This window comes from Hibiscus syriacus, unplaced genomic scaffold, assembly GCF_006381635.1.
Source record: "Hibiscus syriacus cultivar Baekdansim isolate YM2019G1 unplaced genomic scaffold, ASM638163v2 tig00110163_pilon, whole genome shotgun sequence".
Classification (NCBI taxonomy): domain Eukaryota; kingdom Viridiplantae; phylum Streptophyta; class Magnoliopsida; order Malvales; family Malvaceae; genus Hibiscus; species Hibiscus syriacus.
Window position 1 is genome coordinate 1,539,604 of NW_024062610.1, and position 72,089 is coordinate 1,611,692.

General features: G+C 35.0%; 4 protein-coding genes, 1 non-coding gene and 2 pseudogenes across 5 annotated transcripts; 2 read left to right on the forward strand and 5 right to left on the reverse strand.

Annotated features, from left to right (window-relative positions):
* Nucleotides 1-2,284: 2,284 nt before the first annotated feature.
* On the reverse strand, nt 2,285-2,922 carry LOC120216710 (plastocyanin B'/B''). The gene has a single exon (XM_039214060.1). It carries the CDS (start codon nt 2,879-2,881, stop codon nt 2,378-2,380), a length of 504 nt encoding a protein of 167 aa, XP_039069991.1. The 5' UTR covers nt 2,882-2,922; the 3' UTR covers nt 2,285-2,377.
* Nucleotides 2,923-4,668: 1,746 nt separating this feature from the next.
* On the reverse strand, nt 4,669-5,945 carry LOC120216711. The gene is made up of 4 exons (XM_039214061.1): nt 5,711-5,945; nt 5,530-5,612; nt 5,158-5,415; nt 4,669-5,033 (listed from the first exon to the last, which is right to left on the reverse strand). Exons 1-4 carry the CDS (start codon nt 5,826-5,828, stop codon nt 4,860-4,862), a joined length of 633 nt encoding a protein of 210 aa, XP_039069992.1. The 5' UTR covers nt 5,829-5,945; the 3' UTR covers nt 4,669-4,859.
* An 11,827-nt stretch (nt 5,946-17,772) lies between these two features.
* Nucleotides 17,773-26,443, forward strand: LOC120216714 (serine/threonine-protein kinase STY46-like). The gene is made up of 15 exons (XM_039214062.1): nt 17,773-18,239; nt 18,689-18,803; nt 19,003-19,100; nt 19,239-19,352; nt 21,859-21,913; nt 22,027-22,137; nt 22,433-22,483; nt 23,126-23,301; nt 23,374-23,481; nt 23,638-23,711; nt 23,820-23,995; nt 24,849-24,944; nt 25,743-25,823; nt 25,993-26,046; nt 26,293-26,443. Exons 1-15 carry the CDS (start codon nt 18,052-18,054, stop codon nt 26,428-26,430), a joined length of 1,635 nt encoding a protein of 544 aa, XP_039069993.1. The 5' UTR covers nt 17,773-18,051; the 3' UTR covers nt 26,431-26,443.
* Nucleotides 26,444-27,371: 928 nt separating this feature from the next.
* On the forward strand, nt 27,372-30,231 carry LOC120216712 (annotated as a pseudogene).
* Nucleotides 30,232-31,251: 1,020 nt separating this feature from the next.
* On the reverse strand, nt 31,252-31,402 carry LOC120216806. The gene has a single exon (XR_005525083.1). It is a non-coding gene; the product is annotated as a U4 spliceosomal RNA (small nuclear RNA).
* A 12,669-nt stretch (nt 31,403-44,071) lies between these two features.
* Nucleotides 44,072-46,787, reverse strand: LOC120216715 (rop guanine nucleotide exchange factor 1-like). The gene is made up of 5 exons (XM_039214063.1): nt 46,475-46,787; nt 45,972-46,088; nt 45,339-45,877; nt 44,778-45,131; nt 44,072-44,535 (listed from the first exon to the last, which is right to left on the reverse strand). Exons 1-5 carry the CDS (start codon nt 46,758-46,760, stop codon nt 44,191-44,193), a joined length of 1,641 nt encoding a protein of 546 aa, XP_039069994.1. The 5' UTR covers nt 46,761-46,787; the 3' UTR covers nt 44,072-44,190.
* A 1,025-nt stretch (nt 46,788-47,812) lies between these two features.
* On the reverse strand, nt 47,813-51,750 carry LOC120216784 (annotated as a pseudogene).
* Between the last annotated feature and the right edge of the window lie 20,339 nt (nt 51,751-72,089).

A 72,089-nucleotide genomic window follows, 5' to 3' on the forward strand; every position in this document is an offset into this window, starting at 1 on the left:
TACTGAGCTAGAGCCAGAAGCTCCTTTGAGTTGGTTGATCTATCTGTCACAACCGCGTTCAAAGCCTGCTGCTTGGCCGTCCGTGATTATTAGTTACAGCAAAGAAATCGGCATGCACTAATTGCCGCTTACGTTTACAAGAGTAATATCTCGTAATTCCGGTATACCCCTCTTTGCCTGCTTTAAGCTTTTGAGCCACTTTGTTTCACGTTCTTTCCCTATGCTATAGTTTCCCAACGGTTGAAGATGGTTTTAATCATGAGTGATATTAACCCTGTCTGCTCTACTTTTTTATCCTGGAAAACTTGAATGCTCATTAGCAAGTTGTCTCTAACGATTTAAACAAGCCTTACTCTTTCCTGACCCTGTCAATCACTAATTGCATTCATGTTTTATCGACCCCCCCCCCACGTACCTACCTTAGGCTATTTTTGTTTTGGGTTAACAAGAGCAGTAATATGGTCCATTAACATAAGGTTTATGCAGATCAATGGGCTTAGGTCCTTTGTGAAGAAGATGATACGTACCCTCGTTGGAAATCTCTCCGATAAGTATGAAGGAAAGCTTTCCTCACACTACCTATCACTCTCACCATAATTCCATTAGGTAATTCAAATGCCAACATAAATATGTGTGTACACTTGATGTTCCTTTATATGTTGCTGTTGCTCTATATAATCTCCACCCATCAATAATCTGTCTAGTCTTAAAGAATTATCAATCCCATAATTTCTTACTTTGGTGGTTATAAAGTTAAAAAGGCTTTGGGATGTAAAACCGTAAAAACGACTAATGTCGAAAGGATTTAGAAAGAAATATTAATTTTTAGAATGACCAAAAATATATACTCCTTATTCCATTCAATTATGGGGCTTAAAGGACTTAAATTAATGTATTAATCTCGAGAGGGAAAAAAATAGGGAACATATTAAGTTGAAATTCATCATTGAATAAAGGAATACAATAACTATCTGATCAAATTTATACTTAGTATATAAGATTTATTTGCCCTTTACAATCGGTAGAATACTAGAATGTCGGGATCTACAACATGGTTCATGATCTTTTTTAGTAGTCTCCAGCATTATACATTGTTAGATTCCCGATTGTAATGTATGTCCTCACTTCTGGGGAAAAGCAAAATTTGGGTAATTCATAAAAGTTGGATCTATGATGATGCAAAATTGCATAGCAGCAGCAGCATTTTACATGAGGTTTTTCCTCCCGGACTCCATCACAAATGATAATCTTTCTATTCCAATTATCTCAAAAGAAAATTTCAATGGCATTGTGAATCAGGATGAGCAGTCAAGCAAGAAAATGCAGGATGTTTTAAATCATGCCTTGCATAGAAGATATGCTTACTCTTGCCCGCACTAGCTCCTGCTCTCCGAGAAGAAAGATGGCCGTCAATACGGCTTTTTTCTAACTGTGCACAAGTAAGCTACATGTTTCATTGATATTTGACATATTTTTGTTGATCATATGGTTTTATTTCCCTGGTTTCGGTATCATGTGCGTCCGGTTTGCCTCGGTATGAACATGAGACATACATGTTCCCTCAATTTGAACTTATAAAATGCAGCCCTAAAGTGCGTTTAGTCTGCAACTACTTAGTAATGGTACAGTTACTAAGATGTTTTCTTTTTCTTAATCAGGTGATAGCGTTTGTCCAGAGTCTTAAGAGAATGGCCATTCCTTGGAAATGGCAACTAAAAAACAGCCTAGCAAGGATCAGTTAACAACCCAGAACCATTCCGCACTGGACTTAACATTGCATGTAGAAATCTTTCAACTGTACCGCATATATGTACTACTAACTACTAGAAATGTTGAAGTAGAACTAGTCAAGTTGAAATGGTCCCTTGTAGCTTTGTAAGCTATAAAAAGCTATTCGACTTGAGGTTTATATATTAAGATATAGAGCTTAGAGCGTGAACGATCGGGGGTGCTGCTGTAGAAGCCAGAAAAGGAGTCTTTTTTCAGTTGCCTCTGCAAGCGGCACACTGAACTAAATGATTAATGATGTTACCTTCTCCTATGAGTGCCTCGATTATGTTTTTTTAGATTGGCTTCTTACGGTTTATATCATTCGATTAGGGTATATGCCTTCAACCTTGTAGTATACTCGGTTTTAATTAATGGCTAGAGGAAGAGTTTCCAAAAGAAAACCAGAATTTAATCGCTTTAACGGTTGGACTTGGATGGTAAAGCAGAACAGAAATCCTATTACAAGCAAATATAAATACATATTTGAAGTAAAGGGGAGATATAAACATAGAAATTCAGGAAGATCCCATCCATCCCCAGCACTCTAAAGCTCAAAAAGTACAAGAGATGTGTGAGATGATACACGCACAAAGCACAAAGCTGTAACTTAGTTAACGGTCACTTTTCCAACCATACCAGCACCCTGGTGAGGAGAGCAGTAGAAACTGTAGCTTCCTTTCTCGGTCAAGGTAACAGCATAAGTCTCTCCAGGGCCATTGAGTAGGTCTTCCTCGGACATGGAGATTTTGGATGCATCGACCCCGCTTGGGATTTCGTCCTCGTCGAACACCACATTGTGTGGGAACCCAGCATTGTTCTTGAACACAATCTTCTCCCCAGCGCTCACGCTGATATTGCTGGGGACGAAAGCCAAAGACCCATCATCACCACCCAGCAAAACTTCAACGGCCAAAGCATTACTGGCAAGGATTGCGCTTGCAGCGGTTGCAGCCACAGCCAAACCCACGTCCTTAAGTGAGGCCTTGATGCCCACCCTTGGGACCGGAGAGGCTGAAACCTTGGCTGCAGAGCTTACTTTAGCAAAGGCTGAACCGGCCTTGAGGCCAGTGAAGGATGGGATGGTGAGAGCTGCAGAGGTGACGGCTGCCATTGGGATAAGGCTTGTTCAGTTGGTATGTGTTCTCAGTTCTGAATCGCAGCAGTGAAGTGAGAAAGAGGTTGGCTTTTAATAAGATGAGGTTTGATATGTGGTTCTAAATTGATGAGGAATTCATGATTATCAGGACGGCATCTACCGAGGATTGATATGATTGGCTGGCTCGGATGTTATCCCCTACGTGGCATTAGCCCTTAGATGTGAGGTGGAGAAGAGTTGGATTGGATAGAGGTTAATTACGCCCAATTTATAGAACGATGGAGTGTTGTCGCATACAAACATATTTTGTAACTCTCGCTCCTCATACTTCAAGTGTTTAACAACATTTTGTCATGAAAATTTTAACATATCTATTTTGAACGTGAAAATTAAGTTGATTTTAATTTTAGAATTGAAAATGAGCCTAATTGATCATAGTAAAAAGAGCATCATAAGAAGCAGTCGAGAGTCGAACAAAATCATCGGACCAGAACCATTGCCTTCAAAATTCACTAAAAATACATATGGAAAAAAATCATATCTTAATATTAATATCACTTGCGGTAAAAAGCTGCATTTTGAACATCAGAAGCAATTATAACCAGGAACTTAATCCTCAACGGCTGATACACGAGCGAGCCTTAATCCTTACCGGTTGAGAAACAAGCGGCAATGAGCCAAACCAAGGAGCTGATATTTTTGCCACTACCTATACCAAATGTGGTGCACATTGCACAACAACAAGATATTTCATTTGAAGCCACAGAAGGACCACTCTGACAATATTAAGCCACCGCAAAAATACACATACCATCCATTGAAAATCCAATGACTTCTATATCTTCGAATGTGTGTACAGCAGCGTTGAAATATCAATATTACAAGCTGAAACACTGAATTTCCTCCACCAATCCAAATTATCACCTTCTAACTCCATTTCTAAGGAACAGGATTCTTGACAACACCCTTCCGAATTCCATTTCTAGAGAGTTGGTTACATCTCCAGTCATACAAAGTCAAGATTTCATTGTCCCTTAAAACATTTCCAGTACTGTCTTCAAAATGTCCTCGATCTAACTTGACAACTTTGTAGACAAAATCTCTTTAGTGCAGCAGGTACAATGGACTTCATCATTCTACAAACATGAGTATGTTGGAGTAGATAATACTTTGCAAGAGATCCATGCAGCTAACTCTTAAGATGATGAGATTTCACAGGTGAGGAACGATTACAACTGGAAAGAGATGCCATTGCCACCCAGCTCAAATCCCAAATCTAATAGTCTTAAGCAGAGGTTAACGTAGTTGGCATTAACATATCACCATCGCTTTTGACAATGATGATAAAATACCTAAAGATTGCAGCATTCTTATAACCATCTGCAGAGTTCGTTATAATTTAGCTATAAAGAAGGCAACGCATATCAAAGGCCCTAGCTCCCCAACAAGATGATATATCTTCTACCTAACTCAACCATATGTCGATACTAGTCCCAGTAAGGGCATTATCACCTCATCATCATTACTACTTAGTCAACCCTGATTTTGAGGTGCAATAGTAATACCCTTAGAACATGCATAAAAATTCCAAGTGGCATTACTTTTGCCAAAACTAACAATAATATTTCTATAGATAAGTTGTGCCTAAAAAATTCAATGGGGTCATAACTATATCAGTACAGAGTCGAAAACACCACTTAACGAAGCAAATGTAAAATTGAAAATTATAACACAATCAAATAAAAAATTCAAGTTAAGGCTTAAAAAGTGCATGCAGCAATATCCCACCAACAAAACAATACTGAGCTGAACAACAAATGCCATTGCTATCATGCTAAGCATTGTTTTGATTTTTTTATTTATAAATACAATGTTTAGCTGACAAGAAGGCTATAAGTTATCAATTACACAAAGCTATTCACAAGCATGATTCAAATCAGTTTTCCAGAATGAGCAAATAAATGTACAGTTTATGTGCCATCAACCCACCACTTCATAAAGGAAACATATTGCCACTACCATCATCATCTTCCTCATTGAATAATTTGAATCCGACATCCCATTCCGGGTCTCCCTTATAGTTGAAACTGGGGTTGACATAGCATTTCATCTCATGAAACAAATTCAGATTATCGACCAGCTTGTGGAAAACATTGCATCCACAGCACTGCAATCCACCACCATCACAGAACCATTCCACAATCAAAATAAAAGCAAATTCCCGGAGAGAAAAAAAATCAAAATTCCATCTTCATATGCAAATCCAATATTATTAGTTTAGAAAAACTTGCCTGAACGAATACGGTGCCATCGGTGTAAGCGTGGGGATTGATGGCACGAGTGGTTCGTTGACCGCAAACATTGCAAGTGAAGGCCACCCGCATCCGTCTACGTGGCGACTTGGTGAAGAGAGACCATGGAAAGGTAGAGACTTTCTCCGTACTGGATTGGTCCTCGGCTCCGGCGGGTATAGACGGACCCTCCATACCCGATCCAGTAGTCCAACCTCTTACAGACGCGTTGCTCAGAACCAACCCCATGGCTGCATCCTAGATTTAATTCCCCAAATTACTCACACAACAAAACCCGGTTCACTTTATTTTTTTTGGGGGAAAAAAACAGTTAAAAGAAGAAGAAAAATATATCAACTTCATTTGTTTTACCTGGGACAGAGTTTGATTGCCAAGGAAAGGAACGATGCTTGTGTTGTTAGGATCAGATAGGAGATCGGAATCATTACTGTTATCTGATAAAAAAAACATAAAAAGAAGACAAAAATAGTGTTAATTATAGCCAACGAAAGGGGGAAACGGATTGAAATAAAAAGGTTAAAAAAAAGAATACTTTTGGAAGGGGCGGGAAAGCGTATGATTTTAGGCGGAGAAAGTTTTGGCTTAGGCGAGAAGATGGAGAAGGAAGAGGAGGATGAAGAGATGATAGTCATAAAGGTGAGTGTTTCCATGGGCGTCGCGTTATGTCTGCTCAGGCGTCGATGCCGATGGAGGAAGCTTCGAAGAAAAATGGCTTCTCAGCTTTCAGGTCTTCTTTGCAGGATCCGGACGTAAATTCAGGGCCTCTTAACCAGTTGCCTAGGACACGTGACGCCTTTAAACCCCATTCATTTGTTTTAGGGTGAAGTACACAGATTATCATTAAGCTACACTTAAATGATCGTTTTATCCACTGTAAATTATAAAATTATAAAATGATCATTAAATATTATCAAACTAGTACAAGATAATCATCAAAACTTATCAAAATATTATAAAATTATCAAAATTTATCACTATTTCATAACATTCTGTGATTTTTTATAATAATTTGATAAACTTAATAATTATTTTATAACTTTTTAAATTATAGTTTCCAAACATACAATGTTAACATATTCAGTGACCACTTAAGGTATTTTACCTTATATTTTAGACGTAATTGAAAAACATCTTTTTTTGCCTACTTTGAGCCCAATGCTCAAATTGACCTGATAAGGCATAAAATATTTTATTTTGGGAGCTACATCATTTGTTATTCTATTTTCAAATTTGTCATATGAGTATATCGAGTTTTAATAAAATATTTTTTGAAATTTATCATTTTAACGTGATAAATTTTAATTTGAAATTTATCATTTTAACGTGATAAATTTTAATATAATTATCTTTTTAAAATATATTATTTTAATGAAATGAGTTTGAATAAAAATTGTTATTTAAATAAATTTGTAATGTGAGTGTGACGAGTTTATTGTTATATTTGTCGTAAATTCATAATTAATTTTAGAGATTACTTAATTAACCAATTTTATTACTCAACTGGCCTATTAGGCCTATTTTGCCTACTTTCAGAGCTTGAGAATTCAAAGGAAAGACAGACACAACTAACAATACTTGGGTTTAGATTCAAACCCAGAATGGATAACATAGCTGTCTGGGCCTTTCTCAAAGCTTTTAGATTTATTTATTTGATACATAAATTAAATGCAAATGTTATTTAATATTGTAATATTATTATTTAATACTTTTTGAAAAAAACTATTATTATTTAATAAAAATAAAATATTAATAAATTTGTTTTAAAAAATGGTTTAATAATTATTATATTGACAAAAATGATATTAATTATTTTACATTCTTAAAAATAATATTTTATAATAAATAATATTATTTATTATATTTTATATAATATTATAGTTTTTTTCACTAAACTTTCCAAATATTTGAACCTATATCTATTTATTTATATTAATATATTTATTTTAATATTGAAATTTAGACAAATTTACGATACAATAAAAGGAATCTGCGCTTTGACATGAGAGGGAGTGTGTCAGGTCAATGTAGAGTAACTAGCGATAGCAACGGGTTGGGTTAGGGTTGTATTTGTAATTAATTCTATTCGATTCAAAAATATATATCATTCACTTGAATATGAATCGATTCGAAAATTTTATATCTTCCACCCAATTCAAAAAATATATATATTCACTTGATTTCAGCCCGACTTGATTTTTAGAGTATAAATCCGATACAACCCGACCTTACTCAATATAAAATAAAGATTTAATTAAAATAATAATATTTTTAAGGAAATTACATTATTATCACCTAGTTGGGTTGGGTCGGAATTTTTTCACTTCCACTCGAATCATACCCGACTTGATATCGTGTGATAAAAAAATTGACATGATCTGACCCGAATATAAATTTTAAAAAAAATTAACTCTATCAGACTGATCGGATTAAAACTCGTCGGTTTCGGGTTAGATAGTTATCCACGGAGTAACAAAGGGATAAATAAACAATTGGATCCCGTTATTTAATCCGGGGATATCTTGGACCAAGTGCCGGGGAAAGTATGCAACTATTGTCTATCGCATGAATTCAGAATTGATGAGAACAGTACCGTGGACCAAAATAGGAAGACCGTCGGCAGTAATGAATAGGGTTGTAAATGAGACGAGGTAGATCGTGAGTTACTCAAGATCGATTCGATCAAGTCTTGATAAATACTCGGATCAAATGGACTCGACTCGGACTCGAGCTCGAGCTCGAACTCGAGCTCTGCTCGAGTTCTTAACCATATATTAAAAATGTTATATTATAATTTTAGATTTTTTAAAATTACATTATTAAAAATATATTAAAATACATTATTGATAATTATAAAATTTTAAAAATATATTAAAAATTCTATAATACAACTAATTCATATTGTAATGCATTTAATATCAATATACTATATTGTACTTACCTCTTAAATCGATACCAAGTCGATTAATTAAAATATTTATAATGAATCCTAACGCCTAAATCCTAAACCTTGAATCTTAAACCCTAAATCATAAATCCTAAATTCTAAACCTTAAACCATGAATCCTAAACCCTAAATCCGATTATGTGATAGGGGTTAAGTTATGCACATGAATGTAACATACAAATTATACAAAATGATGTTATGTGTCTCCTAAATAAATCATTCGCATATTTATACATAAACATATCAACATACAAAATAAATATACACAACTTATTGATTGAGACATGATTTTATCATATCTTAATGATGACTATCAACACCGTCGTTGCTTTCAAGCACTGGCTCACCAACATAATATTTCAAGAACTAACTCGACGACATAATATAAACGGAGATTTTGATGTACAAATACAACTAAAACGATGGGATCATATTTTATCATACCATAGTCGATAAGTTAACATCAATATCATACAATCGCCAATTTTTTAATGAAAATTGACGAGTTTGAATCATATGAATAGTTAAGGTAAATACATGATAGGATTATGATATATATAATTATAAACAATTAAAGCGTTTTAGAATGAAAGTAGAATTTGGGATAGTTATAAAGTAATATATGTTTAATTTTTTTTAATCAATTAACAATGCTCACACATCCTACAGATACATTTATTTAAACTCAAAACCTTTATGGAGAAGAACATTTCCTTTTGTTAAAAAATTATTAATATTTTAAAAAATATACTTGAAATACATTTCATATAATATTTTATTTCTTAAAATTTGATCGACATTACGAGCTTGAATTAAAACCTAAACCCTAAACCCTAAACCCTAAACCCTATAAATTAAAGCCCAAACTCTTTAGTTTAACTTACGGAGCCGTGTGGTGATGAATCAAGCTTGAATCGAGCTCGAATTGAGTTCGAATCGAGTTCGAATCGAACTTGAATCGAGTTCGAATCGAGCTTGAATCGAGTTTGAATCTCGAGTTTTTGATTTTTTTTTTTTGAATTCGAGCCTTTTTGAGTTAAAGTTTTAATATTATTTTTCGAGTTCGAGTCGAGCTTGAAAATTTTAGGCTCGCGAGTTTTCGAGTCGAGTCGAGCTTATATTTAAAGTTTTCGAGTTCGAGTCGAGCTCGAAAATACTTAAATTCGACTCGGTTCGTTTACACCCTAGTAATGAATGAACGAGGGAATCTTTGTCTGACTACCAAACTAAAAGTAACGCCAGGGATATTAACTCTGTCCTGCTTTATTCTTAATTTATTTAAAAAAACTTTAATTTTTAATAATATTTTCTTGGAGTTGTAAAGGATGGAATGAAAATGTTATAAGGTTCAAGGGTTTAAAGTGTTCTCAGATTACTTACAAATTAATTAAGTTTTATTTTATTTTATTTTATTTAGATACATGAAATGATAAAACAAACTAAAGAGACTATTTGATCAACATTTTTTACTTTTTCCTTACTGATATAATAGTCAATTTTATTGATGTTGCATTTAATGTGAAAATATGATGTGATGTATGAATTTGAATTATTTTTAAAAGTCTGAAATTTTAATTAATTATTGTTTTAAAAAATAAAACTTTATTGATTTTGGATTTACTCAATTTATTTAATCAGTATAATTGATTTACTTTTAAAAATATTTGATGACCTCAAACCTAAATATAAAGCACCCATGAGAATGAAAGTGATGTTTGTATTTTAATATTTAAGGAAAAGTTATTTGGTTGGTTAAAATATTCGTGTTTATTTTTTTAGGTTAGATTTTTAACTCACTAGAATTTTTTTTATTTTTTTATTTTAAAATTCAGTTTTTCTCTTTCTTAAGATTAAATTTAGAATTTATAAAAAATATATTTAAGATAAAATATTTCAAAAAAAAGGGTAAGGTGGCTCAGAGATAAAAGGTTTACCTGAGTAATTTTCTTTTACTGCGGATGAAAATATTTGAAAGACGCAGCGAAACCAAACACGAGAAATAAAACTATATTATACCTTTATGTCCATAAAGGCTGTTTTGTAGCTGTAAATAAATGCCCACCTATATAATTTATTTTCTTATTAAAGATTTGCCAACGCTCCTGCTTCTCGCATTAACTATCCTCAACTCAGCTCACTCCGTTGACTCATTCAAACTCTGCACCTCTTTCCTCTCTATATATTTTCTTTATCCTTAAATTTCTAGGAAATTATATATTATATCTAAAAAACACAATTGTTGGACACTTTATTTTCAAATCTTAATTAGTCGATGAAATGTGCTAATTTATATTATTTATTGGCTGTAAATATTCGATGAAAATATTAAAAACTGTAGTAATGCTTTAGATGTTAATAAAATTTATACATGCATTGGACTATTGGGAGATACGAATCCGGTTGATCAAAAGAGAGTAAAATGTTGTTGCGGACACTTTGACCAAGATGAGTCCCCCAAAGTCTATTGGCGAAGAAAGGCTTTTGAGACGATGAAGGCCTCCAAGGAACGATGCGGTGAGGCTTAACACAGATGGGGCAATAAATCCGCGTACCATGGACGCTGCGTCACAGCGTCTGGTGGTGTCAGTAGAGATTACGCTGGTCAATGGATTGGCGGTTTCCACTGCCATATTGTTAGATGATCGGTTCTCCATGCTGAATTCTAGGCCCTTTTGAATGGACTCTCCATAGCTTGGGAGCGGAGAATAAGGGTGCTCAAAAGTGGAATCGACGGCAAAGAAGTCGTGGATGCTGTCAGTAAGAACCCACTGTTACACAAGGCCACTATCATCTGAAGAGTTCGCAGATTTCTCCAACTACACTGGAGTGTTAATATTCAGTACGTTGACCGCGAAGCTAATAAGCTCGCGGATGTTCTTGCTCATGCAGCGCGAAATGATAGGAAGGATCTGCAAGCAACTGCTGCCCCAACCTTCGGATGAGTGCAGGTGGCTGTTATTCTTAGATAAGTCGAACTAAACGATAGTCTTTACACTGCTCTTGCAGTGATTCCATTGTAACAAAAAAAAAAAAGGCTTTTGATACCCCACCAGACGTTGAAGCATTGGTTATTAAAGAGGAGAGCATTAGTGCTGAACTTGTATTTTTGTTCATTGTTAAACAAAACAAAAAGTTATACATGCACTAAATGTAAAAGAATCATGCCTATTAAAATATACAATCAGTGTAAACCCGGGAAACATTAATAACCAAGATAATAATCTAGTTGGACGTTATGTGGCATCAGTTACTTACTTGCATTTGGATACAGTGGTTTAATGACAGATGAACTCATCATTGAGTCTACCATGACCGCCGAGTCTTTCTTCAGTCGATCAAGGGACGATGATTTGGATACAGGGAAACCAGATTGGATCGTAATTCCATCACCTTCATAGTTTGCTGTATGCTAGCTCTGAAGGTACGTAATACGTATAACAAAACATATTTGACGTCCAATACATATAATTACTAATTAACTCGAGCTATATAAAAAGGTTATATTATAGAAAGTCCATCAATGGGCTCACTCTTTAGAAAAATGAAAAAGTTCATTAATTTATGCTTAAAAGGTTAGCTGAGCCTGTTCTTTGGTTTTATAGTACGAAAGAAGAATGTCGGAAAAAATGAAGATAAAAAGAAAGGGTAATGCAGAAGAAGATCGTAGGGGAGAATAGTGTACCTTACAATCGGTTGCTGGCCAAATGGATGTTGTAAATCAGAAGAAGAGATGAAAAAGCACTCGGATATTGGCACGGCTCAATCAAAGCACAACAAGCTACGTGAAATTACACGTAAAAACTCTTTTTGAAGCTGTTTTGTCTGAGTGAACCGAGCCAACATCGCAGTTACTATTTCAACCATATTGGAGAATAGCATGCAGTTCATTTAGGTTAAAACGAAACAGATGATGAATTTGTTTTATCTGAAAGAAGTAGCTAGCTAGCAGTGATTTCAAAGGAGAAGAAGAAGTAAGAGAAGTGTGAGAAGGAAGTGGAATTTGTTGGATCTAATTTAAGGACATAAAACAAGAGTGTTGCAGTGGGTGCATTAAAAACCCTGTACTACCAAAGCCACATCGAGGACCAGAGCATTTAATAACAACCCTTAACCCATCCCCCTAATATTCTCTTCCCTCTCTTTCAAAACACCAAACTCCATATAATGGAATTGGCCTTTAAATCCTTCATCTTTTTCTCATGTTTGCACTAACAAGCCAGAGTCTCAGAAGGCACAGACTGCAAACGCTGAAGCATAATTAATAAGGGGAATCGCTATGTTGAATCTCCAACTCTCCCAACTGCCTGCACCTTAATTACTATTTGTAGAATCTCATCATATTAACGATACAAACATTTTCCCTCGGTTTCCTACCATTTAGTTCACTGCCGTACAGTCGGTTAACTTCAGTGAGTGTACTGAGACTCTCCCTCCTTAGAATGTTATGTTCTCCGGGGAGCAGTGAGAGGGACATTGAAGTTTTGGTCTCGTTGGTTTCATGTTGTATAAACTAAAATCATGTTGGGTACTCCACTTCTATGACTTGATTCAAATTTAAGTATGTTGAACTGGGACAAGCCTAATAGGCCCGGGGAATTTTAAGGGACCAAGTGGACGTAAGATATTAGGCTAAATAGCAGCACAAATGCTCAGACAGAACAGAAGATGGGTTGGTATATGAGACTGTATGGGCCTGGACATTATGAAAATAGATTGCTCTCTCGTCGGAAAAAAAGGGAGTTTGCAATTTACTTTTCAATCCATAAAATACAGAAAAAGGCATTGCTTATAACCAGCCTGTGTTCTGTCATGTGCTATATGGTAACAACAGACAACATCGTATAAAGAGATACTCTTGTCAGTTGTCAGTGTAACTGACCTTAGGCGACATATGCATAGACCACTCAGCCAATGCCACGACGTTTTGTTGCAGCCTTGCCCATACACCCATATATAGCCCGTACCGCCCTACATAGATCAGTCATTAACAATGCTTGCTTTAGAACCTCGCTTTCGTAGCTCCTAGGGTAGTAGTAGATGGGATGATACAAATAGCGAGTTTTTGGAGATCGAATTCATCAAGGTTTTATAAGTATTCAGATTGAATGAATTCAACTCGAGTTCAAGCTCAACTCGAGTTCATAACGAGCAAAAACGAGTTACTTTTATATTTGATTCGAAAAGTTTGTTAACAATTCGAAAATATAATATATTAATATTTTTTTTAAAAATAAATTATTAATAATATTAATATTTATATATTGATTTTTTAAAAATACAGTAAGATTTTCATGTATTTAATATTCGTGTTCGAGTTTGAGTTTGAGTCTTCAATTGAGTTAAGTTTAATAATTTTTTTTTATTTCGATCCTTTTCGAGATGCTCACGATCTTCAGTTCAGGATTTCAAGTTCGAGTCGAGCTTAAAAATTTTAAGCTCGCGACTTTTCAGGTCTAGTCAAGCTTCATTTCAAAGTTTTCGAGTCGAGTCGACCTCAGCAATATTCGAGCTCGACTTGGCTCGTTTATACCCCTAGTAGCTCCGATAGCTCTCCTTTTCACCGGCAGTCGGCATTTATATGTTATATATATTCGTAAAATAGAAGCAAGTGTTTAAATTATATCTTAAGTTAATTTTGATGTCTTAATTGCTTTCAAAAATAGATATTTAATGTTTTTATTATACTTTTAGCTATATATATTTATAATTTGTATTTTTTAAATAAAATTAATTTGTTTTAAAAATCAAACCCGGTGTCGTCTTCTCTCCCTCTCATCCTCCCCTCCAACGATGAAAGATTACCACCAGTTGAGTTTTGTTCGGAGCAAGATGATGAACTCAATTGTAGCAATCGTGTGTAACGCACGGATAGTTGGAGCTGTCTGAATCACCAAAAAATAGTAAAGGAAACCTTAAAATTCTAACAACCCTTTGCGGTAATTTTTACGACGATCGACTTAGTTTCACAGTAGATGAGGGATTGAAGTTTGGTCGCGCTGATGAGACAATTCTTATAGTGTCAATGGTGACCGTCACGGACCAACGATGATTCATCGACGGTAGAGAAAATAAATTTTGAGGTTTTTCATAAAAAAGTATAATATTAATTTTTTAAATTTTGTAGAAAATTTTATATGCGTGACATGTATGAGACAACGAAAAAATTTAATGGCAGTCACAGTCTAGATACCTATAAATGTAATGTTAGAAACGTTATACACACCTATTTTAACGGAAAAAAAAAATTTAAGCTTCAAAAATCAATTTATGGTATAATCTAATCACTTATTTTTATATTAAGCCTTGTATGTATTATAGTACTTCTATTTTCATTAAACATGTGTGGTTTTTTATATCGATATTTAAAAAAATAATTATTAAAATATAATCACAATTTTAATTATTTATTATAATATATTATTGTGCAATCTAACATAAAATCATCTTTTAAGATAATTATTTATTTTTACATGTTTTAGTTGAATTTATCAATTTTATGGCGTTAGTACGAAAGTACTTATTATCTAAGAGATCAAAATAACCACAAATAGAGAAAATTTACCTTTTATATAATTATTTAAAATTATATTTTTATTTTAATCACTTAAAAAATTTAATTTGATCATTTAATTTTGATATTATTTCCTTTTTATTAACTTTTTATATTATTTTATTTTTTATAACTCAAACAATAAACTAAAAATAACAAACGACGTGACATACATTTTTGGTGATTTGGAAGTTATGTGATTCCCACTTAATTTTTTTTTCTATTTTTGTTTATTTCCAACAGAACTTAGCTTTTATAATTTCATCTCTATGACTATGTCATTGTCACGTTATATTTATTAATTTAACTAGTAGGAGGATCACATTCACACCATGGTAATAGAACAAGAATCAAACCTTACCGAGAAATATACATGTCCGTCCACTGATCATCGTTGGAATATCAATTTCATTTTCATGGAATAATAATCCTTTATCATTTATGCTATATTTATTTATTTTACTAGTAGATAATCCACGCATAAAGTGATAATACATTTTTAACAAAATGTCGAAATCATATCATTATACTCATGTGAAATCTTTATATCATGGATATTTAATTTCTAAAGTTTCTTTAATTATTCTCCTAACACTATCTTTGATAAAATATCAAATTACACGGCCGAAAAGATTGCTGGGCTGCACATTATCATCCTTCTCACGGAAGTTTTTATTCCACCCCTAAAGTAAAATATATTCTAAATACGTTCAATCATCTTATTGCACCTATTGATGTTTGAACCTGTGATCTCTAAAAACGAAAATGATTCTTTTAACCACTTAGATAAATCTCATTAAAGTTCCCATACTGCTACTATGCGTGCATACAAATTTTTTTCCAGAAAAAAGGCATACGAAACGTAATAGTAAGGTATTGAATGTCATTGTATTATTTATTTGGCATGATATTAGGAAAAAAAAGCCCCATTTGACTAAATAATTATTTTGGTCAATTTCAAAAGTAATAACCACTTTGGCTCCTATTATTTTTAAAGCATTTTAGTCCCTAATGTATCATTTTGGAACTAAAAAGTTCATCCATGAATGAAAAATGGTTAGTTTATAAATGATTAATGTTATAAAACAGGAGTTTTTATCCTAAAATAAAATGTTAGGAGCCAAAACGTTATAGAAAAAAAAGTTCAAAGTGAAAAATTAATTAAATGTTGGAAAAAATTTACTCTAAAATGAAATGTTAAGAGATAAAACTCACAAAAAAAAGGCTTAAAATGATATTTTTAATGAACATTGAGGGTTAAATTTAGCATTATACCTATTTATTTTCCATTTGCATGGCATGGTGCTTTAGAAAAGCCCAGGCCCAGGCACAGGGCCTTGATAAGTTGACATGAGATGAGATGTCATGTCACATCCTCTCCCCCTCTATCGTTCCAATAAATTGAAGTTGTGCGGATTCCATTTTTTTTTAGCGAATTGATAATTATTCCACATGCTTAATTAATTAAATATACAAAGGGTTGTTGTATCGTTCTTAATTCAGGTTTAAATATCCAAAGGGTTTTTAAATTTTAAAAATATACAGATTTAAATATTAACTCATTAACGAGTTTCAGTAATTAAAAAGATATTATATAATTATGTTAAATTATTAAAAATATTACCTTATAATCAAGTCAAATTATTAAAAAAATAAAAAATATAATTTTATATAGTTATGTATTATAAATAATTAAAACAATTTAATTATATGTATCATAGATAAATCAGTTCATATAATTTGACTAAAATAATTCATTCTTGATAGTTAATGGATAGTCTTTTATGATTTACTGGTGACATGATAATAAGTCAAATCCAAGGAGATTATTCATCATAGGCTCTTTAAAAATAGGAAAGAGATTAGAGAAAGATTCCATGGAGATGAAACTAAAAAACAAGTCGTAGTGGTTTTGGTCATGGTTTTCAGAATCGGATCGGTTAGTGAATCGGTCATGCTATCAGTTTATTAGTTTAACCGATTGAATCGTTCTGATCAGTCGGAAGAACCAGACGACGTCATAATTATTTAAAAAATTAAATTAAAATACCAAAAATATTTAATAAAAAAAAAATTTATATCACAAGTCATATTCAAAGCAAGTCATAACATATATAAGTTAAAAACCATAAATTCAAGTGAAACAAAATGATTCAAATTAACTACAACATAATATTTAAGGTAAAACATATTAAATAATAAATATAATTATATAACTATAATTAAAAAATAAATTTGGGGTTAAAAATCATAATAAAATGATATTGTTTGGTTTTATTTTTTTTTAAAACAATCTCACATGGCTAAGAAACATAGAAAAGCATCCCAAAAGTCTGAAGAGTAAAAATATAAAAACAAAACAATCTCACATTGCTAAGAAACATAACATAGAAGCGCATCACAACTAACTTCTATAAATAATAGAGGTAATTTGGCATTCAAAATCATGGAGCCTTTTAGTAAGCATTGAGTGAACTATTCTTTCACTTCAATCAAGCTCGAATTTTAGGCTTCAATCGAGCTTCTAATTTTTTTTTGAGTTCAAGCATTTTTGAGTTCAAGTTTCAATATTATATTTCGAGTTTGAGTTGAACTTGATAATTTTTAGCTTGTGAGTTTGAGTTGAGTTGAGCTTACTTTTAAAGTTTTCAAGTTCGAGTCGAGCTCAGCAATACTCGAGTTCGACTTGGCTCGTTTAACAAACGACGTTGTTTGGTTTATTTAAAAAACAAAAACAAAAATCCCGGTTTTTCCTAATTTTTCCGATTTTCAGCCGGTCCGGTTCAAACGGTTTAGCGGTTCAGACCGGTTCACTAATAACGATTCAATCAATTTAGATTAAACCGGACTAAACAACAATTCCCGATTAAACCGATTGAACGGACCGATCCGGTCCGATTTTTAAAACAGAGATTTTGATCCACATCCAAGCACATTGGGGTTTTATAAATCAAAGAATGACAAGGACATGCATAAAACAATAACAGAGCGGATGACGTATAGTTGTCATTATTAGCAATTTTGATAATCCGTGGTGATATAAACAAAGCAAGGCGAGCAATGGCATCGTTAGAATCCATGTAGATTTGTGCTGGTGCGCCACGCATTATGCCTCCCTGCTTTATCTTCCTTTTCCTTTTGTTTTCCCCCAAATTCATCACATTGTAATCTATAGAAGGACCGACTGAGGACGAGAATCACTCGGAGACACAAGCCCATGGGCGCCGCGCCAAGATGGATTCATCATGCGGTTATTTGCCAATACGTTCATCTATGATCCTTGAAGCAAAAATATTTTAACCAGCGTCGTGGAATCTTAACCAAACAATTTCTTAGTGTTTTTTTTTGGATCATATGCTTTTTGCGCCATCTTTTTGTAATGGGGGATACGGAGAGTTGCAGTAGTAGAGCGGCGGATCTGGCCCCGAGTCAGAGACGAAAACAGAGGCAAAAGATTGAAGTGTATAATGAAGTTCTTTGTCGACTTAGGGACTTGAATATTGAGGAGTCAACATTCCCTGCTTTTGAATATGAACTTTGGGCTCATTTCTCTAGACTTCCTACGAGGTAACCAACGCCGAATCCGGTCTTGTGCTTATCCTCGTTCTGTCTCCCTGGCTTATTATTCGATGAACTTGATTTGTTGAGTGATTTTCAAATATTCATGATATTTTTTTTTTGTTCGGATAAAAAAGAGGAGATGCTGAATATCAAATTAACTATACGGAATTACGGACTCACCTTCCAAAAAAAAAAAAAACTACACGGGCTCGACTTTAATCATCAGTGAGGTTTCGTTCAGAGAAGCGACTGTAATTTAACCGAGTTGCCTGACTTTTTATTTTTTGTTCCTTTTTTTTTCGTTGTTAATTTCTTAGCTCCCAAATTGAGCGTCAACAATACCATGATTTTCCCTTTATTTTGTCAAGAAACAGTAGTTAACTGTAATTTCCATTCACTGGCTCTTTTGATGTTGATTTAATTAGTTAAAGATACACTTTATTTGTTTGTTTTAGGTATGCGTTTGATGTAAATGTGGAGAGGGCAGAGGATGTTCTTATGCACAAAAGATTACTTTTGAAGGCACGCCATCCTGCTAGCAGACCTGCACTCGAAGTTCGAGTTGTGCAAGTATTTTTGCGGGAACTTCTTATTTATATTTCAGATTAAGCTTTGCCCCTTTCTTATTTAGTGATATTTGATGCTTGTTGATGAAAGAGTTGTCCTTGTCGAATTCTTTTATGTTGGTTGTTTTATCATATATCCCTTTTAAGGACTTAGAATAATTTGCTCAGCCATCTTCATCTTTTCAAATGTCTCTCTTATACAGGTTCGTTCTGCTTCAGATAGAAACCAGGTTGAATCGGTGCATATGAAGTTCGCAAGAAAAGCTGATGTTCAGTGTTCAGATTATCCCCACAAAAAGAGGCATGGTTATGTAAACATCTTTTTGGTCTCCTCTCTTTTTAAGGAATCAAAGTAGTAAATTCTAATCTCTTAAATTTTTGGTAATTTCTAACGTACTCAATGCTTTTGTTTCTCTTCTTACTTTTGCCTCTATTTTAGGGTTCATCCGCCACCTGTCTTTGGTACATCAACGGATCTTGAGCTTATGCATGAAGCTAAAAGAGCAACTAAAGATATAGAAAATATAATTAATGCCAAACCAATTCGCTATCGGTAAATACCTCTAAAGCAGCCCCCTCCTGCTGGTTGGTATTTTTCTTATTTGTTTGTGATCTGCATTAAACCATTCTCAACATCTTGGTCAGTAAACTTACTAACTATGTGGAAAACTCTATGTACACTGATTATCCATTCTTTAGGATAATTGGTGTAACACCTAGACCAGTACGACACACAATCACCCGATTCGGATGTCACACGGAACCACCGGAGTGACTGACCAATTTTTTCTTACTTTCTTTTACTTTAAAACGACCATTATAATATAATAAAACTTGTTACATCGAAGAGCTCTCAAAATAAATAAATATTTTTCAAAATATACAGACTCACTCATAACTGACTTTACAACTAAATACATTACAATTGGGTTTATGAATATACATGCACTTTAAGAAACTGGATGACGTACTCTGCTCTGTACTGGATCTGGACCTCGGTCACTCTAAATCTTTTTGAATCGGCTGATCTACTAACCTACCAACAGAAACATCCGAAGGCTGAGCTAACTAGCTCAGTGTCACACTAACAGCTGCATACTAATTGTACATCACTGGAAGGTTTAAGCTATCAAGTCTACTGATCTGATTTGCTTAGTTAGTATACTCGTATACTCACTCTCTACGCTATGGTAGACATCATGGTGCGGCTGAGGGATTCTTGCATCTCGGAGCTCACACACCCCTCTAGTCTATAGAGGATATGGCCCCCAAAATTTTGCATCGGACACCATACCCCTGACTAACCCACCCTTTGCGAGTGTCAGGCCTCGACCTTAGTTAGTCGGTTTTAAGGGCCTTGCACCCTACCTAAGGATATATCCAGACTGCAACTATACTTCTGACTCCCTGAACTAAAGGAATTCGGGTTTCCGAATAGTTTTCCGAGCATCAAACAAGGCTAGTCTTACTTGATCCTACTTTATTTACGTTTCTAAGTTTGATTAAACACTTTTAATATTGTTCTCACTTAGTCTTATTAGGGAGTAATAATGAGCTTTTGGGAAACCTCACTTACCTCTATACTTTCTCTTTACTTAAAGCCCATTTCTCAACCTTGGTATTGAAACCGACCTTACAATATTGATACCATCGCTTGCCTCTACACTTACTCGTGCTTTAAAGCTCAAACCATACCCTTTGTATCGATACTCCTACAGCCATTCCAACAATTGCAACCCAACATAAAACACCTTCTATAACACTTATTCTAGTGTTTTAAGCATTTTTGATCCCCTTTATGGCCATACTATGGGTATAAGGCCTCCTGGACAACGTTTTAGGCCATTTTTAACATTTTGGGCAGGGGTTTCGAAACCTCTGGCAGAATGTCATTCTGGACAAGAGGTTTCTAAACCAACCCAGGGGTTTCGAAACCTATATTGCATAATTCATTTTTTAACCCGAGAAAACTCTCCAAAACTCTCTAAAAACCTTTCCAAAGTCCTCAAACTCCTACCTTGAGGTTTCCCATTTATTATTAAGTCTTATGTGATATTAAAGGGCATAAATAAGGTTCTTAAACATGCTATAACACCATTACAATGAATCTACCATTAAACTATACTCAACAAGCTTCAACCATAATTCTCAAGCTAAAATCTTAACTTTCTAGCTAAAACTTATTTCTAATGATCTACAACTGATATGAGGAAGTTGTAAGTGTGTTACCTGGCCTTCTTGGTTGCTAAACTCCTCTTGAATCAACTAGAAATCACTTTTCTTTTATCTTTAGCTTTGGAACCCTCTCACCCCTTTAACTAATCAAAGGCAATTAAAGGAATTACTAGCTTTTCTAAGACTTGAAACTAAGTTTAAAACACTCTATACTACTTAATATTACTCAAACAAGCTTAAATCTCTTGGTTTCTTTCAAACTCCCAAAAACCCATTTTTGAAAACTAACAACAAAACTAAAGATTAAGGGCTTGAAATGAAGTTTAAGGGATAGAGAATATGATTCTTACTATGGTTTCTTCTAATTTGGCTTGGGATTTGAAAAGCTTCTAACTTTTTCTTTGTTCTTGGGAAGGAAAAATAAGAGAGAAAAGAAGAGTAAGAAGGGAAGATATTTTTGGGGCTTAGTTTTTCATGTGAAAAACACCTAAATAATAGAGTTTTCTCTTTAAACCAATTATGGGTAAGCTACTCTTCTGGTCCCTCTCCTTCTAACTCACTTTTAAAAGAATCACTTCTCTTATACTCTTGGGCCTTATTTAAGCCCAATACCTATATAACTTGGTCCAACTATTTTGATTGGTTTGACTTAAAGATTTTGGGTTGAACCAAACTACTAACCCGGATTTCGGAGTATTACAATTGGTGTCGTATGCTTTCTTGTCAACAATGTCATCTATGCTTCCTATCCAAAATTATATTAACTTATTTTGGATTCTCACTTGTGAACGAAAGCTATTCGACTTTTAAAGTAAGTCTTTTTATTTATTCTGGAAGTCTGTATTTGAGTGTTTGTGAAACAATTTGCCTAATTCATTTCTTAGGTTGATGCATGAGATAACTATTTCAACAAATGACAAACCAAAACTTCTAACACAGGTAGTCGCCGTTTCCTACTTTTTATAGTTGTATTAACATTTTTTGGAAACAATATCTGGTCAGTAGTAATTTTTCAATTTATTATTTTAAGATATTTCATGTTGAAATTTCAGGTTACTTCTTTATTATCTGAACTTGGGCTGAACATACAAGAAGCACATGCTTTTTCCACAACAGATGGTTATTCCTTGGATGTGTTTGTTGTTGATGGTTGGGCTCTTGAGGTATTTAACCCTTTCTTCTTTTCTGATATTATGCCACACCAAGTCACTATCACTTGGGAAGAACATCACAGAGTTCCCAATGGTGTTAATAAAATGTGCATCAGTCTTTTATGCTGCATATTTATGGCACTATGATTGATTTCTGTCTCTCTTGTTTATATCTGTCTTGAAGTAGTGTTTATATATATATATATATCTTACGTCTTGCCCAATTAGACATTTGCTTTTCTAAATTGTGTTCCTCTCCACCAATAGCTCGCTGTGATTGTCATGCTTTTATATTTATGGTTTCTAGGATACCGAGCAACTCAGAAATGTATTGATGAAGGAGATATCCGAAGTTGAGGTATGCTGAGCTGCTATTCTATCTTATAACTGCAATAATTCATTATTTTGATGTCACTTTCTTACTAATGGTAGAAAAGGAGGGTTTGTTTGTCACCTTTTACATTTTCATATAACTTTTAAGGTATTTTGCTTCTAATGGTTATATTTCAACCCAAGAAATTCGTCTGATCAGGTTCTAAATTTGTATTAAATCTGAAGTGAGTATTCTCTCCACCCCATCCACCAAACAAAGAAAAACACCTGAAGTGAGCGCGGAAATATTTAATTATGTTCTGACATTTATCTTACGATACTGATGAAGATTTTGATTGATAATGAAAAATTAACTGTGTTTTCGTTTTTTGGTACTACAAAATTTGGTGTACATCTAGGTGCAGTATGTGTTTTGTGCATTTAATATCATTCTCTTTTGGAGGATATATCCTAATTATCTGGGAAATTTTAACAAATTGAATTTGCTCCTTTTTTTATTATCCTTTTCTTTTGCTCCTGCCTCTGCTTCTTTTCTCTTGTCATTCCAACATATGTATTATCTTGTTAAAAGAAGTGGATAATCATTATCGAGGAAAACATTGAAATACCTTGTTTTTATGATCTTCTAGCCATGCATTGGCCTCTCATAGTTTCAATTGCTTTGCAGAAGCATTCCAATTTAAAGTCTCCTGCCGTATATCATGTTAGGGAGCTAGAGCAAACTGGAAATAAACTTAATTCCAATCATGTAAATATACATGGTATTGGAAATGATGTTCGGGAAATTGATACTAGCCTGTTGAAGTATCAAAGTAAACTGGCTTCCTGCTCCTATGGTGATTTGTGAGTTCTTTATCCTTAATGCCATGCTCTGTTCGTGTATGATACTTGTAAATCATATTGTGATGCATGCAGGTATAAAGGTACTTTCTGTGGTCAAGATGTTGCTATCAAAGTTCTTAGGACTGAGCATCAGAATGAGAACCTCCGAAAGGAATTTACTCAAGAAGTTAATATCATGAGGTCTGTTTAATCGTTGTAGTTACTGCAGCCATTCTTCGTCTACTATCATCTACACCCTACTATCATGAAATTTCCTTTGGGTTCTTTAAGAAAAGATAAACTACCATCTACACCCTACTATCATGAAATTTGTTTTTGCTTCTTTGGAATTTATAGGAAAATTAGACACAACAATGTTGTTCAATTCATCGGTGCATGTACCAGCCCTCCTAGCTTGTGCATTGTGACAGGTTTGTTTTATGCTATTTTCTATATAGACTTGTTTGCCTAACTAGACGTAATTTCATTTTCTTTTCCAAGTTCATTTCAATTTCAATTATATGTCTTTTTTTTTACAGAATTTATGTCTGGTGGAAGCATTTATGACCTTCTGCAAAAACAAAAATCTGGTTTTAAGCTTCCATTCTTACTCAAAGTAGCAATTGATGTTTCAAAGGGAATAAGCTACTTGCATCAAAATAGTATAATGCATAGGGATTTGAAAGCTGCCAATCTTTTGATGGATGCAAATGGAGTAAGAGATGCACTTGTTTATATTATTTACTGATAAATTCGTTGCTAATCAAAATTTGAATGCTGCCAATCAAAATAGTATAATGCATAATATTAATTATTTTAATTTATAAAATTTATTATTAGATGTTCTTTTTAATTGAGAAAAGTTTATTTAATGAAGACTTTAAGTTCAAAAGAAAAGTTAAAAATGAGTGGGTATTTTATTAATTAACGAGAAAATCGATAATTAAAGTTAAAACTACTAATTTATTAAATTATCAAAAGTAAATATGTCATTTACTATTTGCACCTTTGAATTTGTTACTTTTATATATAGTATTGATAGCTGACAATTTTTTTTATAACGATTGGCGCACATTGATGATTAAGATTTGAGGAGAAACAAAAAATAACGAATAGAACACATCTCTTGTCGCAACCATGCTTGTACTATTTTTTCTTTCCACTGGCGCTGTACTTGATAATAGTCCTATTATTAGTAGTAGTAGTATTTTTGCGAAGAGGGAGGGTGGTTCTTTTTCCCAATGTACAAGGCACCTGATGGACTTGAGATTTCTGTATATGCTACTAGGCGTTTGGTCAGTGACCATATTCCGATTTGGTGTCCTAGTATCTGGTATTTATTTGGTATTAGCGGTCAAACTCAATCAACGTATTAAACCAGGAGAAGTTTTTTTTTCTTAAAAAATTTAATTTATTTTGGGAGTGAGGAGTTAGATGCTTATAACATGAAGTATCGACCATTTTTGGTCCATTTGTTTGCATTCAGATTATGCGTATGCTCAATATATACCCAATGACATGCCCTTGATTTCAATCTTCCCTTACACCCCTAATGATCTGTGTCACAGGTTGTCAAGGTAGCTGATTTTGGTGTCGCTAGGGTGCAAGCTCAACCAGGTGTGATGACTGCAGAAACTGGAACATATCGTTGGATGGCTCCAGAGGTTGGTATTCTTGTATATTTTATTCTTTCCTGGATATTTAACTTTTCGGTTACTTTGTAAAAATAAATGCCTGCAACAGATATCGTTGGATGGCTCCATAACAAATCTAGTTTTTTAAAGCCAGTTCTAGCATGCAATCCGCGGGATGCTTGCCCTAAACGGGCCTTTGTAAAATCGTTTAATGGCCACTAAGGGCAGTCTAAATTTCTTTTCAGTGAATTCTTGAATAGGTGAAGGATTTAAGGGATTGTTTGCTGTGGTGAAAATTGAAGGTCATCAACGGTTTTGCTGCATTTACCAGAGACCATGAATTGAGATTGTAAGAGGTGACGGTCTAATTAATAAAGAAGTTAACCTGAGTAGAACTAGGAGGAAGGTATTGATCGAGTTATTTTTTGTTGGTGCATAGCTTTTATTTTGGTTGATGACCTTTACAGATTTTCTATTCCTTTGTCAGTTTTAAGATGATCTTATGTTTCTATTTTTTTTTTCCAATTTTTTCTAGATAAAGGGTGTGGATTTTATGTTTCTTATTTCGGTTTCCTGTCCGTAATCTCGTTTACAAGTATAGCATAAGCAAACCTTGAAACTTGGAGTTGATAGTACTACAAATAGGAGTTGCATAACTTATTCAGCTTTCTTTTAACTATAACTATTTCATTTAGCACACACCCATAAATTTATGAGATGACCTTTTTGATGACATTCCAGACCATGACTGTATTGATGATTTACATTATTTGCCTTAGCAGTTTCATCCTGCTCTCTGACATAATATCTGCTCTTGGTCCATGGAAGGTGATTGAGCACAAACCATATGATCACAAAGCTGATGTTTTCAGCTTCGGAGTTGTTTTATGGGAACTGCTTACTGGAAAGGTAATCTTTTGGCAATATTTTGGTTGTATCTTTTCATCTTATTTTTTTTTTCTTTTTCTTCACTGAAGTTTACTTGATCTTTATGTTAAGGTTTATTTTGGTTAATTTTTTATTCTTGTAGTTTATGTATGTACAGATGAAAACATCTAACTTTTGTAATTGATGCCAGCTTCCATACGAGAATTTAACACCTTTACAAGCAGCAGTGGGCGTAGTCCAGAAGGTATTCTTTTAAAAGATAGAGCGAGCATAACTCTCTTGTTTTAGTGACATGCACATCCATGTGTATCCATTGTCCTTGTATGTATATATTCCTTCATTTCACATGATGAAGTATTAGGAAAATTCAGTGTTGTTATTGTCTTTTAGGATTGTTTGTAATTGTTTCACTACAATATTTGCGGTTCATAACTACCAAGCAACATAATAGACTTGAACCAACAGAGAGTTTTCCCTGTCTGGATTTCAGGGTCTAAGGCCTGTTATTCCTAGACATACTCAGCCAAAATTTGTGGAGTTGCTGGAAAGATGCTGGCAACAGGATCCATCTCTGAGACCTGAATTCTCTGAAATTTCAAATATTTTGGAAGACATGGCCAGTAGATAGAGGAGAAAGTTGTGAAAAATCATCCTTTGCTTATTTCTTTTCGTTAAGAAATGTCATGTAACCTTGACAAGGGTTACGTGAAAAACGAGAGGAGAGTGGCTTGTAATATGCATGCTATTTTGTTTTTTTCTTTCCACGTGTGGATTTAAACGCAATATTTTCAAAGTAATGAACACCAAAGCTAACGTGGCAGTTTATTATGCAATCTGCGAATATATTCTCTCTCTAGAATTTGCACTTACAAGGAGGAGATGCCTCTGATCGATAATCATCTACTGCAGTTCATGAAGGAAATGGATATTTGGCAGTATGGCTACCTTGCAAGAGAATTATTCCTTGTTACACAGATTGATTTCGCAGTTTCATATTCTATTTTTAAGCCCCGGCTATGGATTCTCTATTGTGATTGTTGTTAAATCATTTTGAGTGAACAAAGAATGATCACATACCAGAGGAAGACCATAAACACGTACGTGACAGCTCGTTGCTCAAGCATTTTCTCTATCTGAAAAAAAGCTTTTTCAACAGAGAATATATGCAATAGAGTGATATAAAGATCTTTCCAGATAACCGATTCGCTCATTTAGGTCTTAATCAACCATTCTTTAAGCAGAACGTGCAAGGTTTGATATCAAACAATTTTAAATTTTATTTTGATTGGAAAAATGATGTTTTTTCATGGTTTTGGTATGTCTTAATTGACTGACAATTAACACTTTTAAAATTTTATATATGCATGTATTAAAAACTAAAAACTAAACAATAACTTTATATATGAAAACTAATCCAAGTGGAAGCCTCTTAGTTCTCGGAGGAGACAATGGTCGAGAGCTTCATTTTTCATGGGACCGTAAGTACTACAGCTCCACATGAAAAGAATCTAGACGATAATTTCGGGCTGGACATTGGAATTTATGCTACATGCAAACGAAAAAAAGAAGAGGAAAAGACTCCATCACCATGAGATGCTCTTGGAACTTTTCCAATCACATGGCTCGTGACACAAGTGTGTGTTCACAAATGCAATTTGGCTTGGCTCCATCGTCTTTCACCTTAACAGTGCTCGAATATTTTCCAGGAAAAAATATCTCCTACTGTCCCGCCATTTAAAAGGTGCACTGAATGGTCATCAGTACACACCTTAAAATGGAGCCATTGAGAAAGTCTTTGAAATCATACTGTTCTAATGCAAAACAACACCAAGGCCCTGAAGAGCAACCCCTCCTGATTCACTCCAACTACAGTGATACGGCAGAGTCGGTTTATGCTCGCGAGCAGGGCCAAGGAGATGTAGTTGTCAACATAGACAGTAACGATGCCAAAGAAAATTGGAACACCTCAAAGGTTGGACAACCTTCAGGTTCATCGAAGAAATTCAAAGTTTCATTTCACGAAGTGCTGACCGAAGCTGTGCGGCAGAAGGGCAAGGACTTGCCAGGACAAAGTGAAGCACGACAATGGTCTTTCGATTCTGGGGTAGGGCGATTTTCGAGGAGTGGTTCAGGAGATTATCTTCGGCAGAACTCATGGAGGCAACTGGTGAACAAGACCAAGTCCAGGTTACTCGACCCAGTTGAGCACCGATACAGAAGGAGCTACTCCGAAGAAGAAGGGTTCAACGAAAATAGCCATGAAGAGGAAGACATGGAAGACAATCCAGATGAGTACAAGGCACTGAAATTGAGTGCATTGAAGATACTTCAGTGGTTAAGTCTGGTTCTCCTTATAGCAGCCTTAGTTTGCAGCGTCCTCATCCCTGGTCTCAAAAGACTAAGGCTTTGGGATCTTCACTTATGGAAGTGGGAGATCATGGTCTTGGCATTAATCTGTGGACGACTCGTTTCGGGTTGGGTAATTCGGCTAGTCGTGATCTTAATCGAGCGCAATTTTCTTCTGCGGAAACGAGTTTTGTATTTCGTTTACGGATTGAGGAGGCCTGTTCAGAATAGCCTCTGGTTGGGTCTTGTATTGCTTGTGTGGAACTGGATATTTGATGACAAAGTCCAGAAGGAGACCAACAGCAAGGTTTTACCCTACGTGACAAAGATTATCATATGTTTCTTGGTGGCTACATTTGATATGGCTCGTCAAAACCCTCCTCGTTAAGGTCCTCGCTTCATCATTCCATGTAAACACCTTCTTTGACAGAATCCAGGAAGCTCTTTTCAATCAATATGTCATTGAGATGCTCTCTGGTCCACCCTTGTTCGATATAAATAGCGCCAAACCAGAGGAAGAGGATAAGGTAACCAAGAACGAGGAGTCGCAAGCAGAAGTAGGAAGTGGGAAACAACAAAATACCAGTGTAGTTGAGAATGGTCCAAGAACTCAGAGGAGAATACCTAAGAGGAAAGATGATGATATCCAACTCGACCACCTTCGAAAGCTGAATCAGAAGAACATATCAGTTTGGAATATGAGAAGGATGATTAAAATGGTCAGCCGCGGACACTTGACTACCCTGGATGAGCAGATACTCAACTCCGAGAAAGATGATGAATCTTCAGTGCAGATTACAAGTGAATGCCAAGCAAACGAAGCATCGAAGAAGATTTTTCAGAATGTTGCTAAGCCAGATTCTCAGTAAAATTCTTGTTCCCCTGTCTCAAACTGTAAACTATCTATGTTCAATGATGTTGTCATGCTAATTAATTTAATTGACATGAATCTCCTATCAGATACATTTACCTGACAGACATTATGCGGTTTTATGGATCGAGACGAATCTTTGAAGGCATTGAATCTCTTCGGAGCAGGAACGGAAGAAGAAGGAATCAGCAAGGCATCACTCAACAATTGGCTGGTAATTGGAGTATAATTCATATTTTGCCTTGATTTGTTGAGAAACACACTAAAACACTTTTTTTCCTCTTCAAGGTGAATGCCTTCAGAGACCGGAAAGCACTCACGTTGTCCCTAAATGATACAAAAACTGCCGTGGATGAACTCCATAACATGTTGAACATAGTAGTAGCCATTATCATTGTCATAATCTGGCTCATGATACTCGGTATCCCTGTCACCCACTTCCTCGTTTTCATAAGCTCACAACTTCTGTTGGTGGTGTTCATCTTTGGGAATACATGCAAGACAGTCTTTGAAGCCATAATCTTTTTATTTATAATGCATCCATTCGATGTGGGCGATCGCTGCGAGGTGGATGGAATGCAGGTAACTTGCTTCCTTTTCCTTTGTTTCCAGGGTCAATACGTTGATCACTATTCAAACATTGTTGTGTTTGAGCTCAGATGATAGTTGATGAAAGAAAGAATTACAGGGTAAAAAACCTTCTTAAGATTATCTTCTCTGTCATTGTCAAACAAAGTGCGTGTATGAATTGAGGTTTGCAAGCAGGTATATCGAGAGCAGGGAGCACCACTGGCATGGTAACCCGCTGGTGGTTGTGACGGACGTAGAAGAGATGAACAAACTGAAGATATTGGTGGCGTCGAAGCACAGAATGAACTACCAAAACATGTCGGACAGATGGATTAGGAGAGGGCATTTACTTGAAGAAATGATTAAGATACTTAAAGAGCTTGACATTGAATATAGGTTGCTGCCTATGGATGTGAATGTGAAAAATATGCCGACTTTGGTCTCACATAGGCTTCCTTCAAACTGGAGTGCTTGTGTTAACTAAAGCTTATAACTCGTGTGGAAGATCGAACAATGTCCGCAAAGGCTGCTTAACTCGGTAGTTAACGAGGGAGCACTTGCCTCAATAATCTCTGTTTACTGCTCTTTTGTTTGTGAAAATCTCTAGTCTTGACCAAATGACAAGTGCATTATTACTCTCGAGTATTTAAATTCTTATTTGAGGAGTTGGTAAAAGAGGGGTAAACTACATGTTTAGTATTTAAAATATTACTTTTATTCTATTTTGGTACTTCAACTTTATTTTTTTTCAAGCCCTAAGGGTCACCTTTGCCCTTGCAGTAGACCAAATTTATCATTTTCGTCCCTATCATATTTTCGCATCAATTTAGCCCTCAAAGTTGTTTAATTGCATCATGTTATGCCTTTCCCCTAACTTAAAACTCTAAATTATAGACCATAAGTGTTTAGAGGTAATAGGATCATGATTTAGAGTTTAGGGATTATAATTTAAGGTTTTAAGTTAGGGGTAGGGTTATAGAATAATGCAATTGAGCAACTTCGAGGACTAAATTGATGCGAAAATACGATAGACATGAAAGTTATAAATTGAGTCTACTACAGGGCAAAAGTTACATTTTTTTTTGCCTTTTTTCCAAAATCATATCTAATTTTTAGTTTAAATTTCATTTTAGTATATATTATTAAAGTTTAAATTTCATTTTGGTATCTATCATTATAAACTTAATAATAATATTAATGTGTCACCACATGATAATGTCACATCATCATTGAAAAAATAAAAATATAAAATCAGCCATTATACTATTTTTTTTACAACGATATCGAATTTAAACCAAATGAAACGGTATAATTTTGAAAAAAAATAATAATTTGGATACCAAAATGAAATAAAAAAAATAATAGTTTAAATATAGTTTACCCAAAAAACCAGGTGGTGACACCTATTGCTCAAATCCATCGATTATTTTGAAGCCCATAACAGTAATTTCATCAATTATAATGTCCAAACATTTCAAATTGTGCAGGATAATTTTCTCTGCAGCCGAAAGGGCTTTTTGATTTGCGCTTCTGTTTGCAGCTTTCTCCAAACGATGACATGAACTCGGGCTTCTTGATCTGATGATTTTCTGAACATAAAAACATGAGCCCACCTCTGACAAATTTATTTAACATTTCAAACATTTAAACTAGTAATTGTAGGGCTTTACCCCAAAGGGAGCCCTTCCAGAAATTCTCGAAGGCCGGGGGCAAGCCCAGGTCTAAGAGGGGGTTTGGAAATAGTTTTCAACCGGTAATAGACGCGCCTCTGTTATAACCTCATGAGCTGCGTCATTGCCCCAAGCGGAAAGATGCTTCTTGTCTCGCCACTAATTGTTTCTATAAACCCATGCCCTCGTATCTCCTGTGCTGCAGTCTTCTAATGCCCCCAGTTATCGGAATGAACCCATTCCAAACAAGGACTGGAACTAATAATGTTTACTGTCAAGCTACGACCCAGTGTATGAGATTCACCACAATCCCTAATCCTGGATTTGCTTCCAGACCCTCCCATCTCGGTCTCCTAAGTCCCAACTATTATGAAAATTTATATATATAAGAAAACTATTATAAAGAAACAGATTAAATGAAATGCAAAGGAAAAAAAGAAGTTATTCATTTTTAATTTTATATTTAGGGTTTAGAGGTAAATATGATCCTTAAAAAATAGATATCAGCTTAAGAAAGTTCATCAAATTTAAGTGTTAATTGTATATTAAACTTTATTAATGATATAAATTTAATAAAAATATAATGTTATCTTAATTAATAAATAAATGAGACATAACAATTTCTATTGATCTTAAGAAGTTTATATTACTAGAATATTAGAAATGACTAAAGATTAAAAATATATAAATCTCGATGAATAGTTTTTGTTCAGTAGAGCCGGAAAGAGATGTTACAAGTATAATAATCTTAGACGAAAAAAATAAAAATAAAATATTTTATTAATAATTGAAAAGAACGGTATAGAAATAAATACACGTTTTTTACAGAATAATCAATTGAAACGAGTTGAGGTCTGCAGCTACGTAGTTTTCTTAAGATAAATTTTTAGCCATTCTAATGGTGCTTCAGATTGTTGGTCGTTTGTCTCCCAATATACTGCAACTAGATGATCAACTACATTTGCACTTCTACAGATATCACAAACTATTCCTTCGCTTTCATCTATCACCAAAAAACTAGAGAAGAAGAAAACAATTCCCTTTCAATTGTTTTTGAGTTATTTGAATTGTGTTTAACCTAAGATATTTACGCGGTATTTATAGGGGTTTTACATAATAAATTATTGGAAATTTTTGACTTAATGAAACATTTAATAAGATAATCAATAACCATAAACAAACAATTTACAAATTTACAGTATGAATTAAAGGAATCTTTTAATATTTATCCTTTTAATTCCAAAACTGAATTTTGAAAAGATATGCTCTTTTTTAGAAGAAAAAAAATTAAATTTGGGTTAAAATATCTGCAAGTCCACGGAGGGCATGATCGATCAGATTTTTATGTCACCCATATCGTTCATGTCTGCACATTTACGAACCATCATTTTTCCATGTTTTCCTCAACAATGTTTGAATCAATTTCTTATATAAAGCTCCAAAATTATCATTTTTCCAACAATCCACTACATGAATGAAATTGATCATTTTATCAAAACATTTTAATTCGATGTGGTGTTAGATTCTATGATTGGTAGTTGGATAGGATAGGTAGATGTTCTCTTTTAAACATTCCCTTGTGACAACATATTTACTTTATTGGCTAACCAATAGACTTGATGTCCTTGAATTGTTATGTCGTTTGTGTAAATGATGATATACTTTACACAACTTCCCTTCAGACAATAATTTTAGTTATCATGAGTATATCCTTAAAGCCATGAACATCACCTAATTTTGAAAGAATTATGCCCAATAGTCTTCTTGAAGCAGCCTCACTTCTGTACCACCCCGAATCCCGGGTTAGAAGTTTTAGACTAACCCGAGAGGGGCTTTGGGTTAATTTCTAACTAGTAAGAGTTTTGACCCAAATTAAAGTGGATTTGGGCTTGAGGTAAGCCCAATAGGGAGTAAAAAGGGTATTTTTAATCTATAGCCAACCCTATTTTTTTCTTCATTTCCTTTATCTTCTTCCAAGTTTCCACCTTTTCTCTTCTTATTTTTCCTTCAAGTATGCTAGTTAAAGGAGGTAACTTGGTGGCTTTATAACCCTAGTTCTACAACACCAAGGTAAGGAATAAATTCAACATCTCTAAAGCTTTCATTTGAGCCCTCAACTTCACATTTTCACCATGAGAGCCAATAACGAGTTTTTATGGGGTTTAAGAGTTTCAAGATTTTAGCCCGTGTTCAGTAATTTATAGGTTTATGAAGCATTCTTATTACCTTCTTAACCATTTCTTTCAGCTAGTAATTTTTCCTTTAATGTTTGCCCAATGAGAGAGATTAGAGAGAGCTCCAAAGCCAAAGGGAAGGAGAAACTTACCCTTGGTTAAACACTGGATGTTTTCAATAGTTTAGCATCAAGGTAATTCATTCTTGACTTAACTATACCATGTGTAAGTCATTTAGATGAAATGTAGTAGGTTGTATAAGCTTGAAGCACTTCCATGGTATATTTCATGTTTTAGAGTTATAAACATGTTTAAAGACCTATTTATGCTCCTTTGTATCTACATAAAACATTAATAATGTTTGGGGGTCTCACTACGGTCTTTGGGATAGAAGAATAGGAGTTTTCGTACCTATTTTATGCTCTCTGCAAGTTGAGTTTCGATGCTATAGGGATAGTATCGAAACTTGTTCTTATTCTCGGGAAAACTCATGAGTTTCTAGGCAAGAGTATCGATATTTTGGGTCATAGTTTTGAAACTCCAAAAAAGTATCAGAACTGGGCAGTCCAAAATGCTTAAAAGTATCGATACTTATATAAAGTATTGAAACTTTTACATGAGTATCGATACTCTTGGGCTAGTATTGATACTTTTAGTATGTTTTGGACAAAAAAGCCAGTTTTTAAGGGAATTAGACTCGAGGTACCCCAACACTTCAGTATATCCTCAAATAAGACTTCAAGCAAGAAAAATAATTAATATCCGAACAGTAGAAACAAAAATAGCTAGGTTTATATAAAACTAGCATTGTTTGATACTTAAGAAACAATCAGGACACCCTAGTTTCTTTTAGCAAAAATATGACAGTCAGTGGATCCAAGTCAGTGCCATGACACTTCAGCATCAAACTAGGCGCTAGATGCCCCATGACTCGACGGAGTAAGTCGATGGGTGCACGCATCCTATTTAGAATTCCATATCTCAACCAGGTGTACCCGATGGTGCATCGACAATACTACAGGGGTGCGTGAGCTTCGAGACACAAAAACCCTCAACAACCCATGATGCCAGCCACAAATTAGTAATACAGTAGTTACATGTTCATACTTGTGCCCTTCGTCATTTCACCTAGTGAATACATATATTACAATACAATTTTCAGTGAGGCACTGAGCTCGTAAGCTCAGAGTTTGGATTGTGGGGAGCTATCGTCATCAGATATTCTAGTGCAATAGATCAAATTCTCATAGACCTTTCAGAGTACGTCTTGAATCATCTTTAGATGATATGTACTGTTATGGACCCGTGTTATGTTTTTAGTCGTAACTCTTTTGAAACTCAGTATTTTGGGAGCTCGTCATTATTTGTAAACCCAATTTATTATTTTGTTTATTTTTATATTACATTATGGATGCCTAAATTTCAAAGATTTACAAGCAATTTTAAAAGAAAATTTTGGGTCACTATTTTGATAGTCCCATGTAACATTGTAATCTATGGATCTTTGGGTCAAATTGGATTATGGTGTTACAACTTCACTCTTACATATATGACTTATGTTGCTCAACTCACCGAAGCACATAATGGTCATTAAAAGATTTGCTTAGCCAATACAAATATGATCACTGTTTACATCATAGGAACGAATTTGGGATAAAAAAATTCCTACAGTGACCACACACAATTTATGCAATTAGGTTGTCCCTTTGAACCTAGATCTTAGGATCTTCAGTCAATTAGGTATGGTTTTCCTTCACATAACACCTTTAATTTTTCATGAGCTTTGGTCTTATTCCTTTAGATGTTTTCTCAACTTGATCTTGATTTTAACCTTTCAGTTAGCGGATCCGCAATGTTATCATTTGATCTTATAAAATCAATAGTGATAACTCCATCTGACATCACTTTTCTAATAATATTATGTCAAAAATGCATATATCTTGATTGACTGTTATTCATGAAATTTTGTTGCTAATCAATATATATCTTGGGCATAAGTTTCAATCATTCAAAAATATCCTCCAATTAATTCTAAAGTCATTTAGCTTATTCTCCAAACTTCTCTATGACTCCTCTATTCAATGTGAAACATATTCATTTGTGCCTTTGATATCTTGAACATCATATATTCAACTAACATCGAAGTATCCTTATAGAATAATGCAATCCATGATCTTGAGTATATATGAGATATCTCAATTCTCTCACAATCCATCGATTTGAGATTTATTTCAATTTACTTCGATAATGAGAAAATCATCTTTACAAGACACATCCACATTTTTAAGTAGTTGTAAAAAGGTTTTTTTACTTTCCATAACTCATACATTCCATTTTCCTTTTTGAATAACCTTATTTAAAAAGGTAATTAACTAAAAGAATAGCTTTCCCACATGTTCTGTGATAACTCCTAACTTCTTATCATTGTGTTCATCGTTTTCTTTTAAGATTTAATTCTTCCGCTTTGTTACTCTATTTACGTTATCCACATCGAGTACATCTGCATATTTATGAACTAATAATTGGTTCCATGTTTTCCTAAACAACGTTTAGATCAATTTCTCATTAAAAGTTTCAAAATTATCAATTTTTTTCAACAACTTCAACTATTTGCAAGTGTGCATTGTCTTGTAGTTAAAAGCTTGGGATCAGTTTGAAAGATTTTATATTATTAAAAGTTCCCATTGAACTTTTCAAATAATTAATTAAATCTTTTTATTATGTTAACTATCATTTGTATATGGACCACTATTTACTAGTTTACGATTATAATAATTATTTTTCGTTATTGAAAGAATTCAATTGATATAATTTTCAAATTTAAAACTTCAATTAAATATATTTTTCACATAGGGGTTTAATTGCTTTTTTTAACGAAGTTCTAAGGCTTATATATTCCTTAAACATTTATTATTATCATTATTAAAAAAATTAATTAAACATTTGACCATTTTATTTACGGTATAAATTAATATAAATAGTTTTCAATTACTTATCCAACCTTCGGAAGCACAATGACATAGTCTATTTTTTCTTCAAAGAAAATAATTGAGTGAGTTTTTTAAAATAAAATTTTATATTTTATGAATCATAATCATAAAAGCTGTTTGATATTAACGAAAGTTAAAAGATTAAATTAACTCTAGTGTTTGATAAATATAAATTTTGAAATAGGACATAAGTTTAAAATAAAATGGTAGATACAAATTATTTTAAATTCATTAAATTTTCATCCATATCAGTTTTCGTTGATTTCCATTAAGATGTCTTTGAACCCCACACGCAGCTCACAATCATTAAAAAGAGTTGATTTCCATGCATCGAGCTGTGCGATCAATACCTAATTAACTCTCTGCTCTTCCCCCTCAACTGTAGCCGGTAAAAACCAACTAGTCAACCAAATCTCCATTTGAACACTAGGTCCGGCGCTTGTGGCAGAAACTAGGCCACCCTTGAGACTGGAATGAACCACAGTCCCCACAATCGCACCATTGCATAAAAGCTTTACATAAAAGTTGACACTTGAGTCTTCTTTAATTTCCCACTGTTTATTGCATCTATCACTCTACCTTATGGAAACAAAGTTGCAGGAAGATAACCCAAACCGTAAACTTTGTACTACTATTTGTTTATTGAAAAGCAGTCTCGAAAATCCAGATCTTGTCATTTAAGAGTCAAACCATTTCTTTGACAAGCTTCCCTCTTCGGCCACCTATGTAACACGATATCCTTTTTTTCTTCTCTATATCCAACTGGAATCCGGAGCATTTACTATAAACATTACCGCACCAGTTTCCTCATTTACAGAATAGTTTCCTTCTAATAATTCATTGGGTAGTCCAATGTTTTTCTAAAGATTAACCCACCATTAGCATCAGAAATCACAGCATGTGATTATTTGTTTAAGAAGTAAAATTGTGTTGAAATGTTTGATTGTTCCAATGATTCAATCATGGCTGGCTCTGACAGTAGCTCAGTTTGACAACTGGTATGTACCCTGGCGAGGCTAATGGAACGTTGAAGGAACAAAGTCAATATCAATCTGCAACTGATACATATATATATATATATAGATACTGATGCCTATTTTGAAGATTTGAACTGTTAAACAATTAATTGGATATAGTTGGGGGTAGATTCAAAGCAATAAATGGTGGTGTGTGTCATTATGCAACAAAGTATACGTGGGAGTTTGTTCTTTCCTTTTAAATATTAACCGTGGCTCTAGGAATTAATAAACAAATATACTAATTCCCATCAGAAGAAAGGCGCATTACACGAACTCTTGCACATCAAAAAAGAGAGAGAAAGAAATCCCAGTCATAACACAAGGTTTAAGGAGCTAGCAGAGGTCGTGCGAGTGATGAGTGTGACGTATCAGTCGACAAAACGCAAGTTTTTTTTTTATTCTGAGATTTAACTTCTTTATCTGTCTAAGCCAAGGAGCCAACACCATTTGTGCTTTTCTGATTTTCTTCTTTTTCTTTCACAATCATCTTAATTTAGGTAAAAGGATCAAAAAATAATCTTATGATTATACTAAAAACACAGTATTCATTCTTAAATTGTATTTTCTGTTATGTTGTGTTTATTGTAATTATGATAATAATAAATATTATTACGGATATCATGATTGTATAATAATAATTTCAAACAATATTTTTATTATTAAATATCAATCGTTATTTCAATAATACATTATTATTCACCTATAAATGTCCTAAAAACATAGAAAATTTAAAAGCTAAGAGAGATTTTTTTCGACAAAGCAGAGGCTACCCATGGAAAACATTTGTTGTGGGGGTGGTCCGGGGCAGTCCAAAACAGGAAATTTAGTAATGATCTTAGAGTGGTGGTTGAATTATTTTATTTCCCACACAAGCAAATTAATAATGAGATGCTGGAGGAGGAAACAAAGACCATAAATTCTTGATAAATACTTAGTAGTTAACTGTTCACCCGAGAATTCAATTTTCTCAAATGCACTTAATTGCTAATTCATTTGGTTTACAGGTGTCATTTTCTCATAAATGAAAAAGGGCAGAGATCTGAATGCAAATGGCTTAGTATTCAATATTTTACCTTTGATGGTGGAAGATTTTTTATTACATTTAGGGGGCCGGCTATATTGTTAAAAACAGTAATTTCCAAGTTTTTTTTGCTCGCTGTCACTTTCGATTTTACTTTTTACCGATTCTTCAGTGCTGCCATTAATTCAAATGATGCGTTTTCAAGTTAGTATCAATCCAAAGATAAGCAAGCAACTAAACAAGTCATCTGATTTCTTGTGCTACTCAACACGATCGTGCAACCATTAACAACTGTGTAAATGGAGGTGCTTGTCGCTCGGCATGTCATTAAAAGCAGTAATTCTGGTGTTAGTCCCACGGGTAAAAAACACTAGCCTGCTCAGCTCCACCATGATCCCAGACCTCAACCTGAAACCGGTTTTGCTCTACTTTTGTCATTATTGCATTAATTACCACCGAAGAGTCTCTTTGCTTATGCAAAACCCTTTTTCTTCAATTGCATATATATATATATATATATATATATATATAGATATATATATATATAGAGAGAGAGAGAGATATGATGGAAAGGATGGGGGAGTAGTGGGAGTGCGAGGTTTTACACCAGTAACGAGGGAAGAGAGGAGAGACATCGTGATGATGATCCTTCTAAATATGCCCTTCCCTTATAGGAGAATGAGCCCATCCAATCTTAATTGTATTTTATTTCTGGTCCACCTCCCTCTTTAATTAATTACACACCCCTCTCTCTCACTTATTAACTGTTGTTCCTTCATTGCATCTTAAATAGGATAACCCCATCAGCATCTACTCCACTCTCCTGTTTCCCTTATTGTCATTAGCATCTTCTCCTCCCTTCTTTCTGTTGCTTTCATGGGGGTTTAGCAAAGGGATTCTTACAGAGTTCATTGGCATTCTGTCCACCTCCTCATCATAGCGGGAAAAAACAGCTTTTTTTCCTATTTAATTTTTCATGGAGGTGGGCATACTGTCAACTGGGCTCTTTTGGCATCTCTTTGTGAAATCCTCGTGATGAATTTCTTCCAGCTTTCCTCTCCCTCTTTAAAGTTCCAGGTAACTATCAAACATTCATATGCTCCCGTTATCTTCATCAATATTTCTGCAGTTTTTACTCTTACCAATGAGATGATACTATTTTGTTAGGTAACTTCTAACTCTACAATTTTATACGAAACGAAAGGGAGTAAATAACATTTCACTATTTTGTTGGTACTTTCATCATGCTTCTGCTATTTGCAGGGTTTGATCGTATGTACTGACTGCTCAACGGAGGCCCGAGGGCTCGTGCAGCAACATGATGAGCAAACTTATGTTTCCAAACTGGTCCTATTTGAGATCTTCTTCGAAGTTTTGACTGTTAACTGATAACCCTAACCTAACAAGTCATTTCATACTTGTTTTCTGCATTTCCTCCTGTCCCAGACATCAAATTCTTTTATTTTAACAGTTGCGGAACTATTATCATGCATTCCATCTAGGGTTTTACGAGAAAGATATGTTAAGGATGGATCTGTGAATTTGATATCCAACTCCCTTCAAAGGCACAAGGGAAAGGGTGGAATTTGCATAGTAACCCTAAAAAACCAAAGGACAGTAACAAGAAGATTTTGTCAGAGTTGCGTGAGACCCAAATGATGACGCCGGCCTACGTTTTTGAATTAATACTAATCTGATACTGTAACTATTGTTTATATCTACGCTGATTGTCATCAGATATAAGATTGCCACTTTAAAGCAGAAAGGTTTTCATGTCCGTGGCCTCTTATGCATGATTGCGCCACCAATTTCAAAATGTCAGTCAACACATTATATATATTTTATTTTACTAAGTTATATAATATAGTATGTATATTATTAAAAATCATATACAGTTCACTAATGAATCTGTAGGGCATGGTCTCTTTTATACGAGGGGCAGCGGCGTTTTTACCCAAAAATTATTAAAATATTATAATATTATTTGTCTGGTATCATTTTTTTTAAATTTTTATTGATTTAATATTTTTTCTGATAGAGCGATAATAAAGTGAGTTACGTGAAATATGTTTTTGTTTAGATGGATCGAAGGCAGTCACTTGACGAGCGTTTTCCAAAAAAAATTTAACATAATACTACGGTACATTTCAAGGGGTGTGATTTTCAAGGATTTTCTTCTCACATTATATTCCTTTAAAGTATATTTAAAAACTATATATTTTAAATAATTAAAAAATGGAATTATTGAAACCAACGATATAATTTAATATATATTAGTTTTATGAGTTAAAGAGTCTAATGATATTAATTAATATAGACATACTGAAGTGTTTATATTATGTTTTTTGACAATGTTAGATAAAATTTAAAATGAGTATTTTTTTAATTTTTTTATATTATATCTATATCTAATAAATTTACTTATATACTATTATCAAATATTAAATTTCATCAGGTTAATATTTATTATTAAGAATCAATATTTTTATATGTTAATATATTTAAATATTTTTTTAATTATGAGTTCAAAAATTTTATGTAATTCAAATTAAAAATATTTCATTGACATAGGCAAATACCAATTGGTAGTTTTTAAGATTATCCATCAATAAAGAGACATGATTCACATTCATAATTGTAGCAGTTAATAGTTTCGGATTTTCATAAGAAAGTTTAAAAAAATTATCATATTTATTGAGTAAAAGCTAATTTTTTTTGTTGTAAATTGTGATTTTCAATTGTTCAATTTTTAATACATGATAACCAAGAAGTTTAAAGAGAGAACATCTACAAGATCTTGTATCGCGAATGCATCATTGTAATTTTCTTTTGTGAAATTTTCACACAAGAATTTTTGCATCTTAAATATGATTCAATTATTTATTTCAATTAAGCGTTAAATTAAAATATTAAAATAACATGTGAGCAAGTAAAAGTTTTTCATGATATCCTCTTATTGGGTTAATTGTGTTTCTTTATGTTGAACTTTATTCAAATTTTAGAACATGCCGATGTCTTGGGTTAATTTTGATTATGTATTGAAGGTTGCTTCAGTTTCTTCTGTCTATATCAATAGTTGATAACTGTATATTCCAAATGTCATTGTAGTTGTATATATTTGTTATGCAAAGGGTCATTAACTAAATGTCTTGATTTGCTATCATCACATTGATTTTGTAACATGTGTATGTCATTGATTATGGCCTTGTCAAAAAGTATAGGGATCTTCAAACTCATAAACACGTACCATATAAGTATGTATTTACCATTGTTGTTTATTCATAAGTCTTACAACGAGTGTTTGTTTCCTGCAGTTAGTATGTGACATGGTTCTCTACCTGAAAGGTAGATACTTGTGAATTAATTGGTTATTGGTAGCAGGGTAGAAAATGATATCATCTAGCTAAACAAGCTAGAAAAAAGCGGGTACCAGGATAATTGAAAGTCCTTGAACAATTGTCGTATGCTTTTACTTGCATTCTTTTATGTTCAATTGCTTACATGCTGTTTTAAATTATGCAAAAAGTGATTGCATTTTGATTAGTATCTAGGATTAGTCTCAATTGTTTATTTGAGTGTTTGTTTATCTACTATTCTTTGTGTTCGATATTTACTTTGAACTCATAATTAAAAAAATAAGTTTTTAAATATATTAGCATATCAAAAATATCTAATCTTAATTAATATAAACATTAATAATAAATATTAACCTAATATAATTTAATAATAGTGTATAAATAAATAAATTTATTATATATAGAGATGAAAAAGTTAAGGAATACACTTTTTAATTTTGTCCCATATTGTCAAAAAACATAACAAAAACACTCCAATATGCCTATAAACTAAACTATTCAACTCATAAAACTAATATGTATTAAATTATATTGTTAGTTTTTATAATTTTATTTTTTAATTTTTTAAAATATATTTTTTTAACATGCTTTTAATGAAGGCTCATTCCCAAATGCGCCTCTTAGGTGGCAAGAAAATTCTTGGAAGACATATTTTGAAATGTGTCTTTTCGCTTGATGTTATTTCAACATTTTTCTTAAAAAATGTGTTCGAAGGGATGTACCTTTTGTCCACCAAAATACATTTGACGTAACGCGTCTTATTATCATTCTGTAAGAAAAATATTGGATTGATAAAATTTGAAGAAATGATATTCGACTGATATTATAATATTCGGGTGATTTCTAAAATCACGGGGGCAGCTAGCCCTAGTACTGGATGCATCTACCCTCTGTTAAAGCACCGTATTCGTAGCCTCATGGTTGAAGAAAAGGGTAGGTAAACTTCCAATCACCCAATTCAACTGTGAGGGGATTAAGAACGAGGATGAAAAAGGAAATGGGGTTTCAAGTTTCAAATGTAACTACGAACAAATTTTTTTAAATGTGGATTACGATGTGTTTTCATTAGGTCTATGTTGTATAGGTTATAATGAACTTTGAAAGTGTACTAAATGGAGGGTATTGGTCAAGTCGGTGGCTGCCCCGGAGCAGGAACCTTGGATTTTGAGGGGTGGAATTAGTGGACCATCGTTTTGCCTTGACGTTGCTTAGGGTCAATTCGTCAAAGAATTTGGTCAAGAGGACTTGGGATGAAAATATTGGTTATGATGATGCTAAAAAAATTCAATGGGGACCATACCCATACATGTTCATTGTTGTTAGTTCCATTTTTACCTGACCTTTTTTCTTCCGGTTAGTTCTGGTGAATAGTTGGTACTGCAAAAAGTTGGAGGGGTGTTTTGTTTTAACGACCGTAATGGCCTCTTCTCATTTGGTTGCAGCTCTGGGCCCTCAAACAAGGGGCAATCATATCTGTTCACTTTCTGATTCTGACGGAGTGAATAGAATGTATTTTTCTATTAAAAAACCCGAAGGATTTGAAACCAAAAAAGAGATATACATGTATTCACTTTGAATCTTTATTCGTAGCTTTGAGTGCTAATATTATTACTTAAACCAATCATTATTGTAACTTATTTAATTCAATGAAGAAATTAAACGGAATTAAAATACAGTGACTAAAATAGGAGAGAATAAAATTAAGTGATGATTGGTGTAATTTACCCTATTATTTTTTTGCCATACTGAACCAGCTAGACTCCAAACGATCCTTGTTTAGAATAGCAGTCAGTTGTTCGTCCGGGTGCCTCCGTACACTCGATAACACCAATGGATGCACCACGTGTCGTAGCAGGCAGCTAGGCCATCAGCAGCTGCATTCTGTTCACGCCGATCTCGATTTCAGAGCTCATAGATAGCCTCAACTACGTGTCATAGCAGGGCCATCAGAAGATTCTGCTAACATTATGTAGGCAAGGATAGTTTGCTTCCATTGAAGCCAAACCAGCTTTCACAGTTATTGGTTTACAAAATGGTAGTTGACAACATGTTATTAGTTTATGGTTAATTATATCGTTCAAGTTTCTTTTAACGCCATTGATCATTGCCCGAAATCTAAGATTTGGTTGATCATATTGCTTCTCTAATCTTGAGAAAGAAGAAAAAAAATGGTAGTAGTTCCTGTTATAATGGCGACAATTTAAAGAGATCCAACTAAACCAATATCCCTTTACTGTCCGGGCAAAAATGTCTACGTTGAATGTATGACCATAAAGGGATTATATACAAGATTCAATACAACTAAATGCGCATGTGATGAAGTCAATCTTTGCCAGGTTGGTGGGGTGCATGACGTTATTGCATTCATTACTCAAAAAGCTAACCTTACCCGTGAGCCACCCAATGGCTCTCTAAGATTGCCATTGTTTATTGGTCTCCTATCAGAGCTTTCACTTATTTCATCTGAATCGTAGGACGCTGTCATCCCATATGGAGAACGTTGAAATGAGAGAGGATTGGTTGATATCCGACTTTGTTTAGGAAGACCAACATCAAACCACCCCGCCTCATAAACAGACACCGACTCTGCCGCCTCAATCGCTCGTTTCCTTGTGGCATCGTCCACATATAGCAGCTCGTCAATCCTTGCCGTTATGTTGAATGCTAGGCTTTCCATCACTCTCGAGTAGCTCTCAAGGATTGATTGTCCTACATCCTACAAAAACCAACAATTTTAATCTCATCTCTTTGCCCTTTAGCGTATTTCAACAATTCCATAAATGTTTAAATTTCAAACAGATTGCAGTTTTTCCGAGTTCTAGATTAAAAAAAAAACATAAAAAAAGACAAATCATGATACATTTTAAAGAATGGAGACACAAGTGTTATCGATGGAAACATGGGCATATGAACCATATACTGCTTTAAGAACTGATTCATACTAATATGATGAAGTACCTTGTTATGCTGAATCTTACTCATGTCTAAAGCAGTCTGACGAAGGCCTGGAAATCGTAGCCGTAAGTTCTGTAGGAGTGTCTCAGCCCGCTCAGCTAAAACCTTCGTCTTTTCTCTGTCACCAACAAAACCTTTAACTTTGCCACCCCATGCTGTCTTTCCCACTTTTGCACGCAGTGAGTGCCTTTTCAAGTATTTGTGTTTCCAAATATGCATAGAAGCTTCAATCCTGTTGGCCATTTCCAGAGCAGTGTATTCCGATGGTAGGTCTAAGTAATCAAGAAGACACTCGGGCGAGAATTGGTCTGCGGTCAAGTAACGGTACATAACCTCACCCAAACAATCCTTTCCACACTGGAACACAAAAAAAAAAGGCATAGTGAACAATATGCTTCCTACAAGGAAGAAAAAGGGAAACAAAGGGATGCATGAGCCATGATAATCAATCAAAATGTAATAATATTTGATGCAATTCGCCTCATGGATGCTCCATCTAAAAGTAAATTTATACTTCTCATGCCACATAGAACAATTTTGTATACTATGGAGCAGTCTCCAAACCTTGGGCAAGCTTTTGAGGTAAGCATTTGGGATATCCATCTCAGCCAACACAGTGTTGTTTATTGCCATAGCAGCCTTGAGGATCTGGTGTGTGCATTCCCTACACTGCTGCAATCTCTTCCTTGAATCTTCAGATAAACCAGAGGGGGGAACCTTGGGAAATGGGAGCCACCACTTCTCTTCCAGTCTAACAGATGAACTACCAGACGGAGAAGATGAAGGAAATGCCTCAATTCCGTCGGTATCATTGATAACTACTCCACGATCAGCATAACAAAATTCAGAATTATGAAAGCCATCAAGAATGCTTATCAGCATTGCATCAAGTTTCTTGAGTGCTGGGAGGTTTACATGGAGATCCGAGCGTGGCCGGGCCACCATAATCTCAAAGGTTCCCCCACCTGGAAACTCTTGCAATGATGGTTTAAGCTCCACTACGGAATCACTTACACACAAAAGCCAATCCATCTCTCTACGCCACATCAGCTTCCGTTGGGGTGATAATGGCTGTAACTTCCATAGTTCCCCAAACACAGAAGCTGAGAGAAATTTAAAAAAATAGATTCGGATTTCAACCTCTTGTTAATGATGAATCAAGGAAAAAAAAATGAAAATTAAGTACAAGAAACTAACCAGAAAGATTCGTAATGGCATTGGATATGGCAAGAGCAGTACAAACTCCATTTCCTCCACCTGACATATCTTCTCCAAGCAAAAGTTTAGCGAACCTTTCCTTCATCATTTCTACTTCTGCAAACAGATTGCAAACAGATCGATAGAAATTAAAACTAACTAATCCTAAGCAAGATGAATAGCAATATCAACCCAGACTCCGCAGAAAAAAATATTTAATGTTAAAGTCGGCTTTGTACCGAAAAAAGGGAAAGAACCAAAAGAAAACTTGGTGCCGAGTTAAAAACTGAAACGAAATAACAGATCTTTAAGGGATAAACGCATATAACAGATCTAAACAACCGTCACTAAGTACGTTAGAAAATGCAGCAAAATATTCGATCAGAAGTCTTCGATCTTCACCATTATAAACTAAAATTGCCGGCAAAACCTTCAATGAAGAAACAAATTCAACTCTCAAAAAGTGCTAAAAAGAACATAAAGCAAAAGTGTAGTGAACGCACCCGCCATGTCGGCCTCTGTTTCCTCAGCCTTCGTCGACGGAATGACCACGTGTCTGCCGCCGACAACCGGAAACATCACGGGAACTCGCGTCGATAAACTAGAAATATCAACGAACTCTGAACCAACGGGCGGCGAAGAGGTCAAAAAACTCGAACCACCTCGGTCAAGACGACGACAGGAAAACCCACAAGAGCTCTCGGATTCGCTCACGTCGGCGCTCAAACTGTAGCTCTCGAACCGCTCACTTATTTCATCGAAACATTCCTCCGACGAAACGCTCCCCATTCTTCAAGTCAAAAATCAAATGCTTAACAAACTTCCCAAGTTAATCGGGATTCTTGCCAGCATTATGGGGTCGTACGGTCGAGTTGAAAAGAAGAAAAAGCAAAATAATGAAGAAATAAAGACTCAAACGAAACTGCATTCGCAGTTTCTTTAAGTGGCTTTGGAGTGCATATTGCCGTTGCGATGGAAGCCAGTCGTGGTTTCCCCTATTAGTTGGCGGGTGATCATGGAGCGTGAGAAACACGCGCGTGTAGTGTTGCCAGGAATATTTGTTTCACGCGATTGGTTAGAAATGTTTTAAGTGCCGCGGTTTAATTACCGTATGGAGCTGGGTTGAGGTGTTAATGGGATGGCATGTAGAGCAGGTCAGCGAGATCATCATTTTATGTTAAAATTTATAGATCCCCCACCAACTTTACGACTGCTTTTAATTTGGTCCATTACGTCTCTTTTACCAAGTGGGAATTGGCATATTATGAACTGATTGCAACATGGTTGAGAAATGAGGAAAATAAGAGCAATGTTTCATGCACATTTTTAGCCTTCCGGGGTTAGAAATTAATATATACTAAATGCTTTTCTAAAAAGAAAAAAAATGGCCTATTAAAGCTTTTGTTAAACATATAATAAAAACAGCAAATGAGAGTTGAGATGAGGACAAATCTTTGACAGTCCATAAGGACATAACATAAACTAACTCCTAGGGGCAGAGTAATACAATACCTACAACACCATTATTTGCCCAGAAAATAGAGGAAGCAATCACTAGAAATAACACCTACCTACAAGGCATTACTTGCCCACAAAGAGATGCAACTTGAAAGCATTTGCCTTTGGAGTTTGGATGCCAACCTTCTATAATAAGGTATGTTAAGTCAAAACACGTAAGGGACCAAAGAGAAACCGAAAGATTCATAATGATTCACTTTGGAAGGAGAGGGGAGAAAACAGTAACACGCATTGATATTAAAACACTATATAACAAACTTGATGTGTAGTGTAGTACATCACTGGACCCAGGATATGGGAGTTTGTACACTTCTGCTTTTCGGTCAGAAAGAATCCATTTTCACGTCTGTAACATCGAGCTGCGTAATCTCAGCTCTGCATCCAAGGATTGATCCGATGCTGCAAAAAGAGTAGAATTGTTAGATTTCCATGACTGCAAGTACACATACATGATCACAAACGTATCCCAACTCAAATCATTCAGTTATCGTCACAAACTGATGGTGCAACCCTATCTATTTTCAGTTAAGCAAAGTACATAGGCTGGGTGCGCCAAAGATCACCGTGAACAAATTCCTTGATATAATTTCCAGCCTGCTTTCCAAATATGTCAGTGTGTTGCACTTTCCCAAACAAAAAAGCACCATACACAAGCAAAAGCCATCTTGATACTACGCTAGAGCCTCTCCTGACCAGGTCTGACCAGCATTTATTCAGACACCATTTGCAACTCAGCATATCATGGCCCAAATCTTTGTCTAACAAGAAAATATTGCAGAAGAATGCCACATGGAATAGTGTAGTCAGTATTAGATTTCTTGAATTATCAACAGCACTCTACAGAAGTGCTACAGCTTATATTCCATACAATGGGTACTACTGAGTACCAAGGCATGGTCCTCATAAAACAAAGCAAGAAGGCGAAAAAACTACGAATTTCACCTATTTGAGGACCCTCCACACCCCTGTAAACAAACTGGATACATCCGACCATGTTTCAGGTGAAAAAAAATCATTACCTGGGTGGAAAGATGCAAAAGAAAATACTGAGGGCTTCCAGAAATCCTCTCAATCTTCATCCTATACATGATTCAGAAAGGAAAACAGAAACATTGTTAAACCTTTCAAATTTAAAAAAATACAAACGACTCTGGAGAAAAGATGTACAAACGACTGGTGCCAACCAATGTATAATTTTCTGGCGTTCCAATGGACTTCTATGATGAAGCACCCGGATTGGGGTCTTTTGCAGAATTTGCTGCAGGACAGCAGAAAATCCTCACTAAATAGGGTGATATATAGACGGTGGATATGCTGTGAAGAAGGAAAAATAAATCTCAAAGAACAGCTAACCATTTCATTAAGCAATGATATTGATTGCACATCCTCATCCTCAAGTGGACGAGAAATCCACACTAATGCACAATACTGCTTCTGCATGGAGGAGGATATTGTCAAGTCTAACTTTATTGAAACTTCATATTTCAATCCAAATGATAAGAGAATTAACTACAATATACAAATATAAAATCCAAAGCAACCTGCTTCTCAGCTTCTCCGTCACGCATCAGTGTCCAACCCTGACTGCCTACAACTTTAAGATTTTTAACTCCAACCTGTAAGAATGTGTTATATGCAACTAATTCTCTAAATCGTTTGAAACTGTTTAAACAGAAACATCCATATAACAACATATCAGAACTCACGAGTTTATTCTCCAAGCCATTTATCTTTGATTCAATTTCCTTAATGGTTTCCTCAGATGGGACTTGGCGGGCATTTTGTATCTCAAGCAGAAAAGGCTTGCCTGAACCCAACATTCGAACCTGCAATAAGTTCCATAGATAAGCAAAACATCCATTGATTTTTTTAGGCCCAAAAATGTATCAAGTTTAAATGAGAAATTCACAAAAACAGAACTTCATCACATCAATATCTTCTCTGCCAGCAGCATGAAACTTGTAATTATCACCCCGACACATAGGGAGGATGTTGCTACCTATAATCTCCTAAATAACAGAATTAGATTTGTTAGTTTCAGATATTAATACATATGCAAAGTAGCCTTTTTAGGGACTATAAAGAAAAATAAAGCAATATCCAATACCTCGACAGATGCTTCTCCCATCCTTTCCTTGTCAATTATTCAGTGTGTTTGGCTCACATTCCTTGAGTACTGCAATAAAAGAAGCACACAAACTACTGGAAATCAAAACAAATATGAGGTTTGTTCAAGATCTCAATAACTCTAAATAATAGTATATTTTTGCCTCTTTCCTCAAAGACAGTTGAAGGAGATCCTAGATAAAGCAATGGTTTAAAACAAACAATTGCTTTCTTGCAATCTGATAAGTTATGAACTCATAATGCTTGAATATTGATGTAAAATACACTCTAATGTATTGACTGACCTTCAGATATCTACCACACAGGTAAATATGTGTTCTGTAGCAAAGGCATACCAAATGGCAAGGTTCACTGACCTGAAAGGCACATTCCAAAATAAATAATAAGCATCAACATAAACAACAGTATCGAATTTCAAGATCATCGAGGTAGGAAAAATGCTATGCAAGAAAGGAAACTGCAATCAAAAGAATATTATAGAGGACCACCTTATCTATGGGGATTCTCAAGTGTTCAGAAGGTTCTTGGTCTTGCAAAATATTAGATCTTCCAGTAACAGAAATTGTTTCATTGGTAGAATAATCAGAACAAACTGTACTCGTAATCACTGTTTCGACATTTACATTGTGCAACCCATTCCCAGTGCCTGTGTCATCAATGAAATAAATCTGAATATTATGGCCACCTAGATTCAACCAAGTCTTAGGTAGTTTCAACGGATATAAAATACCCATTCTCCGCCTTTTAAATCCCTGATTCCTCTCAACAGAGTTATAGGATGCTCTTTTATGAGTTCAAGTCAAACGGATACGGAAACAGCCTGCACTAGTAGATTTAACATCCTGCAAAACTTTAATTTAATTCAGTATGAGCTAATTGCACAAGTGGGTCCCTAAACTATGATCCCTATCCTAAATTGGCACTAAACTTTAAAACTCTTTATATCCATCCCCAAACTATGACTCATTCTAAATTAGTCCCTAAACTTTAAAACATTCTATACGAATCCTCAAATTATTGGTATCATTCCATTTTCATCTTTACATTAAGGTGATTTTTGCAATAATCTCATTCAGTATATATTGTTTGAGGACTGATATAACATGAATAGAAAAACAATTATCTTCCTAAAATGGCTTCAGACCAGCAATATTTCGGAACATTAAACCAATTCCAGGAAATTTTCACTTACCAACAATGTTTCAAGGGGTTCCGTTATAGCAAATTTTAGAACATCCTTCACACAGTCACAATTGGAAAGCACTCTTTCTTGAAACAATGGCTCTGATTCATCGAGGAGCAAAAGTAAGACTTACAACATCGAGGATTCATTTTCCAATATAAGTTGTGGAACGGAAACTTATAGAGAAAATCCATCAATTTGATGGCCCTCTGTTTTCACTATCTCCGCAATGGTGGAAGCCATATCATTTGGACTCTCCATTTTCACCATTGTTTCTTTATCATCGCAATAACTGAACTGCAATATACCCAAGCAAACGCTGCACAATTGAAATTTGCCTTCTGATTCAAAACCAGTTACTTCTTCAAGAATTGAACGGATCAGAGATTGCGTTAGCACTGGATGACAATAAATACGGTCCTCGGTGCCGAACATCCGTAGTACGCATCTCGAACAAACCTGAAACAAACACACACACAAGCCGTGTTTGATTGATTTTCATTTAGTTTGTCAAATTCAAATGTCGATGCAATAATAAAAACGGTTCTGATTTGGTATTTTGACGATAAAAATGCAAAGAGAAAATGTACCCCGATAGACAAAAGGTCCTTGACCACGAGATAAGGTAAAGACCGGACGGCGTCAATTAGAAGCTGTAACGGCGACCCCTCGTCGCTGGAACCGGAGTGGTTCTGATTAGGTATTTTGGGGATTATAAATAACTTTTCTTGTTGTTACATATGCATTTTCTAGAGAATACTTGATGTCCTTGTTTTCTGAACTCAAGTTGCGCATTAGGGTGTCCATTGTTGAAAAGAAAGCTTCGGCTTGGTCGTTTAAGTGCTTCATGCATTCACAATTTGATGAAAGCCTTTGTGATGGGAAACACCCAACTGGTGGACCGTCTATTATGCCAAACTTTCTTGTCCCAACACTGATTAGATTCTGCATATTAGCTTGGCTTCAGTTTAAATGATCAGAAATTGTCCTGACAATTTGTATCTAGTATGACATAGCTAATTGGGCAAATTCGGATGGTTTTAGTTGGATCAGTTTCGAATTCAATTTATTTCATGTTTGAATAAATTTCAGATTCTGATTTTAAGGGACTTGAAGAACTACTTTGATACAATTAAAGTCGGTTCGATTAGATGAAGAAAAATTAGGTGGCGTTTGGTTCGCTGGAATGTTTATGAGGGAATTGAAATCTGTGAAAGAATTGGAATCTGTCAGAAATTGGAATCCAATTCCATATTATGTTTGGTTGACAGAAAATTGAATTGAAATCTAATTCTATATTCTGTTTGGTTCGCATACATGTCAGATGAATTTGATTTCAGTAATGTAAAATGACAGGATTGCACTTTTTGTTTTTTTTTGTTTAATTTTAGTTTGTTTTATAAATTACATGTAGCAATATATTATAAAAATTTAAAAAATATTAAATTTTAATTTTATTGATTGATTATTCATTTCAATAAATTATAAAAATCATGCTAATAAATATTATAAGGTAAAATCATCCCAATTGGGGATGGCCATGGTTCGGGTTGGGTCGGGTTTTTGGTCCACCCGACCCGACCCGAGAACAAGGGAACCTCCATCCGAGACCCGACCTGACCAAAATAAAGTTTCACCCGACCCGACCCGAATATATGAATTAGAAACCCGACCCGAAATAATAAAACAATTATTTTTATTCAATAAAAGCAGTGACTTAATTGAAAAAAATATATATAGAGAGAGGTATTATTGTAATTATTCCTAAATATATAAGATAAAATTATATATTTTTTTGGGTGGGGTCGGGTCATGTATTTTCATCCTAAACCCGAACCCGAACCCGAACCAACCCGACCCGACCCGACCAAAATAAAGTTTCACACGACCCGACCTGACCCAACCCGAAATAATAAAAAAATTATTTTTATTCAATAAAAACAGTGACTTAATTGAAAAAAAAATTATATATAGAGGGTATTGTTGTGATTATTCCTAAATATATAAGGCAAAATTATATATATTTTCGGGTCGGGTCGGGTATTTTTCACCCTAAACCCGAACTCGACCCGGCCCGAATATCACACTTAATAAATCCGACCTGACCCGACCAAAATAAAGTTTCACCCGACCTGATCCGAATATATGAATTAGAAACCCGACCCGAAATAATAATAAATTTTTTTATATTCAATATATGAATAAGTTACCAAAAGATTGATGAGGGTAGTATGGTCAAATTTCAATTTCCTCCAATAAGGGAATTGAATTCCATCATAGAATGGATGGAATTCACTTTCCCTCATTTGATGGAAAGTTGAAGTCATGAGGGATTCCAATTCCCTTTGAAAACTTGAACCAAACATGGGGAAATGGTGGAATTGGATTCCAATTCCCCCTAATTCCAAGGGATTCCTGCGAACCAAACTCCACCTTAGTGTCAATAGAACTTTTATAGGAACCCGAGCTTAATATATTAGTTGAAGTATTAATATATGGTTGAAATTTTGCATATGTCGAAAAAATGATTTCGTGTAGATCGTGGTCGTAATTAAGAGCAAAGCGAAACAAAAACAAAAGACAAGTGATAATAGAAATTAAGCGTTAGTGAGGCAACATGTGAGTGCAACTAACTTCTTTTAACGAAATAATACGAGGAAGACTTGTTATGAGTCAACCTCAATCGTTTTTATTAAAAAGTTTTCTTTTAAATTGTAATTGAACATAGATTTTATTAAGTTGTTTTATTTCATAGTATATGATTGTTTTTGGTATGAAATATCCAATACAGTAGTTATGAGATTTTAATTGAATTGAACATATGAATATTTTAATATAAAAAATTGTATATGATTTTTAATAGAGAAAATAACCTCAGTGACCGAAAATGCCTTATAATATACGATTTTAACCAACTTTTTTTGGATTTGCCAAAATGACCAACAAATTCGCAACTCGAACTCTAATTTCGTAACTCAGTTTCCAATTTCGCAACGTGAATAGTGAAAATCCCAACGTGAATAGTAAAATCGCAATGCGAATTTAGAAAATCGCAAAATCGCGTTGCGAATTCCAAATGGTAACTCTCTGCTTCTAGACTGGGATTTTAAGTGGAAAATAAAACTTATCTACATGTGTACAGGAATCAACTTTTTCTTAATATAATTCAAAATTTAATTTTTTAAATGTATTTCATTAGTCTGAGTTAAGGATTCCTTCAAATTTCAAACTTTAATTAATTGAATTTAGAATAATTTATAATGAAGGTTGACAAATGAAATAGATTTGTTTTTCATTTACATATAAATTTTTTCACGTGTACGAATATTTTTTATAAAAATTATTTATGTACTTTTCCAACAAATTATTATAGATGGATGATAAGAGATAATTTACATATAGATTCGTTACGATTTTAATATTCACGTTGCGATTTTACTATTCACGTTGCGATTTTTACTATTCACATTGCGAATTTGACTTTCGCGTTGCGAATTTGAATTCTGTGTTGCGATTTACAGATTCGCGTTGCGAATTTGGAAAATCGCAACGCGAATTTGGAAAACGCAATGCAATTTACATTTTCGCCATTTTCGCGTTGCGAAATTAGAAACTGGGTTGCGAAATTGGATGGTCATTTTGGCAAATCCAAAAAAAGTTGGTTAAAATCTTATATTATAAGGCATTTTCGGTCACTGAGGTTATTTTCTCCTTTTAATAAGCCCATCGTATGTAAGTGAGAGTAATAGTACAATTGACATGTCAAGAGATGGAGTAAACAAGAACAAGCTTACGAGTTGCACTAGTATAGATTACTTATGTGACTCGTGTGTCTTAGTGATGCCAAGGTGGAGTGATCTGGTGCAATCTACAAGATATTTCATATGTTATATGATATGATACAATTGCTCATGAGACTCGTGTGCATTAGTGATACACGAGGTGAAGTAAGTATATTTTACGAGTACAACTAGTAACAGTTTTAACTGCATAATGGGCCCTCACTCATATGACTCATGTACCATAGATTTCTTATAATAGGACAGTGGACAATGATATGAATTGAATAGTATAGATTTGAGATATGGTTTAAGTAAAGAATTTTAATTAATATTATTTATTCTTATATTATTTTATGCATGATTTATTTAAATGATGTTTTTATATACAATTGTTTATTTTTATTTATTTATAAGTTGCCTCACTAAGTGAAATACTTCATGTGTGATTGGTTAACACGTAAAAAATCAAAGACAATAGAGTAGGGAACCAGACATGACATCCTACATTTTGGCAGACCAGTTCAGACGTCCATAATCAGTATGACATCTTTCTCATGTTTTTGATATTCATAGTTGGCATGAATATATTTTTATTTTGATGCTCTGATTTGAACATGTCCGAACTGATTTTGATCATATGATGAATAATAGTATTTTAAATATTTTATATTATAGTTTTAAATGCAATTATTTATTTTAATGTCAAATTTAAATCAAAATAAAATTTTATCTACTTTCGAACAATATATGTTTCATACGATTAATATGACACTTCTACCTCGTATATGTGGTCGTATACGAGGTAGGGGTGTTATATATATTATTAGTTGAATTTTTTAATAATAAAGTATTATATTCTTGGGATAACCCTGTCTTACAATAGTGGGTAAATTATAATATTTCTCACTGAACTTTACTCTTTCTTTTATTTTACTCATTGTACTTTTAATTTTTCTAATTTGTTCACTGAACTTTACAGATTGAATCATTTTGCTCATTTTGACTTTAACTCTCTAACATTTTGATGACGTGATATTTTATTATTATTATTTAATATAAAATAATTAAAAATATAAAGAATAAATTACATTGTTCCTCACTAAACTTTACCCTCTCTCCTATTTTGCTGGGTGAATTCACGAGATAATGTTCTCGATTTTTTTTTTCACGATATGGTGCACATCCCAGATTAATTGCTGGAATGGGGTGAATTCTACAGTGGCCTTGGAGGTCGCCATGGCATCCGGGCGACCTTGGAGGTCGCATGGCATCGGACGTGGGAATGCATGGGGGAGGGGAGCGACCGACCTGGTGTGTATTTTGCAAAGGAATAGGTCGCCATGCAATCAACATGGGACGTGGGAATGCATGGGGGAGGGGATGCATGCTGTGCATGGGACGTGGGAACTGTGCATGGCCATGCACGTCGAACGGTGTAGGTCACGGCGGCGTGGTAGGTAGGTCGCCATGGAGTCTCGGCGACCAAGGTCTGGGAGATTCCTGTAGCTGCTGTAGCTGCATGCATGCGTTGCATCATAGCTGAGAGATTCCTGCACCCGTAGCTGTATGTGTTGCATCTATAGTTGCGTTATTGCAGCGTTAATTTAGCTGTCAGCCTTTCAATGCTCAATAGTTAGACGATGCAATGCTAATATTATTTGCTTCAACAATCAAATTTAATGACTCTGTCCAACGCTCAGTTGCTTTATATAAAGGATATGGGGTTTAGGGTAGAAGCACAAGCAGAACCAGCACATATAAACTTTGCCGAGAGAAAGAAAAGGAAGAAGAAGAAAAGAAGATAAAGGCTCAAACATAGTTCGTGAGGTAATTTTTTTATTGTTTAATTTAGTTTATTATATGAAATTATTAGTTTGTTAGTTTCGGGTTTAGGGTAAAACTAAAATCTAGTTAATTAGTTTGTTAGTATAAATTATTAGTTGGTTAGTTTAAGTATATTAGTAGTTTATTAGTTTAAGTTATATTATATTATATAAAAAATTAGTTAATTAGTTCTAGTTAGTTATTAAATATAAAAAATATTAATTAATTTGTTAGTGTCTTTAAACGTATATTAGGTTGTTCGTTGAAGTTGAAGTTATATTATAAAAAAATTAATTAGTGCTTAATTAGTTTGTTATTTTAACTAAGTTATATTATAATAAAGAAATTTATAGTTTAGGTATATTATAATATTAGATTATATAAATTAATTTGTGGAGCTATTGTTGTTTAAATAAATATTTTTTACACATACAGGACATTATTTCACAATATTTGCCCACGTACAGATTGATCGAAGAAAGAAACAAGGCAGGAAAAGAAAGTAAAGGAAGAAGCAAAAGACGTGAGTAATTTATTATTTTTTGTTGTCCATTTTTGTTGTTGTGTATGTGTAAATTAGTTAGTTAGTAAGTTTATATTAGATTATAAAACTAATTTGTGCGAGATAATTTCCGTTTTAAAAAATATTGTGTTTAAAAATATTTAGTGTTGTTTAAAAATATTTTGTTTAATTTACATTGTATGTGTATATTAGTAAGAAGTAAAAATTAATTGAAATGAAATATCCGGACAACGCATTATCTCGCAAATAATTATTTCGAGAACATTATCTCGACAGTTTTGCCTAACAAATTTGTTTGATATTTTTAAAAAATAAAAATATTATCAAACTAATCATTATTATTAGTAATAATTACTAAATGATTCGTATCAAATCTAAATCATTAATATTTAATAAATAATTATTAGTGATTATGACTAAATCATATTATTATAAATCATTAATATCAATCATTAGATAATAGTAATCAATCATTATTAGGTTTATAGTAAGCAATCAATCAAGTTAAATATAAATTTTATTTGATCATTAATATAATAGTATATTATATTATATTTATAATTTATGAAATTATCTTATCTAATTTTTTAATCTAAATTAATTTATTTTTTTATTTGTAGAGAAAATGAGCAACAACTTTTTCACGATTGTCCATTATAATGGACAGATTATGAAAATGAGGTCGGAGTAGTTTTCAGTCTGAAAAACCAATAAATATGATGTTCAAAAACATCACATTTAGAAATGAAGCATAAGATAGAAAGAAAAATTCGAGCTGCAGTTGATGGTTGAGGTATAGGTTTATGATATGCTCTAACCCAGTCAGATATGCTGCAGTTCCACTTGAAGAAGATGATGATATTGGAACCATGGTTGGATTACATGAGTCAACAATATAGCAGTTATTGAATTATTTGTTGATGTGCGTAACATATGTGATGTTCCTGGGTCATCAAAGGGTGTGCTCAAAATCTGAAATGGCTTTATATAGTCAGTTTGAGGAGCCGACATACAGGTTCCCGAACAGTTTTATGACACTATTGGAAAGTGTAAATGAAGTCGGGGGGACATCTACAACAGCAGAGTATGAGACGAAACATACCGGAATTGGTTGTTGATATTGACGCTGAAAATCGATGGGGAGAAATTCATGATGATTCAAGCGAAGATGAAGAAACTGAAGAACCCATTTTGGGCGGCGACGAAATATTTTTGTGGAGGTGCAATTGATGAAGTTCCGACACCGTATGAAGCTACTCCTCACATGTACAGATAGATTTGATGCAATGAGGGCACCTGAATTCCCAGACATGCCACATTTACCTCCGTACCAAATGACTGAATCATTCGTAATTCTGGTGAATTTTCAGTTGGGGTGCAATTCCGAGGAAAAAATGAAGCTACGCTGGCGATTAAAGAGTACTGCATCAAATGCCATGTTGATGTCCTGTTGTAGAGTCCAACCAGAAAACCCTATACGCAAAGTGTGTAAAATATGGCCCAGAGTGCAAGTGGAAGATCAGAGTGTCGAAAATCAAAGGCACGATGTTTGGGTCATCACGAGGTACAATGGTTCGCACACATGTTTGCGAAACTCCATCGACAAGACCACCGACTATTGGACTCCGATGTAATATGTGAATACGTGAAGGGATGGTTGAAAAGGATCCAAGGTATATCTTGTTCAGTGTTAGCTGCATCTATTCGAAGCCAATTTGGATATCAAGTAAAATATGGCAAGGTGTGGAATGCGAAAATGAAGGCAATGAAGTGACGTATGGAGATTGGGATACATCGTACAATGAGCTACCACATTTGCTACAAGCAATGAAGCGATTTATCCCAGGAACTATAGTGAAGTCTCAAACCATGCCCGCATATGACGAAGAAGGTCAACTTCTGCAGGGAAGAAAATATTTCATAGACTATTTTGGGCATTCAAGGCGTGTATTGAAGGTTTCCATTTTGCAAACGTATGATCCAAGTAGATGGTACGTGGTTGTATGTCAATAGGCATGTACTTTTGATGGCAGTTGCTCAGATGGTGAGCGAAATATCTTCCCAATTGCATTCGCCATTGTTGAGGGAGAGACAACAGAGGCATTTCTTTCTGACCAATCTACGTCAATATGTCGTTCGTGAAGATGGAGTTTGCTTGATATCCGATAGAGGAACGGGTAGTTTCATAACGCACATATTCGTAGCGAGATAGTCAGCATGGGTAAGTTTTATTTTCAATATTTGTGTATTTTTTACATGGTTTTTTTAATTGCGGTTTAACACAATATATTATGGAACATGATACGAACTACATCGACCAAATTTTGACAAGAGATTGGAGAATTTGAAGGTATTTTACGATGATCAGCGTGTTGGAAGTGGGCTTCAAAAATACCGCGGGAAAAATGGTCGCAAGCATACGATGAAGGTCGGAGATACGGACATATGACCACAAACCTTGTTGAGGCCATTAATTCGGTACTAAAAGGTACAGCCATCTCCCAATAGCGAGTGTGTGAAAGAGACGTACTTTAGACTGGGTAAAGTTTGGTCGGACAAAGGCAAGGAAATTGAGAGTCTCAAAATAGAGGTAAAACTTGGGCTCCTACAGTGGTGGAATCAGGAAGCAATGAGCGATTGGCAACATCAATGGTTGTTCATAATTTCGACTGAGTTGGTCATACTTTTGTCGTGTCGTGCATACGTCGTAACGTCGGAGGAGAAGACCAAACATTTAGAGTTGATTTACGACACAAATGGTGTGATTATGGTCGTTTTCAGGCATGGAAATATCCATGTGCTCATGCAGTCGCTGCATGTATGTATGCTGGTGTAAGCGCATACACTTATGTGATGAATGCTTCCACCTACGTAGGATATTAATGTCTACAGCTATGTGTTCAGACAGATCCCGAATGAATCATATTGGCCCAAAAAGGATCATGATGAATGGCTACCAAATCCAATGCTTCGCAGAAGTCCAAAGGGTCGACCTGAGTCCACTCGAATTCATACCAGTATGGATTTTCATACTATAGAGAGAGGTCAAGCAAAGAGATGCGGATTATGTAGGGGTGAAGGCCATTCAAAAAACAATTGTCCTAATTTACCAAGATATAGGCCTCATCATTAGTAATCATATATGTATTTCTATGTATTTATTAATCATTATAAAAATAATTTAATAATGATTTAAATATTTAATGATTTGATGATTTAGTAATGATTTGATAATAATCATTATTGTAATGATTTGATAATAATCATTATAATAATGATTTAGTAATAATTATTATAAAAATGATTTAATAATGATTTAAATATTTAATGACTTGATGATTTAGTAATGATTTGATAATAATCATTATAGTAATGATTTGATAATAATCATTATAATAATGATTTAGTAATAATCATTATAAAAATAATTTAATAATGATTTAAATATTTAATGATTTGATGATTTAGTAATGATTTGATAATAATCATTATAGTAATGATTTGATAATAATCATTATAATAATGATTTAGTAATAATCATTATAAAAATGATTTAATAATGATTTAAATATTAATGATTTGATGATTTAGTAATGATTTGATAATAATCATTATAATAATGATTTTATAATAATTATTTAGTTATTATTTAGTAATTATTTATAATAATGATTTAATACTAATGATTTAATAATTATAAATAATTATAGAATACTAACAAATGAGTGTACAAGTGTGGATTACTGAGTTTAAATTTATACATAGTCGAATTTATTAATGATTTTTAAATACTTAATGATTTGATACTAATGATACTATTAATAAGGATTTATTGTAATATTTAATTATTGATACTAATGATTTAAAATAGTGATTACTAAATATTTAATTATTTGACTAGTATGATTTGATACTAAAATCATTGTTAAGGTTAAAAAAGTAGTCTAATTTCAATAAATAATTTGTAATAAATAGCAACGAGTTTACAATTGTTGTCGATGTCGGGGTGTTGTTGAATGATAATGTCGGGGCGGACGTCTGATACGTTGTGGCCGTTGTGGCTCAGGAGTATTGTACCCATCCCCCTCATTCATTGGGGTATTTGAACTGTCATGTGTTCAAAGTCATACGTCGACGAAAACGTAGGAGAATAGATGGGTGCCTCAGGCTGCACAAACTCTGGTATGTATGCCGGGCCAGTAGAATCATCAACTGCGTGATGCAACGATTGTGGTGCGCTATTATCCACATCGGTCATTTCCGCTTCAGTTTGTAGAGATGAACTCCCACTCCCACTCGGTAGAGAGTATTCAGCTTTATCAAATCTTTTCTTAAACCTCAAAAATTGTCGCCTCTCTACTATTGTTGTGAGGAACGGCTTTCCATTATCCAAAAAATAAGCAAGGTAAGCCGAAGTCTCAAAATTAAAGTCATCGTCTTGAATGGCGTCAAGAGTTGGCATGAATGAAGCCCTATTGTTCCAAGCATTAATGTAGGTTGCATGCTTCTCAACCCAATTAACGCTTTCTTTACGACGACCATCAAATATGTGCAGGTCGTCATGCGTCTAAACCCAATTCACTGGACGACGACCATCTAAGTTTTGGAGGAGGTCATGATCCCATGGACTCCGCGGAATAGGTTGGTGGAAGTGGAATTGCCTCAGCACTCTATCCTCAAATTGGATCTCAACAAAAGCAAAATTGATCATGGTGTAACAGCACACCAATATTGAAACCATCTAAAATATCGTGCGGTATCAACGCAAATAATTCTTCATTCATGTATGGTCTCCAATTAAACTGTAAAATTACAAAAACAATAAAATTTATTTAAATCAAATAATAGTTAATTTAATAATAATTAAAAATACAAATTATGCATACCTCCTTTTTGGCCTTAATGTCGATCTTCAACCTGAACTCTTTAATGTTGTTGTGCACCAACCCTGTGCCTTCAATTTTATGCCTCCATCTGTATATCAATCAAAACAAAAATAGAGACATTTTGTTCAATAATTTTAATCAAAATAAATATTTTTTAATTAATATTTTATATTAAAATAGAGGATTCATATTACCTTCCGGCAAGTGGAAAGTCAACCGCAGTCCGACTAATCGGTGTCAAAAACGGAAGTCTATGCCAAGCCCATGATTGTAGCAACAACAGACATCCACCGATTTCTACTGTATTATTATCATTCACGACTAATGACGCCTTGCACATCTCACGATACAAGAACGCCAATATCGCCGAACCCCAGCTATATTGCCTACAATTCTCAAAATTTGTTAAAAAAAGAAGATACTGAGTGTGAACATAACTACCGGATTTATCAGGCATCAAAATTCCCCCAATCAATTGTAATATATATGCTCGTGTTGCATATATAATTTCGTGCTCCGTACTATTTGATTGAAGTTGAAATTCATTCTTCAACCATGACAACCTCACCCGCCACCCTTTACACTCTGGTGGTACGGGCGCTTTCCCAAGAAACAAGTTGCAAAGTTGTTCCACCTTATTAAACTCATGTGACATTACCACGGCATCCCATTAGTTTGGACCCGAGTTGCATTGCCACATCCTCCAAAGTTATCGTGCATTCGCCACACGACAAATGAAACGTGTGCGTTTCTGGTCTCCAACGTTCAATCAACGCACTGATCAAACCTGGGACCAACTTGTAATATCGCACAAATGTTATATACCAAAATACAGCCTCTTGCAAATTTTCTTCTATTAGTGGGTGTGGCTTGGGCACTTTATGTAGTCGAAGACGAAGGACTCGCTGCTCGTCCTCCTACAATTAAATATTTCAAAAAAATTATCACAATCATAAAATAATATTCAAATATTTATTAATTATAATTCATTAAACAAATATTTTATTCAACATTATTCCCAAATGACTTGAAATATGTTCATTGTCAAGCCTCAACAGCGGAATTTGGTCAGCCATTGGAATGAATCTGTAAAAAAAATTAAACAACAATATTTAAAAAATCATTTAATATAATATAATATAAACTAACTAACTAATTTACAACACTAAACTTTAATATAATAACTTATAATATAATAAACTAATAAACTAACAAACTAAACTTTTTAAAATATAAGTTAAACGTAAACGCTAAACCCTTAAACAACTAATAAAATATTCTTTTATATAACTAAAACTAACTAATAAACTATTTTTTCATTATAATATACTACTAATAAACTTACTAACTAATTTTTTATATAATATAAATTCAACAAACAAATATAACTTAACTATTTAACTAACACAAACTAATTAAATAATTTTTTATATAACTAACTATTAACAAAACAAACTAATTAATTATTTTTAACTATATAACTATCAAACATATACTAATTAAATAATTTTTAATTTTTGTATACTATAACTTAATAATTTTTTAACTATAACTTAAACTAACAATCATATAACCCTAAACTAACAAACTAATTAACTGCTTTTTGTTTTACCCTAAACCCTAAACTAACAAATTAAACATTTATAATAATAAACTAATTTAAATATAAAAAAAATTACCTTATCTCCCTTTCTTCTTCTTACTTTCCTTTCTCCCTTTCTTTCTTTCCTTTCTCCCTTTCTTTCTTTCTCGGCTGCAATCTCTTCTCCCTTTCTTCTGCAATCTCTTCTCCCTTTCTTTCTTTCTTTTATAACCGGCTGCCTCAATTATTTCACCAATAATTGTACAATTGCAGCTATGATAGCATCAGCTGATTTCACGCAGCAATGGTTCAATTATTGTACCAATAATTCACGGCTCAAATGGTTCACATGCATGCATTGGCTCAAATGGTTCACATGCATGCATTGGGAGCTGTAGGCATGCAGCGGGGAGCACGTGAAGGAATCTATGTGGCTGCATGTGCATGGATGATGGGAATGGCGCCGGGACTACATGGCGACCTACAAGGTCGCCGGGACTACATGGTGACCTACAAGGTCGTCGGGACTACATGGCGACCTACAAGGTCGCCTAGGCTGCATGGCGACCTCTCTATTCCTCGTATAAGACTGCATGGCGACCTCTCCCCATTGGCTCGTATGGCTCGTATGTCACCCTCGTATGTCACCCCGTATGTCGCCTGGATTGCATGGCGTCCTACAAGATCGCTTGGATTGCATGGCGTCCTATGGCGATCACTGTTGAATTCACCCCATTCCAGCAATTAATCTGGGATGTGCACCATATCGTGAAAAAAAAAATTCGAGAACATTATCTCGTGAATTCACCCCTATTTTGCTCACCCAACTATAAAATAAAAACAGAAGGTGGTTAAATGCCACCGTCGGCCACCATCGACTGCCGTAGATGGTGGTCGTTCGGTCCCAAATTTCATGGATCGCTTTGCCTCGATACCTTGAGTCCGAATCCAACCTTCATTTTTGTCAGAACTTGCTTCGAAGTCCACGAATTGAAGATTAAAAGTGAGGAAGCCGAAACGTTTCAATCGAGATTCATGGATTTTGGGATATTTTTCGATGAAACAACCACTATATTTGGACTCAAGGGGTCGAGACAAAGTGATCCATGAATTTTGGGACCGAGCGACCACCATCAACGATGGAAGACGGTGCTCAGAATGAAAAATGATGTTGTCATCGATGGTGGCAACTAGTCACCTTATTTGCAAATTAGAGAGAAAATGGAGGGAAAGAGAATTCGAAACGACGTCGTTTTGGCATATATTTGAGTTTTTCAAAACGAATTCGTTTTGATGCTTTTGCCTTGTCATAACACCGTTAAAAAGTTAATGGCAGAGTGAACAAAATGATTCAATATGTAAAGTTCAATGAACAAATTAGAAAAATTGAAAGTATAATGAGTAAAATAGAAGGGAGAGTAAAGTTCAGTTAAGTCTGGTGTAATTTATCCAAAAATATTTGGGTTTTGTTTTTCTATCCTTAATCGTCTCAAGAGCGCCTCGAAGGAGAGAAAAGCACATAACGCTGTTAGAAAACAGCCATGCAAAACTCTCTCTCGAACTCTCCAGATAATATTAAAAACCCTAGTGAATCCCCGTCGATAAACCTAGCCCCACCCAAAGAACCATACCGACTACCACCGGCAGAACCCCCCGACAACAGGATAGTGGATCGAACTTTAGAAGATAACAAGATTGAAAATTCTGAAACCCCAAAAAGCATTGAATCCTCATTGAAGAATATTCAAGAATAAAGGGAAGCAAGGAACTTGGAAGAACAGGAACAAGAACCCATCAACCTTGAAGATCGTGACGTACAGATGACAGAGAGAAACACAGGTAAGAAAGAAGAGGACAAGAATAGAGCCGATGCAAACATAGGTCAAAACCCAAGGACGCAAACGTATGCTGGAATAGTAGCTGGACAATCTAAAATTACTATCGCCTTAGAAACACCCTAGTCTTGACAATGTCATCATAGAAGAAGGCGACGTAGTAATCGACACAAACGGTCCTATCCCATCAGTCGACTTCTCGAAGAAAGTCCATAACAGGATCGATCAGAGCATGAAGAGATTCATCATAGTTAGATTACTAGGACGACAAATAGGGTACAAAACATTACTGGAACGAATTCAACAACTGTGGAAACCCAAAGGCAATTTTCAGGTGGTGGATAATTACTACTATCTAGTGATGCTAGAGATGGAATGCGACTACGTGAGAGTACTTACAGAAGGGCCGTAGACCGTTTATGGAAGCCATCTAACCATCCAACCCTGGAGTAGATCCTTCTCCACCTCTGAAAACTATCCGTCGTAAATAGTCTTATGGGTAAGAATTCCCAAACTACCATACCCTTTTCAAATACAATGCAGCAGTCATCGGAAAAGTGGTCAAGATCGATTATAACACACATAACGGAGCCGACGAAAATTTGCCAGATTAGCAGTGGTAGTATATCTCAATAAACCATTAATTCCCAGTATTCGAATCAACGGGATCCTCCAACAACTGGAGTATGAGGAACTTCAGCAAATATGCTGAAAGTGTGGCAAGTATGGAAATCTAACAGAAGCGTGTGAAGTTTCCTCCACACCAGGCAACATATAAGGACAAGATAAAGGACCAGAACAAGGTAACAACACTATAGAACCTAATGAAGATAATATATATGGCCCATGGATGGTTGTATCATCCAAAAGAAGACCAACACGACGCACGCAGAACATATCAAATGAAGGTACAAAGCAAATGAACAACAGATCTGGATCTAGATTTCAAGCACTACGAATGAAAACTCTGGAAAACGCAATTTTACCTCAAGCTCCAGGAGAAACTGTCGACCAAGGAAAGCAGATAAACGAAGAAGGAAGCGAAAGCCGAAACTCAAAACATCAACAGAATGAGACCAGTCCCAAGATTACTCACATGGTTACCGTTTCAAAGGAAGTCACCCCCTATATGCAAGCTAAGGATAATAAGGCAAACAAAACATCATCCACCCCAGCTATCACGATAACTAATGGAACAAAAGCAACACTAAACACCACCCGAAGAACAAACGCAGGTAAAGGTAATCACTCTGCAGTGGCTATCATTGAAGATGGACTTAAAAAACAAGGAGAAAAATAATGCATGGAAAAGGAAAGCAAGTAGAAGTGGCCAAACCGAGACTGGTTTAAACCGAAAAGACCTTAAAACAAGAAGAACAAAGTAGAGGGGTAGCTCAACCCGAGAAGCTCTGACGGAGTGGGTGAAATCAATAGAGCAACGACTAGACACTACAAGCTTGAACAAAGAGCCAGGTGATATCACAATACAAAACCATGTCGCGGAAAACATCACCATGGACACAGGACAAAACAAAAATACGGTGATGACACTAGAAACGTCAAATTCGGATGAACAAGATGGTTTGGTAGAGGTGCAGATACAATAAGCAATGACCATCCAGATGGAGGAGCAAGGAAGTCTCATAACCAACACACCTTCCTAATGATTAATTTCCTTTTTTGGAACTGTCAAGGGGCAGCAAGCCCATCTTTCCAAAGACATTTGAAGGAGCTCTGTCGTAATCATAATCCCAAGGTGGCCGCTATCTTTGAAACCAGGATAAGTGACATCACGGCGGACAAAGTAATAGCAAGGTCAGGCTACACAAATTCATTTCCGAATGGAAGTGACTGGATTTAGCGGAAGAATCGGGATTTTATTGAATGATACGGTGCAAATCAAAATTCTGAATGTGTTTCCTCAATATGTGCATGCACGAGCACAAGAAGAAGGGAGTTCTAAATGGTTATATTTCACAGCTGTATACGGCAGCCCACAGGTGAAGAGAAAGAAAGAATTATGGGATCGCCTAACAGCGTTAAATCCGGGGAATTCGGAAGTATGGATGCTGGAAGACGATTTCAACGCTACACTAGGAATGGAAGAAAAGAAAGGAGGAGCAAGTTAAAGTAATGGTACCAGCAGAGGATTCCAAGACTTTATCTTCAACTCCGAATTAATGGAGCGAATTTAGGGGATCAGAGTTTACATGGAAACGAGGGAATATATGGAAAAGACTGGATCGATGCCTCGTTAACGAAAAATGGGCTAGTCTATGCCCCATGTCCATCGTTACACACCTTGATCGCGTGGGTTCGGACCGTTGTCCTTTGCTCTTACACACTCCGGAAAAACAGATTGCACTTCAGGGAAACCATTCCAATTCATTGCCGCATCACAAGAATACCCGGAATTTCCTAAGCTTGTTCGAGAAACAGTGATAACGATGTCATAACGAACATAGCAACTTTCAAAGCCAAAGTCGCAAGCTGGAACAGTTCAGTATTCTGACATATTGGAAAACGAAAAAATCAACTGCTTGAAAGAATTAGAGGCATCGACAGAACATTAAAGAGAGCATACTCGGAGAGACTAGTTCAGTTAGACGCTGAGATCAAGACTAGACGAAGTTCTCGAACAAGAAGAAAGTCTTTGGATGCAGAAATCAAGACATTAATAGATATGCCATGGAGACAAAAACACACGGTTCTTTCATGCTTGTACCATGCAATGAAGAAGGAAAAATTACATACCAAAACTTAAGCGACATGACGGTAGCTGGTGCTCGGAACAGGAGCAACTGAGAGCTATGGCAGTAGACTTTTACAAACAATTATTCTCAAGCTCCAAGGAAGGAGATCATCAGTATGATGTTAAAGGCCAATTTCCATTGAACCAAGAGAACTTCCAGGAGGAAATCAATCGACCAATCACAGATGAAGAAGTCAAACAAGTGGTTTTTGACATGGTGCCGTTAAAAGCACCGGGAGTAGATGGATTTCACGCTCTCTTCTACCAACGAAATTGGAACGTGGTAGGAAACATCTGTAGGTTTGTAAAGGACATTTTTGCAAGGAAACCATTTGAGGAAGAACTAAATCGAACGCTCATTGTGCTCATACCAAAGGTCAAAGGTCCAGAGACGATAACCCAATTCAGGCCAATTAGCCTCTCTTCAGTTTTTTATAAAATCGTAACGAAAACATTGTCAACCGACTCAAACCATACATTGCACATTGGGTTTCACAAAACCAAACAAGTTTCGTACCTGGAAGATCGATCACAGAGAACATTATCACACAAGAAGTTATGCATTCCATGCGCTCTAAAACCGGAAGGAGGGGATTTATGGCGATCAAGATAGATTTGGAATAGGCGTATGATCGACTCGAATGGTCATTTATAGATGATACCCTTCAGGACATTGGATTACAAGAAAACTTGCGTCATTTAATTATGCGTTGTGTATTGACGTTATCGATGCCAGTCTTATAGAACGAAACTGCATCCGAAACTTTCAAACCGATGAGAGGCATTCGGCAAGGGGATCTGTTATCCCCATATCTATTTGTGTTATGTATTGAGAGGCTTGCTCAAGCCATCCGAATTAGTAATAAGATGGAAGGATGGAAACCAATTCGTTTATCACGTAATGGACCGGAGATCTAACACTTATTGTTTGCCGATATGATTCTCTTTTCAGAAGCAACGGTTAATCAGACAACCATTGTCAAGGATATTCTCGAAAAATTCTGCCAAGCTTCAGGACAGAGAGTGAGTATTGCAAAAACAAACATCCTGTATGTTACCTGTATGTAACGAGCACTGTAGAAGAACAATAAATGGTTTATGCGGATTCAACAAAGTTCGAGATCTAGGACGATACCTCGGAGTACCCCTACTATATAGTCGAGTCACAAAAGCAACTTATCAACATATCGTACAGCGAGTACGCAATAAATTGATAGGATGGACGGCCAAGAACCTATTGCTAGCAGGGCAAATAACATTGGCAAAAATAGTACTGGCAATAATTCCGTTTTACTCAATGCAATATACCATGCTACCAAAAGGAACATGCAAGGAAATTAAAAAGATAATTCGAAACTTCGTATGGGGCAAGACAGATACAAATCGTGGAATAAGCCTCGTAAATTGGGAAACACTATGTAACCTGATTGCAGGAGGTGGTCTTCGATTTAAAGAACTAGAAAAGCAAAACGACGCGTTTTTAATGAAGCTTGCCTTCAACTTAATAAACAACTCAGACCAATTGTGGGCACAAGTACTAAAAACGAAATACAAATGGAACAGCTTCGTCCCATAAGACATTGTCAGGACAAAAAGCTCACGTCTATGGAAGTGCATTAGTCTCGTGTGGGGAGAAGTCCGAGATAGTCTAGTTTGGACGATTGGAAACGGAGAATCCATAGATTTCTGGAGAGAACCATGGCTAGGGGATATTGGAACACTAGAAGCCCAATAAACGGATCAAGGAAGGATGGCGACATTACCTGCAATAACGGTGGCAGAAATGGTCGATGAGAATGTCGATTCGAAATGGCATTAATCAACGGATTGCTACCTCAGCATATTATACTTAGATGGCTACAATGACCCCCTAAAAGTGCAAGAACTAGATAAACCGGGATGGAAATGGAATCCGACCCGACCGTTTACAGTAAGATCCGTATATGATCTCCGAACAGGTCATAACTCAGAAGCGACAGAGAAATTATGGAAAGCAATTGCTCAATTCAAAGGAATACAGAGAGTAAAGATATTCTTATGGTTGTTAGCGTGCGGGAAGATACAAACAGTGATAGAGTACGTCGACACATAGACACCAATAACAAATGTGGAATCTGTCGATCCAAAGTGAAAACATTAGAGCATCTGTTTCGGGAATGTCCAGCAGCTATGGAAACATGAAAGCCACTTGTCAAACCAGAAAAGTTCAATGAATTCTTGGAGATAAACATCAAAGATTGGATGCTGGTTAACCTGGAAAACCCAAAGTATTTTGCGAAGGAGGCGACGGAATGGGATATTCTTTTTGGTTCGCTACTGTTGACGATATGGAAACATAGAAATCAAAAAGTATTTGAACCAGAAAACATGGAGAGACAACAATAGAAAAAGACTAAAAGCAGAATGTAGTCGGTTCAACATAAGGAACAGACCCGATGGCAAACGAAAACCGTCACAATGAGAGGCTCCACCAGCCGAATGGATCAAGCTCAACACGGACGGAGCAAGGGACCAAGCAGATGGATATGCTTCTTGCGACGGAGTGTTGTGAAATCAGCCAATAACCACAGAAAAACACACACAATCAGAGTCTAAACACTGATCAAGATTGAAAATCAAAGCAGTAATCAAGAACACCAAATATTTACGTGGTTCGGTCAGGGTGACCTACATCCACAGGAATGAATCAATCTCACTAAGGCAATTAAAACAAAGTTTACAAGATTTAGAACCAGAACAAAAAAAAAAAAACCTCTCTCTCTAAACCTCTCTGTACAATCTGTTTTTCCTCCTCGAACCCTCTCAACTCACTTGAATCTTATTTATAACAGATTCTTCCAAGTTGAACGGTTCTGCATCACCAGCTGTCACAGCCAAGACAGTTACAACAGAATTGACTTTGGTTTCTAACAGACGCAACCTCTTCTAGAAACATAACATTGCCTTAGTCCAGTAGATGAGAGTCATTACAACAATTCTCCACCTTGACTCTCAATTACAAAGTTCCCCAAAAGGATTCCCTCCTATCAGCCCCAAGGGGCTATTACTTCTCTGTAGAATTTACTAAGTCCAGACAGTGTCTGAACTTAGTTGCTGGTAGAGCCTTTGTGAGCATGTCAGCTGGATTTTCTTCAGTGGGTATCTTCTTCACAGTTATTGAACCCTTGGTAACAACATCTCTCACAAAATGAAGTTTCACGTCTATATGCTTAGACCTTTCATGAAAGACCTGGTTTCTGGTCAAGTGAATTGTGCTTTGATTATCACAAAACACTGTTAAAACTTTCTGCTGTATGCCAAGCTCTTCAACCATTCCTTGTAACCACATAGCCTCCTTGATTGCTTCTGTCACAGCAATATATTCAGCCTCTGTAGTTGAAAGAGCCACAACAGATTGGAGATTGGACTTCCAGCTAACTGCAGTACCAAAAACTGTGAAAATGAATCCGGTCAGTGACTTCCTGGTGTCAATGCTCCCTGCATAATCGGAGTCCACATAGCCAACCACCTTTTCCCTTTCATTTTCTTGTTTCTTAAACATCAACCCCAACTCAGTAGTACCCCTCAAATATCTCAGGGTCCACTTCAAAGCTTCCCAGTGAGCTTTTCCAGGATTTGCCATGAACCTGCTTATGATACTGACAGCATAAGCTAAGTCTGGCCTGCTGCAAACCATTCCATACATAATGCTGCCAACTCCACTAGTATAAGGGATATTCTCCATGTATGTTTTCTCATCTTCACTTCCAGGTGCTTGAGAGTTTGACAACCTAAAGTGTTGACCAATTGGTGTAGTAACCTGCTTGGCCTCATGCATATTGAACCTCATTAATACTTTCTGTATATATGACTTCTGAGACAGAAACAAACTGTTCTTCTTTCTATCTCTTGTGATCTCCATGCCTAAGATTTTTGTGGCATGCCCCAAATCCTTCATATCGAATTCTGAGTTGAGCATACCTTTAATCTTCTGGACTTCCTCCTTGCTCCTGCTAGCTACTAACATGTCATCCACATATAGGAGCAGAAAAATGCTTATTTCATCATCTTGCTTCTTCATGTACACACAGCTATCATAACTGCTTCTAGCAAAACCAATCCTCAAC

Coding starts and splice junctions, on each gene's coding strand:
- LOC120216711 (XM_039214061.1), bottom strand. CDS start 5,828: ATGGAAACACTCACCTTTATGACTATCATCTCTTCATCCTCCTCTTCC. Junction 5,613..5,710: donor CTTTCCCGCCCCTTCCAAAA/GTATTCTTTTTT, acceptor TTTTTTTATCAG/ATAACAGTAATGATTCCGAT. Junction 5,034..5,157: donor ATGGCACCGTATTCGTTCAG/GCAAGTTTTTCT, acceptor GGTGGATTGCAG/TGCTGTGGATGCAATGTTTT.
- LOC120216715 (XM_039214063.1), bottom strand. CDS start 46,760: ATGGGGAGCGTTTCGTCGGAGGAATGTTTCGATGAAATAAGTGAGCGG. Junction 46,089..46,474: donor AACAGAGGCCGACATGGCGG/GTGCGTTCACTA, acceptor ATCTGTTTGCAG/AAGTAGAAATGATGAAGGAA. Junction 45,878..45,971: donor TGCCATTACGAATCTTTCTG/GTTAGTTTCTTG, acceptor AATTTCTCTCAG/CTTCTGTGTTTGGGGAACTA.
- LOC120216710 (XM_039214060.1), bottom strand. CDS start 2,881: ATGGCAGCCGTCACCTCTGCAGCTCTCACCATCCCATCCTTCACTGGC.
- LOC120216714 (XM_039214062.1), top strand. CDS start 18,052: ATGGGGGATACGGAGAGTTGCAGTAGTAGAGCGGCGGATCTGGCCCCG. Junction 19,353..21,858: donor GCCAAACCAATTCGCTATCG/GTAAATACCTCT, acceptor TTCATTTCTTAG/GTTGATGCATGAGATAACTA. Junction 25,824..25,992: donor GGGAACTGCTTACTGGAAAG/GTAATCTTTTGG, acceptor AATTGATGCCAG/CTTCCATACGAGAATTTAAC.